The sequence below is a fragment of the Equus caballus genome, chromosome 9 (assembly GCF_041296265.1).
Source record: "Equus caballus isolate H_3958 breed thoroughbred chromosome 9, TB-T2T, whole genome shotgun sequence".
NCBI classification, from domain to species: domain Eukaryota; kingdom Metazoa; phylum Chordata; class Mammalia; order Perissodactyla; family Equidae; genus Equus; species Equus caballus.
In genome coordinates this window covers 10,055,686-10,127,774 of record NC_091692.1, presented here as the reverse complement: position 1 = coordinate 10,127,774, position 72,089 = coordinate 10,055,686, and the positions used below count along the sequence as shown (strand labels likewise).

General features: G+C 38.7%; 1 protein-coding gene and 1 long non-coding RNA gene across 6 annotated transcripts; both read right to left on the bottom strand.

The window, feature by feature from the left end:
- Nucleotides 1-23,547: 23,547 nt before the first annotated feature.
- Nucleotides 23,548-55,743, bottom strand: LOC106780961 (uncharacterized). Its single transcript, XR_001377422.3, has 5 exons — nucleotides 55,579-55,743; nucleotides 54,127-54,277; nucleotides 40,853-40,955; nucleotides 26,289-26,386; nucleotides 23,548-26,184 (listed from the first exon to the last, which is right to left on the bottom strand). It is a non-coding gene; the product is annotated as an uncharacterized lncRNA (long non-coding RNA).
- Nucleotides 55,744-55,974: 231 nt separating this feature from the next.
- PEX2 (peroxisomal biogenesis factor 2) lies at nucleotides 55,975-70,375 on the bottom strand. Of its 5 annotated transcripts, none has more exons than XM_005613046.4 (3): nucleotides 70,147-70,375; nucleotides 58,562-58,705; nucleotides 55,975-57,243 (listed from the first exon to the last, which is right to left on the bottom strand). In XM_005613046.4, the coding sequence occupies exon 3, from the start codon at nucleotides 57,224-57,226 to the stop codon at nucleotides 56,309-56,311; it is 918 nt and encodes a 305-aa protein (XP_005613103.2). In that variant the 5' UTR covers nucleotides 57,227-57,243; nucleotides 58,562-58,705; nucleotides 70,147-70,375; the 3' UTR covers nucleotides 55,975-56,308. The 5 variants fall into 5 exon arrangements, with proteins under 5 accessions (XP_005613103.2, XP_070077515.1, XP_070077514.1 ...); XM_070221414.1 differs by having other exon boundaries at nucleotides 58,596-58,705; nucleotides 70,147-70,285; XM_070221413.1 differs by lacking the exon at nucleotides 70,147-70,375 and adding an exon at nucleotides 69,832-70,014.
- Nucleotides 70,376-72,089: the final 1,714 nt, after the last annotated feature.

Sequence of the window (72,089 nt, the reverse complement as noted above, 5' to 3'; positions counted from 1 at the left end):
GAATAATATTTCTATTTCAAGAAATAGATGTTCTGAAACTAAATTGATGGATTAGAGTTTCCTTAAATTTTCTTTTGGGATACAATAAAACCATGTAGCTGATGAAATAACAAATGACAACATTCCTGCCTTACTAGTCACCCTTTTATTTTTTATTTTTTTAATATAGATCATCAACCTACCCAAGAAACATGATATTTCCATAATATGACTGTGTCTGTGCTTGGTTCCAATCTGTCTCCTTCATTTCTCCTTTCTAAAGAAGCCTAAACATCTCATGTAGACATATGACAAGTTGTTTTCCTTACAAATAAGGAGAGAACAGAGTACAGAAAACGATACCATTGTGGAATTCAGCCTATCATCCTTCTTTCAAAAAGAATCGGTCACAATTTGCTTTGTTGGAGCAATCTGTCCCTTGTTACCGATTTATATTGCTCTGTGGGACTGTGTTAGAAAAACATTATTATTATTAGCAGTAGTAATACTTGGCAGCCATTCAGCACATTTCATCAAAGACTCCAAGAGCTTAGCCATCAATCAAACTTGCCTTGGTGTGCTCCTGGGAGGAGGTGGTATTATTTCTGTTTGGAACAGAGGTTAAGTGACTTGCCCAAGGCCTTGAAGCTACTGAGATTCAGAGTTGGGAATTAAACCCTGGAGACTTGACACCCAGCATCCCACTCTCCTTCCTGGAGCACATTCCCTCTGCCTGTCTGAAAGATGTAGGGATAAATAAAGCATCTAATAGAAAAATGTCCTGCTCCCCAGCATGGGTTCTTATGTTCAAGCTCTTCTGGCATTAAATTGAAAAAGCACAAGTAGTTGTATTCAGAACTCGAGCTGGTACCTTTCAGTTTTGGCACTCATTCCATTCATTCTTTCACCAAATCTTTATTTAGTGCTACCATGTGTTAGACAATAATTCAGTTGTGACCAGACACAGCCGTGGCCTGCAGGGAGTTTTCAGTCTAGTAGAAAAGAGAGATAAACAAACAGACCATTTAATACTGTCTTGTTGCTTAGTGTTTATTACTGTGTCATGATCCACATTTGAAATCTAGATCCTTCCTCTTTAGCCATATATTATAGATCTTAATGACATAACATGTATATCACAACAATCTAAAGCCACATATAGTATATACACATACCTAAAAAACAGATTTGGTTCTTTAATTTTAAGTAAAGTATAAACAGGTGAGAATCCTTCCATATTGTTTTTTAGAAGGCAGTAGAGGATAGTTACTGAGAAACTTTAGAGTTAGAACATGACTCCTGAGGGACAAAATTATTTCTTGTTATTTACTTTTACTGTGTTGAAAGATAATTATAAGATTTAAAAACCTGTTGATGGGATTTGAGTTCAACGTGTCCTCACAGAAGGAGCAGTAGCATGTAGTATTCGTGATAGTTAATCTTCACATTTTTATTGTGGCCTCCCGTTTGCCAGGCACAGAGCTATATGCAGTGGCATGTACAAGAGGCTAAGAATCAGACCCTTTAGATGCTTATATTTACTAGGGGATGAGTTTATAACCTAGGTAGAAATTTATTCAAAGGAATTCTATGTTTCAGCACTTGTCACTTAAAAGATATGTAATCCCCCTAAATGCTAAGAATAAGGAGAGTGCATGTCATTATCTGCAGTAACCATCTTGTTTCTACTACTTACAACCACTGGAAAGTTGGAAAAGTATGGAGTTGTGCACTCAAGTAGAAACTCCCAAGTTGAAATTTCAAATCTTTGATGGTGTTTTATTTCATCTCAATAAGCCCTTATTTCTTTCATGGTAGAATGAATATGGTTAAAATACCTGCTTAACCTATCTCTGAGGTTTGAAGGATCAAATGAGATCTTATAGGTAAAAACTATCTGGTAAACTGTGAAATATTATACAAAGGTAAGTAGTTATAATCCCCTTTGGAGGAACAAAATTCTTGGAATACATACACTTCTTTTTGGGGGGACATTTCTTGCTTAATATGTATGAAGATGATTATGATGATGATAATGTACTTTTTACTGTTTTACCCATTTCTGAATAGATGGAGGCAGCATCATCTCATAAACTCAATACTTTTTCTTAGATCATCTTGCTTAAAAGCCAAACTATGAACAACTTGTGTTTAAATGTGAAAGCTACATATATACTGATTTAATTTCAGGTGCAAATTTCAGTCACAGTGAAATACATATTCATGATACAGATTCTCAGCAAACTAGAAATAGGATATAACTTCCTTAATCTGAAAAAGGACCTCTATGAAAAATGTATAGCCAACATATTTAATGCTTTCCCCCTAAAATTGGGGATGAGATAAGCATGCCCCTTCTCATCATTTAGATTAGACGTTGTAGTAGAGTCTTGGCCAATGCAATAAGGCAAGAAAAAATACATAAAGACTGAAAAGGATAAATATAATACCTCTGTTTGCAGATGACATAATTGCCTATTTAGAAAATCATAAGAAATCTATACACACACAAGCACAGACACACACACACACACAACCACCAATCTTAATCAGATTCCAACCCAATTTACAAAAATCAATATCATTTCTATACGTTAACAACAGACAGAAAATTTAAAAAATACTACTTAAAAGAGAATCAAAACCAATTAACACTTAGGAATAAATTAAAGATTTCTACACTAAAAACTAGAAACATTGCTGAGCAAAATGAAAGGGGATCTAAATAATTAGATATATCACATTCATAGAGTAGAAGACACAATATCATTCAGGTGTCCATTCTCCCCAAATAAGACCATTAAATCTAAAACAATCTCCATAAAAAATTGCAGCAGACCTTTTAGCAGTAATTAAGACACTATGTCTAAAAGTTACATGGAAATGCAAAGAAGCCAGAATAGTCAAAATAATTTTGACAAAAAAGAACAAAGATGACTCATATTTCTTCAATTCAAAGTTTAAAGCTACAATAATCAAGACTGTAATATTTGCATAAAGATAAAGATATTCATAAAACAATGAAAAAAAAGTCTTGAAATAGACTACACATATATGGCCAATTAATTTTGACAAAAAGGTCCACTTTAAAGGGGAAAGTAGAGATTTTTCAAAAAATGGTGTTGGAACAATTGGTTATTGATATAGAAAAAAAACTTTGATCTTTGTCTCATATCTAATGCCCAAGTTAATTAGAAATGAATCATACCTAAACAAAGGCTAAGAGTATAAAACTCAAAGAAAGAAACATAAGAGAAAATCTTTGCAACTTTGGGGTTGACAAAGATTTCTTACGTACTAACCACAAAAGAAAAAGAAAAAACATGATAAATCAGACTTTGTTAAACAAAAAGTTCTACTCTTCAAAAGACACCACTGAGACAATGAAAAGACAATATGCAGACTGGAAAAAAAATATCTTCAGTGCATAACTAATAAAGAACTTGTAACAGGAATATCTAAAGAACTCTTATGATTCAATCAAAGAAAACCATACAATACAAAATAGGCAAAATATTTGTGTAAAAGTGTCACAAAGGAAGATTTTCAAAGGGAGGATAAGCACATAAAAAGATTCTCAACATCATCAGACAATAGGAAAATGTGAATTTAAATCACAATGAGGTACTACTTTATACCCACTAGGATGGCTAAGATTAAAAGACTGACAATACCAAGTGTCGATGAGGATGTGGAGCAAGTGAAACACTCATTGTTTGCTATTAGAAGAGTAAATTCATACAAAGTCTTTAAAAAATGGCCTGGCGAATTCTTGTAATGTGAATCATATGCTTACCATAAGATATGGCAATTTTGGCCAATGCAATAAGGCAAGGTATTAACAAAGGAGAAAAGAAAACATATCTCCAAAATCTTAAACCTAAATGTTCATGGTAAGTTTATTCATAGTAACCCAAAAGTGGAAACAAACTAAGCCCATCAATAGATAAATATATAAACTGTTTCGATTCATACAGTGAATGGAATACTATTCAGCAATGAGAAGGAGCAAATTCATGCAATAACATGAATGAATTTTTAAAGCATTATACTGAGTGAAAGAAGACAGACAAAAAAGACTACACAATGTATGATTCTATTTGTGTGAAATTGTAGAAGAGGCAAAACAAATTTATGATAGAAATGCCCAGGGTGAGAGGCTGAGATTGACTTCAGATGGGTATGAAAGAACTTTATGAATCATTCTATATCTTCACTGGGTGTGAATAAAACAGTCTGTATCTTCATTAAGGAGATGATTTCAAGGGTATGTATATTGGTCAAAATTCATCAAGCTGTACACTTAAATTGTTCACATGGATTGTATTGTATATGAAATTTATTTTAATAAAGCTTAGTGAAAAAATCTGTCACAAATATAAGAATTCAGGGAATACAAATTTCTTTGAAGTGATAACTGAACTTAATTTCCAATATTAAAACAACACTATAATGCTTCCTGACATAGGATGACTTTAGATTTAATACATCTGATAATTGACTCCTGTCGTCTGCTGATCCTGATCGTAAAGAAGGAGAGGAGTGGGGTAAAGTTTTATATTTTTTATATCTTCTTTTGAGGATGGGCATGAAAGATAGGAAAAAACTGTCTCATGATGACTTATGGGACGTTTCAGTTCAGTATAGTGGTTTACATATAATTTTCACCACCTTTATTCTTTTTTTTAAAAAAAAATTCAATTTATTTAAACCAAAAAAACTCAAAAATAGTTCACCCATCTCTCCCACCCTCCCCCCGCCCCCCACCCCACCTCAGGCAATCACCAATCTGTTCTCTGTATCTATGAGCTTAGACTTAAAACATTTTTTTAAATTATTTTTTTAGATTCCACATATAAGAGAGATCTTAGGGTATTCGTCTTTCTCTGTCTGACTTGTTTCACTTAGCATAATGCCCTCGAGGTCCATCCATGTTGTTCAAATGGCAGGATTTCATTCTTTTTTATGGTTGAATGACACTCTATTGTATACAAAAATATACACCATAATCTCTTTATCCATTTATCCATTCATGGACATATCTTGGCTATTGTAAATAATGCTGTAATGAACATGGGGGTGCATATATGTTGTTGAATTAGTATTTTCGTTTTCTTCAGATAAACACTCAGAAGTGGAATTGTAGGATTATGTGTAGCTCTATTTTTATTTCTACTTTGTTTTTTTTGTTTTTTGAGGAAGATTAGCCCTTAGCTAACATCTGCCGCCAATCCTCCTCTTTTTGCTAAGGAAGACTGGCCCTGAGCTAACACCAATGCCCATCTTCCTCAACTTTATGTGTGGGCCGCCTACCACAGCATAGCTTGACAAGCAATGTGTAGATCTACACCTGGAATCTGAACCGGTGAACCCGGGGCTGCGGAAGCAGAACTGCTGTGCCACCCGGCTGGCCCCTATTTTCATTTTTTTAAGGAAACTTTGTACTGTTTTTCACAGTGGCTGCATCAATTTACATTCCCACCAACAGTGCAAAAGTGTTCCCTTTACTCCAAATCCCCGCCAACACTTTTTAATTCTAACAGGTATGAGGTGATATCTTATTGTGGTTTTGATTTGCATTTCCCTGATGATTAATGATGTAGAGCATCTTTTTAGGTACCTGTTGGCCATCTGTATGTCTTCTTTAGAAAACTGTCTATTCAGATCTTCCGCCCGTTTTTTTAATTTTTTTTAACTATTGAGTTTATGTGTTCTTTATATATTTTGGATATTCGCCCCTCAGCAGATATATACTTTGCAAATATTTTCTCCCATTCAGTAGGTTGCCTTTTCATTTTGTTTATGGCTTCCTTTGCTGTGCAGATGTTTTTCAGTTTGATGTAGTCTCATTTATTTTTGCTTTTGGTGTCAGATTCAAAAAACTATCGCCAAGATCTATGTCAAGGAACTTATCACCTGTTTTCTTCGAGGAATTTCATAGTTTCAGGTCTTAAGATCAAGTCTTTAATCCATTTTGGGTTAATTTTTGTGTATGGTGTAAGATAGTGGTCCAGTTTCATTCTTTTGCAGGTGGCTATCCAATTTTCCCAGGACCATTTATTGAAGAGACTGTCCTTTCCTCATTGTATATGCTTGGCCCCTTTGTAGTAAATTAATTGACCATATGTGTGTGGGTTTAATTCTGGGCTCTTGATTCTATTCCATTGATTTATGTGTCTGTTTTTATGACAATATCATACTGTTTTATTTACTATAGCTTTATAACATAGCATGAAATCAATAAGCATGAGGCCTCCAGCTTTGTGTTTTCTCAAGACTGCGTTGACTGTTTGGGGTCTTTTATGGTTCCCTACGAATTTTAGGGTTTTTTTTCCTATTTCTGTGAAAAATGCCTTTGGAATTTTGATAGGGATTTCACTGAATATGTATATTGTTTTGAGTAGTCTGGCCATTTTAACAATATTAATTCTTCCAATCTATGAGCATGAAATAGCTTTCTATCTATTTGTGGCTTCTTCACTTTCTTTCATTAATGTCTTGTAGTTTTCAATGTATAAGTTGTTTACCTCCTTGGCTAAATTTATTCCTAGGTATTTTATTCTTTTTGATGCAATTGTAAATGGGATTGTTTTCCTAATTTCTCTTTCTGATAATTCATTGTTAGTGTATAGGAGTGCAGCAGATTTTTGTGTATTGATTTATATCCTGCAAGTTTACTGAATTTGTTTATTAGTTCAACCGTATTTTGGCAGAGTCTTTAGTGTTTTCTATAGAGATATGATATTATGTGATCTGCAAATTGTGACAGTTTTATTCTTCCTTTCTAATTTGGATGCCTTTTATTTCTTTTTCTTGCTTGATTGCTCTAAGACTTCCACTACTATGTTGAATAAAAGTGGCAAGAGTGGGCTTCCTTGTCTTGTTCCTGAACTTAGAGGAAAAGCTTTTAGCTTTTCACTGTTGAGTGTGACATTAGCTATGAGCTTGTCATATATGGCCTTTATTATGTTGAGGTACATGCCCTCTATACCTGCTTTGTTGAGAGTTTTTGTCATAAATGGATATTGAATCTTGTTAAATGTTTTTTCTGCATCTATTGATATAATCGTATACTTTTTATCCTTCATTTTGTTAATGCAGTGTATCGCATTGACCGATTTGTGAATGTTGAACCATCCTTGCTGCCCTGAAATAAATCCCACTTGATCGTGCTGTATGATCCTTTTAAAGTATTGTTGAATTCGGTTAGCTAATATTTTGTTGAGGATTTTTGCATCTATGTTCATAAGGGATATTGGCTTATAATTTTCTTTCCTTGTGGCATCCTTGTCTGGTTGTGGTATCAGGGTCATGCTGGCCTCACAAAACAAATTTTGAAGCATTCCCTTCTCTTCTATTTTTAGGAAGAGTTTGAGAGAATTGGTATTAATTCTTCTTTGAAGGTTTGGTAGAATCCAATAGTGAAGCCATCTGGTTCTGGACTTTTGTTTGTTGCAAGGTTTTTGATTCAATTTCCTTACCAGTAATCAGTCTGTTCAGATTTTCTATTTCCTCTTGATTCAGTCTCGGTAGATTGTATGTTTCTAGGTATTTATCCGTTTCTTCTAGGTTGCCAATTTGTTAGTGCATCATCGTTTATAGCAGTTTCTTATGATCCTTTGCATTTCTATGGTATCAGTTGTAACATCTCCTCTTTCATTTCTAATTTTATTTATTTGAATCCTCTTTCTTTTTTTCTTGGTGAGTCTAGCTAAAGATTTGTCAATTTTGTTTACCTTTTCAAAAAACTGGCTCTTAATTTCATTGATCATAATAATCCACTTTTATTCTTGTGCTTTATTTTTTGACATAACAGATGAACTCAAAACTATTTTCATTAACCTTTGTTTAATAAGCCCCTTCTTTTACATGATTGCATTTTGTACCTCATTAACTGTTTAAGTATTTTACTATACTCTCCTTCATCACGCTGAAGTAAAATTAATCTTAATCAATTTGGGTTCTCTTTTTCCCTAGTGTTGTGAATCCTAAATTCTGAGAAGCTTGTTTATATATAGCCAAAGCATGGGGAAATGGCAAGGGCTGGCACCCAATGAGGTGTCCTCATTCTTGCTATCTTTAGTTGTTCTTGCTCTCACAGGTTACTGCTGCATTGTCCCTTATTTCTGACTACAAGACTCCTCCAGCTGTTACTCCCAGCTGGAGCCCCTCACTCTTCTCCTGGCATAGGAAACTCAAAGGGACTACCTATGGACTTTACCATCTCCAAGATATTCTTTGTTGACAATGGAATTATTCTTCTATCCTTAAATAATACTAAGGGTCTGGTAAATTAGGTAGGGTTATTTTGAGTCTATGTGCCTAGACCTATGCTGCCAATCAAATACCTGTAGTAGCTTGATGGGTAAATAGACAACTGTAGTAGGTGGGTAGTGGGAACTGTAACAACCTGAGGAACTTGTCCTGTTGGAAGAGGTGGACCAGCATTCAGCTCTAGTGGACTGCTTCTGTGTGCAAATGTGGACCAATGTTCATAGATCTTCTGGTTTTCAAGAAAGTGGAAATAAGATTTCATGCAAAATTTCCCAGCAATAGGCCATATCTAGCCTGTGGACAGTCATAATAGTTTTCCATTGCTGTTGTAACAAATTATCACAAACTCAGTGGCTTAAAACAATACAAACTTATTATCTTATAATCCAGTAGGTCAGGAGCCTGCCATGGATCTCACTGGGCTAAAATGCATGTATTGGCAGGCTGTGTTCCTTTCTGATGATTCTTGTGAGATTCCATTTCCTTGCTTTTTCCAGCGTCTAGAGGTCAACCATATACCTTGGCTCATGGGCCCCTTCCTACATCTTCAAAACCAGCAATGTCATCTCTCTCTGGCCCTATTTCCATTGTCACAGCTCTCTCTGACCACAGCTGGGGAAAGTTATCCACTTTTAAGGAATCATGCGATTAGATCGGACCCACGTGGATTATCCTGGATAATCTTCCTATCTGAACACTCTTAATTTTAATCATATCTGTAAATTCCCTTCTGCCACGTGAGTTAACATAATTACAGAGTCCAAGATTAGGATTTTGACATCTTTGGGGGATCATTATTCTGCTTACCACAGGTGCCACTTGTGACCTCTGACCTAGATATTCTATAAAGTCAACACCACTCTGGGATTCTTTCTAGTCCCTAGAAAAGGGTTATGGACTTCTACTTTCTGTTCTTCTGAGTTTACCAAGATGCTGTCACCCTTGCCCAAGTGAAGGTTGGTGTGGGGTGATCACAAAGGCCCAGCGTTCCCCCAGACCTTCTCAGGGACCCGCAGGTGCTCAGGGAGCCCCTTGCTTCCTTGCTGACGCTCTCCCATCCCAGGAGAAGATGTGGACTCAGGGAGCAGGGGGAAAGTCTTACTCTGGCCTCATCTGAGTGTTTTAAATCCTTAGTAACCTCAGGGCTAGGTTTTTGAAAGTTTATTTCAAAGTCACAGTTTGGTTGTGCCTTGAGGCTCTGGGCGCTACAGGGCAGGAGGTTTCACTGCCCGAGTGAAAGGAAGACCATCAGGTACCAGGAAATACTGAGCAGGGGGGATTAACTAAAATTCAATTCTTTTGTGAAAAATTTTATTTTGCTACTATTTTCTTTGACAGATTTGTGCATACGTGTTCTGTAATAAGTAGACAACACAACTACTGAACATGAGAAACAATCAGCAAATATGTGCTTTAAAGTTCCTTTTAATTTAAAGCTTTTAATTGTGAAAGTTGTACTTTATATTCAATTTTCAGTTCTGCCTTGAATAAAAGGCTTAATGGTCATGAGTCAATAATAATAAGTGAAGTTTATTTTCCCATAACTTATGCTATTATGTTAAGCTTCAAGTCTTATAAAGATTAATAAATTAATCACCTTAACTCCTTATTAGGACAGGATGATTTCAAATAAGTTAATAATATCTTTTTCTTATTTCTTTGTAAAATTAGATGGCTTATTTGCAATACTTTCCAATTTCCAAATTGCTAAAAGTCAATCTTACTATTACCACTGCTTTTAGGATGATTAGTGATTACAAAAGAAGATTCATTATTTCATTTCAAGTGCAGTTACTTATGAGTATATGAAAAAGCCTTCCACCTCATTAATAATTAGAAGATGCAAATTAGAACAAGGACATATATTTCACTTGTTTGATAAAGAATTTTCAAAAGATAATAAAATCCTGATTGCCAACTGTGTAAAATAAATTAGGAAATCATTTATTTTCAACATCATTATGACAATAAATACAATAAAAGTTTTAAAATGTTTGTATTGATTGGAATATCAAGTAGATCACAAAATACGTAACAGCTCCAACGCTGCGGAGGTTTATTTCTTGTACATGTCACAGTGTTGGGTCAGTGAACACGTGGGTAGAGCCCTTCTCTACACAGTTATTTGGGTACCCAGGCTAACAGAAGCTCTGTCAACTTTAAATATATGGCTTCCAACCTGGTACTAGGGATCGCTGTCATTCCAAACAACTGAAAAAAGAAAAGGGTATGAAGAAGTGTGCTCAGGAGGTTTGTAGGGGCCATTATTGCACGGGAAATCATTGGTTGGAACTCAGTCTCATGGTCACATTTATGTTCATTGAAGGTAGGGAAACATAGCCTGGCTGTGTCCAGAAGGAAGAGAACATGGATTTTGGTGAGCAGGTCAAATTGTCTGCTACAATATGCATAATATTTGATCTAGCATTTCTACATTTATCTTAAGAAAACATAAAGTTTATACTCAAAGATTGAACTACAAAGTTGTTTATTAAAGCAATGTTTATAATGGCGAACAATCAGATACTATCTGAAAGTTCAGCGATAAATAGTGTACTGATTAAAAATACATGATGATCATATATCATCAGAGAGAAAGAGTGGAATATTATACAAGAACAACTATAGCAACGAATGGTGCTATAGATGAATATTTAACTACTCACATAGAAAAATATGTGTGGTATATTATTAATTTTAAAAATCAAATTATGAACAGTATGCAGTGGTTGAACTAGCTTTTATAATAACATACATTGATGGGTGAAAAGTATCCCAAAATGATAATGACCAAGGCTATCCTAGCAGTTACTTCTAGATTCTGGGACAACAGATGCTTTGGTTTGCTTTGTGTATTTGTTGCTTTTTTTCTTTTTCTTTGTTTTTGATTTCTCTAAAATTACCATATATTTATTGAGTGTTCTTTTAAATTAAAAACTAAAGTCGGCTTTACTGCAAAAACATCTGGGCACATCTTGCACTACAAAAGTTCTCTCTTTCTCTAGATTGTTTTCATCATCACTTTGATTTCTTTGCATAGGTTACACAGTCAACTTAACCCAAGAATCATGTCTTTAGCTGAGACCTGTTCCAAGTTACTCTGCATGTCAGCACTCCCTTGAACTATGCAGGCGACACTTCCACATGACAAGGCCATCTCTCCACGATTTTCTTCTTGTACAGTGTGTTAAAGTACTTAAAATCTGGTCTCTTGGGCCGGCTCCATGGCTGAGTGGTTACGTTCGTGCGCTCCGCTGCAGCAGCCCAGGGTTTGGATCCTGGGCGAGGACATGGCACCGCTCATCAGGCCACGTTGAGGCAGCGTCCCACATACCACAACTAGAAGGACCTGCAACTAAGATATACAACTGCGTACAGGGGGCGTTGGGGAGATAAAGCAGAAAAAAAAGATTGGCAACAGTTGTTGGCCCAGGTGCCAATCTTTAAAAAAGACAAAAAGAAAAAAACAAAAAAAAAAACTGGTGTTTTGACTTGGGCTAACTTGCCCATGTGACCAAAAGCAGAGTGTGTCTGCTGTACTTGGCTGAAATGATTAGAAATCTCTCAGATTACAGGGAGAGCCCCCTCCTTTGTTTTTCAATGCAATATTCTGCAACATAGTACACCAAGAACCAAGGACGAACTGGGAGCGCTGGTGATCAGGAAAGAATGAGACACCTCACTGTGACCTTCTGCTTGCTCCTAGGTATTTGCAAGCTTTCTTAAATCTATAACATGGCTAATTTTATAGCAAATCTCAATGAATTGTCCCTTGGCTCATTATTAAGGTCTAGCATTTAATTTTGACTGTCTTTCAGCACGGTGGCTTGTCAAGAAGTCTCATTTGGCAAATCAGAGGAGAATCCTTATTTAATGTTTTCCATTACTTCCTTGGAAAAACTGCTCTAGAGCACAAATATTTATTTGTAACGGAAAACATTAGGAATTTAAAGATCATAAGCTTAGGATAGGAATAGGTACAATAGTTTAAACAGCCATTGAGGATCTATTAACATTAAATCATTATCCTATCTGCAAAGAACAATTGTCTGCTGAGTTATAAATACCAGCAAATGGGGCTTTGGGGAAGCGGTGTTCTATGGTAAATCCCCCTGAGGCATTGTGGGGCCTCCAGGTTGCATGCTACCCAAGGACTCGAAGCTAAGGCGCTGTGTCAGGGCTGGAATCTGATTATACTTGCTTTACCAAGCTACGCAGCCTGACATGAGGCTTCCTCTGTCTAGGTCCTTGAAGGAGGAGAACTATCTTCGCTTAGCACAAAGGTTCTGTTTGGTCTTTGCTGTCCTGGGTGTTGTTTAAGTCTGAAGCTATAATACACCTTATTAAGCTTCATTTGCAGTTAGAATCAAAAGATTTTTCAGGACAATATTGAAGGGTAGGATTAACATGAGCCACTTATTGACTAGCCATGGTGTTCATTCCTTCATCCATCCATTCAACACATATGTACTCATTCCTTATTATATGCCAGTCATTATACTAAGCTCCAGAGATGCAAAAAATGAACATAGAGGACCGTGCCTTCAAGGCATTTACAGTCCGGCGGTGGCATCATTTGAAAAATGACAAAGAACAGATAATGGAAGTGTGGACAAGGCATGCTTGTGAGAAACTATAATGGTCTCAACTCGCTTCACTACCTTGGGATGATAGGTAAAGTTCTCTGGGTCAAGCACAGGGCATGATCCTAACAGAGTTCTAAGGTTTGTGGAGCACAGTTGTGAGTAAGAAAACCCTCAGGTTTAAACATTCTCCAAATAATGTCCCTGGCCCCTTCTCAACCCTTCACCCCCAACATCCTCACCTCTGTTTTATTTAGCTTGAAACTCAGCCAGTCAGCTTTCATGTGAGTCCTTAGCTCAGCCAGGCACTGAGTAAGCTCTAAAGCTACACTGTCAGACTAGATGAAAAGAAGATGTAGTACAGAGCATCATTAGTGTTCTGATGATATTCCAATATTTGCATTAAGAGCCCATAAATATTTTTAATCAGAATTCAGAAATTCCTTGTGCCCAGCCTGATTTTCACAGGAAGAGCCAAAGAAATTCGGTAGAGGTTTTTTACAGAGTCAGTGGGAGAAGATGGATTGATCTTGCCTGGACAAAAAGAGTTGAAATAAAAACTATGAGCTTACATAGGTCATGTATTTCTGGAGCATTTTTTTTTTGTAGATGTATATGGTTCTATAAAATTGAATTTGACTAACTCTTTTTAAAGTGACTTCTAAAAAATGATATTCTTTCTTGTGCAAAATAGAAAGTATCCTCTTTTTTCTCCCTTAGACATGAATATAAAAAGTAAAACAGAATGTCAAAATATGCTAGTTAAAATGCACGATGTCAGAGATTCAGTTTCATTGCTATTATGTTCAAGCAGCGTGGTACCTAAGAACAATGGAGCTGGAATGAACTCTTCCAGACCCAGGCTCCTTTATTCGAGAACAGTACTTTTCTTAGCGCTAATTTCCCTGATTGACAGCAATATTGGCAGTAAGAAGGAATTTATGGGTATCATTAATGACAAGCAGTGGAAGATTTTTGGTACTTTTTCTATAAGAAATATTCTGCCTTTTAAACTAATACGGTATGAGGACCTTTACTGAGATGAGGTTCATAGAACTTAAATGAAAATCTAACATGTGCCATTATGCCTGTATGCAGAGACAGTCTTACAACTTTTATGAAGCTAGGTGGGGGCCAGTTTGTCAACTGGAAGTGTGACAAAGATGAGAGGCCATCATGAGGAATTTTTGCTCTCTTCTTCGTCTCTAATTGGTTACTCAGCCAAAGGGCTCCTTGATTGGTGGTCTGTATTAAACACTGCACTCAGTCTGATGCTTGGCAAATGAGATTGCTGCTAGAAACTAGACAGAAATGATGTGTTTAAATCCAGGAGATTACATTAACGTTACCATAAATGGAAAATCAAATTGTCATTGTCTTAGAGGAGTAGAGGAGGAAAAAAAATCTATTTATACCAGACACATCATAAAATTAAGTTACTCCACATAAAATATAAATTACTTAGTTCCCAAGAGAAAACCATTAAATATAGGCATATACAAAGCCAGTTTTGACTATAATAGAAATGAAATAAACTCAGGATCTGATTGTGCCACTACACAAGGGTGGAGTCACTAAATAGACCTCTTATAATGGAGGGACAGTCCATTTCTGAAATACCAAGGACTTTTTACAGCAGAAAATTTCATGACAAAGAGAATAAGGGGATGGGAGAGAGGGTTCCAGTAACACCTTTGCTAAGTGCTGTTTTCCATTGCCTAAGTCCAATTCTGATTACTTCTGCCATTTTAGAAGGCTCAAAGCCTGAGAATTTGACAAGGAAATAGACTAAAAAATTGAACCTGCATGTAAACTATTTACAGGTTTGCTAGCCCAGAAAAATAGGATGGGAAACAAACAGCAGCAGCAGCAAATTCAAAATTGGCTATAAATCTCAAATAGGCAGTTGAAGATTCACATTGGGCATGGTATACTGGATCAGCTTTAGAACTAAGAGGTATTTTATATATATATATGGAGAACGTCTTTCATTAGTTCTCTCAACTTACTGAAGAAAAATTGCAGCAGAAAATTGACATCCTTGGAAAAGTCCTATTCCTAGGGAAAAGCATTGTTTATATCTTCTGTTTTATTACTGTAAGTGCTTAAACTATTAGCAGCTTTGCTGAAGTACAGAGGGTTACGCTTCAAACACACAAGTGGGGCTCAAATGTAGGCTTGCTCATTAGCCTCGGGCAGGTCCTTTAGCCTCTGTCGCTCAATTTCATCTTTCTGCATAGCTCTGTGGAGAACTATACAGCCTCTCAGCAGAATTGCTAACAGCCTAGGGAAGCTCATGCCATCTCTGGGAGTCATCTGATACTGGGGGACAAAGCCAGGGCCTGTACACTGCCGAGAGTCATCAGGCAGCGCTTTAGGTGCTGGTCTGAACCCTAGGGGCATTGTCCTATCAGCTCTGGTGGTGTTGCACTTTGTATTCTCGTGTGCTTGCAGAGGCAAGTTCTGAAATGGTATAGCAGTTTCCGACTGAGTTATTATCAAATGCCGGAAGTTGTTTCTACATGTAAATATGTCTTGAGATTCAGCCGAGCCAGTTACATTTTATTCATATTTTCACTCAGTGAAATAACATTTGAGAACAAACACCATGGTGGGTAGTGTGCTTGATAATGGGATTAAAAAAGAAAATCTGTTGCCCAATCTTCAAAGAGGTGACAGTCTAATGGAGGAGGCAGATGTAGAAACAATCATTGCCATGTAGTGTGCTCAGAGCTACAAGCGGTCACGTGACGCACTTTCAGCGTACCAAGGACGGGAGCAACAGGCTTGATCTCAGGACGCTGGAGGAAGCTGCCCATAGGAAGCTGCGCTGAGATTTGAGCTGGGTTATGAAGAAGGAGGTAGAGTTCACTATGTGGGAGCTATACAAGGGGTGTTCTTATATGAGGTTAAAGGCAGAGCAAAGGCCCAGAGGAATGGACAATGTAGTGTGTTTAGAATAATTAGAGGTTTTTAATGAGTGAAATGGGGAGTGATAAAAGACGAGATTGGAAAAGTAGGTTGAGTCCTGAGCTTAAATGGGCTTTCGATGCAAATCCAGTGGAGGGTCTCAGCCTATCAGCTCAGCGTGGAACCAATTCAGTGGCTTGCCTTCCCATTTATATCATTTCCTCTGAAACACAATTGTTTCCCTTTCTTCTGGATCACCCATCAACATATATACATGTACTAACATTTACTGTCTTTAAATAAAAATTCTTTCTTAATGCTAGCTTCTTTAACCTACCTCATCCCTCTGAGCTACTGCCTTTATCTGTCTATAGCTACTATTACCAGTTATGATGGTTAATTTTATGTGCCAATTTGACTAGACCACGGAGTGTCCAGATATTTGGTCAAACATTATTCTGGGTGTGTCTATGGGTTCATCTCCGGGTGAGATTAACATTTGAATGGATAGACTGAGTGAAGCAAATTGCCCTCCTTCATGTGGGTGAGGCTCATCCAATCAGTTGAAGGCCTGAATAAAACACAAAGGCTGACTCTCTTGTGAGTAAGAGAAAATTCTTCCCGTCCGACTGCCTTTGAACTGGAAAATAGCTTTTCCTTGCCTTCAGATTCTAACTGAAACATCAGTTCTTCTGGGATCTCAAGCCTGCTGACCGTTAGAATGGAAATATACCATGAGCTCTCCTGGCTTCTCCAGCACGCCAGCTCACCCTGAAGATCTTGGGACTTGTCAGCCTCCAGAATCGTGTTGCATACCATAGATGCATCTTGAACGATGGACTGAGAATCCTGTAGGAAATCAGTTTTAAGTCCCCAGATCCCAATTGGAAGGTCGATCTTCTCAAAAATAAGGGTAGAATTTAAAATACTTTGCCTACTTCCACATCAGAGGAGGAACACAGAGATACTAGTGAATGACTCATGAGTGCTTGGGTTGGAAAATGGAGGTGAATCTCAAGCAAACAGAAGGAGGTAACAGCAATAAATAGTGGCATGAATTTTGCAAAGGGAATTACAAGAAAAGCAGGTCTTTACTAATCTCAGTAGCAAAAAGTAATCTGAAGATTCCAAATGAAGCCTTATGAAACCTGGAGATACAAGGACCTGTCAGACCTGTGTGGAAGAAGAACAGAGTGGGACACAGAGAAGAGTTTCTGTCACAATGGAAGACAAAAAGGGAAGAGAAAGGTAGGCTGTCCAAGAGGAGATCCTTCTCTTTTTTCAACTTACCTGAATAAAGAGTTTTATTTATTGAGGAAGAACATGAAATGATTATTAGAACTAAGTTTTATGTCATTATAGTTTCTTTGTATATAATTTTGCCCCCTTGTCTTATATTAAATTCAACTCCCTTTTTGCTCTTTCTTTAAAGTCCCAATGATAAGTACCCCAAGTGCAGGTATCAATATAACAAGATGTAGGGTCTTGAATCGTTTCACATGACATTGAACCAGGTAGGCATCATTAGAGTGAGAAAAACAGGCAAGTAGCACCTCTTTGGGGCTGTGACAGTCGTTAGATTTGTTTCAGACTGAGAAGAGGTGTGTCTCTGAAGACCAAGGGCTCCACCTGGCCTTCAGGGATCCGGGTTGGACTCCATGTTGACCACTTTCTTACCAATATTCTTAACTTCCTCGCTCAATATTTCTCTTGCAAATGTAATTCAGAACTGGATGAACTTAGCTTTCTGCTTTTATTCTAGAACTATCCCCCAAAAGATGTTATTTATCCTCTTGCTTTCTCTCAGCTCTCCAAAGATTCTTAGAAGCCCAGCTACATTAAAATGTCTTACTCTTCTTCAATTATATTCAGCCAGTCTCCCCCAGAGGCAGCTCCACACGCCTCCTCCTCCAAGTGTGCTTGTCTCCCAAGTGGAGACGAGTGCTCATCAGGTGTGGCCTCCCTCATATGGTGCTGATAACACTGTATAAGCACATGTTTATCTTCCCCTCAGACTAGACTGTAAGGTTATGTGGCCAAGATCCAAGTTTGTATTTTTCGTCTGTGTATCCCTGAACTGAATACCAAGTCTCGTTCATATTGAATATAAATGCATGCTAAAAAGAAATGAATACTCATGAACTTTACTTTTCCTCATATTAACGATTAAGTGAAAGGGCTAAGAAAATAGAATCTTAGTGGAGCTAACCAACTTGTATCCTGCTTAAGAGTTTTCTTAATCAGCACCCACTAGGGTCCGAACTTATTTCTGTTTTTGTGGCAGTTAAGTACAAAGTTAAGTAAGGAATAAGGCCAGACAGAGACTACAATATATTCTCGTGGATTTCTTTCAACCTCCCACTAGGAAACTAATAAGCTGAGGCAGGGGCAGTGGTAGTGAGGAAAGAATAAAATATCCTCTGAACAATGGCTCTACTTAAATATTTCCTTAATAAATGCCATAGCATTTGGGAATTCATTAAACGGAAGAACACTCTTTTCTATATGTTAACTGCAGCTTCAGCAATAGGAGAGATAATTAAGAGATTCTCTGAACGGAGCCCAACTTTCTCAGCAGCAGACTAATAGCTATGATTTTCCTAAAAGGGACCTTCCTAATAACCTATAAGCTTTCCTAATCCCTGGTTCAGGCCTGTTTTCTGTCTACGAATAAAAATGGAATAGTTTTAGAACCCAACCCTGAAATACTTAAAATTTAGAATCTCTTTTACAAAAGAAGACAGTTTGGCTAATAAATATCCTCACTTTCTAAATATTTTCCTTCCTGTCCCCTATTTCTCACCCATACTGGCCTCCATTTAAGATAAAAATTTCTAGCAATATGTATTCATAATGTTTACCTTTAAATTGGGAGGCATTTTAGAGAAGTTAGAAATTTAGTTAAAACAAATCATTCGTCACTAGTATTTGAAAAAAGAACAGATTTCAGATCACTAGAGTAGATTTAAAAAGTAAAAACATAATATCTGAAAAAATTTAGACCCTGGACTTATGAGGTCTTCTCAATATTGGGAAAATATTATGAATATATTTGGTCACAACACTAGCAGCATCATATGACTCTATAGAATGTCCCAGGTACAAAAAAGAAAATGCAGAGAGCTTAAATAATTGCCTGGATACAAGAGGTGAAGCATTCATGACTAATTCGCATCCCTCACAGATGGTTTATCTCAAGACAAAATTTTAAAATGCTTATATACTAATTTAATAAAAACTCAGTGAAGAAAACTGAAATAATTATGTAAATAATCCAAATTCTCATAAAATTCCCACATATCTAAATTATTGGGCAAAATGATTTGTTCTTGCATTGCCTAATAATTTGCTCAGGTCTTTATTTTTTGCAATTACATATATATATGTCCCCAAGTCTATCAACACTAACATACAATGAGTGTTAGAAATTCACATAACAGCATCAAGAAACCGTATGCTATAGCATAGTAAGCTAAGAAATAAATATATGCATACATATATATATATATTCCAAATGATAATGTTCAACTATCAGTGATTTTCCTCTATTAAAAGATACAAAAATATTTCTAATTTTGAGGAGATATTCGTGATAAAACAAGAGCCTCGTCAAAGAATGAGAATATCTTCTCTCAAATAAAAGTTTTACACGAACTGTACATTAAAAACAAATTTTAAATTTGGAACAAGTACCAAAAGATATTTGAACACTTTGATCAATTTTTGATTTTAGAAAGTAGGTATTTGTATGTGTATATGGACATGTGCAAGCAGGAAGCTTTATTCAACAAATGTTTGTACTATTTGCAGACCCATATAAAATATGAATATCTACTTTCAAAAATTAAAAATTGGGGGGCTGGTCCCATGGCCGAGTGGTTAAGTTTGTGCACTCTGCTTCAATGGCCTGGGGTTTGCAGGTTCAGATCCTGGGCATGGACCTATGCACCGCTCATCAAGCCATGCTGAGGTGGAGTCCTGCATAGCAGAACTAGAATGACCTACAACTAGGATATACAACTATGTACTGGTGCTTTGGGGAGGAAAAAACAAGAAGAAGAAAGGAAAAAGGAAGATTGGCAACAGATGTTAGCTCAGGGCCAATCTTCCTCACCAAAAAATAAAAAATCAAAAAAATTAAAAATTCATCAGTGTTCAATCAAATAAAATAAAATAATAAATAATAAAGAGGTTCAATCAAATAGAAAGGACATTTATGGGGCAGAATGCTTTCCTTCTTTCACCTAGGACACCAGTTTTCAACCCTGGCTGCTCATGAGAATTATCTGGGAGTTTCTAAAAGTATGATGCCTTGACCACACTAATTACACCGAATCTCTAAAGGGAGAATCTAACTGGTTTTCAAGTTCTCCAGGTGATTCCACGGTGTGCACGATTCCAGTGTGAGCCCCACTGACTGAGGACAAGTAGGGGATAATGAGATGAAATTTCACTAATTCAATGGGTGGAATCAATGTAAATGGAAGGAGCAGTTAAGTGATCTTTTCCTCTTGACCTAGACACTCAACATACCTTCTATAAAAGTAGTCAGTCCTTGAAAAGCCCTTGCATGACCTTGAGCAAGTCATTTAAACTCCATGTTTCTGTTTCCTCATCTGTGAAATGGGTTTTATCATATAAGGATTAAATGAACTATTACGTGCAAAGAATTTAGGCAAGAGTCCAGCACAATACCACATTAGTACTATATGGGTGTTTATTCACTTTTTTAAATACAAGGAGTATATGCCCTGTGGGGGAGAAAAATAAAGCACAGATATGTAGAGAAAAAAATGTATACAATCCTACCACAAGAGATAATTGCTATTTATATTTAGGGCATATTATTCAGCATAATTTTCATATTTATACATAAAATCATAGTGTCTGTAATCAGACAGACCATTTGGAATCCTGGCTCTGTCCCTTTCTGGTTTTGTGAGCTTAGGCAAGTCACCCAAACTATCAGTGATTTTCTTTGGTATTATATCATTTGACTTTGTTTCTCTATGTGTTGGCACATTTATTCTTGGTTTCCCCAGTCTGGAATGTTAAAGCTCCACATGGGCAGGAAGGACATTGTCTGGTCACCCATGCCTAGCCCCCAGTGCCTGGAAAGGTGTGCCTGGGTATGCATGGGAGTCGTTTGACAAATATTTATTGAGTTGAATGAATGCTTAGGTTAGACAGGCCTTCCTTACTCTCAGAATTATATAATTCTACACCTATAATCTTTTTTCTTTTAAAATCTGTCATCAATTTTTTTTTCCCTCAGTAGTAAGCTGGTTGTTCCAGTATCACTTATTGAATCTAACTGTGGCTATTCCATCTGATTTACCACCTTCATCATATTCTGTATTGTTACATATATTTGGGTCTGTTTCAGGGCCTTCTATTCTATTTGCTGACCCGTTTGACCATAATGTAATTCACTGTATGGTATAATCCCACCTTTTCATTTCAGACAGAGCATGTCCCCCTTATTGCTCTCGTTCTTCAGAACACTACTGCCTATTCTTGCATGTTTCTTGTTTCAGATAACATTTAGAATAATTTCATCAAGTTTAAATATAAATTGTTTCAGTATTTTTGGGAAAAATTAAAACTTGATCCTTACTTTACACCCTACACAAATATTAATTCAAAAATGCATCATAGAGCTACATGTAAGAGCTAAAAACCATGTGCTAGAAGAGAATATAAGAGAAAGCCTTTAGATAGGATACCCAAATCATGAATCATAGAAGAAAAAAATGATAAATCAGGCTTATCAAAATTTGATTTTTGCTCATCAAAAGATAATATTCAGGAAACGAATGAGAAGACAAGCCACAGATTGTGGGAAAATATTTGCAAAACACATATCTGGCCAAGGACTTGTATAAAGAATTCCTAAAGAACTTTACAATTTGATATTAAGAAGATGAACAAAAGGTCAAAAATATATAAGTACTTAAAAAAGAAGATATACAAATAATCAGTAAGCACATGAAAAGACGTTCAACATCTTTGACCATTAGGGAAATGCAAATTAAGTCTATGACAAAATAATATATCACCTCCACTAGAAAGCCTAAAATTAAAAAGACTGTTGGTAAGGATGGAGCAATGGAAATCTCATATATTGCTGGTAGAAATTCAACATCATAGGGTCACTTTGGAAAACAGTTTGGTAGTTTCTTATAAAAGTTAAACGTATATATAGAAGGTCTTGTCTATTAATGTTCATAACAGCATTATTCAGGATAGCCAAAAAATTAAAGCCATCCAAATGTTTGTCAGCTGGTCAACGAATAAGCAGACTATGGTCTATTCAGTCAATGGCATACTACTAAGCAATAAAAGCAATGAATACTGATAAATGCAATGACATGGATGAATCTCAGAATCATTATACTAAGCAAAAGGAGCTAGATGCCGAAGACCACATTCTGCATCATTCTATTCACATGAAATTCTAGAAAAGGTGAAACTATAGCAAGAGAAAGAAGCTATGGAGAGAGGTTTGGGTTGACTGAAAGACGGCATGAGGAAACTTTGGATGGTAATGGATCTGTTCCAAAATTTGATTATGGTGGTGGTTGCACTACTCTGCTTATTTACCAAAAGTCATCAAAATGATTACTGAAACTAGGCAATTTTCTTTTATTAGATTATATTTTAGTTATATCTCAATAAATTGTGGGGGCCGGCCCCATGGCTGAGTGGTTAAGTTCATGCGCTCCACTGTGGTAGCCCAGGGTTTCTCTGGTTCAGATCCTGGGCGTGGACATGGAACCACTTATCAGGCCATGCTGAGGTGGCATTCCATGTGCCACAACTAGAAGGATTCACAACTGAAATGTACAGCTATGTGATGGGGGGATTTGGGGAGAAATAGCAGAAAGAAAGAAAAAACAAGATTGGCAACAGTTGTTAGCTCATGTGCCAATCTTAAAAAAAATAAAAATAAAATAAAAATAAAATAAAAATAAACAAATTGTGAAAGAATTATTTTGATATTTTCCTATAATTTATATACATTGATGAGCTGAAATCTAGGATTATATTACCCAGAAGTAATAGATAGATAGGGAAACATTTTATTGTTTTCTCCATAGAGAGAAGTTTATTCCTTGATATCTTATATTTTGCTTATTATTTGATATGGATTTTATTTTCCATTATATTCTGACTTATCAGAAACTAACTTTTAGTGGTGAAGAAAGATATTTTCCTTTTTTTTTTTTTTTGCTTAGGAAGATTCACCCTGAGCTAACATCCATTGCCAATCTTCCTCTTTTTTTTTTAATGTGAGCCACTGCCACAGCATGACCCTGATGGGTGGTGTAGATCCACAGCTGGGAAACAGGCCTTGGCCGCCAAAGCAGGGTGTGCTGAACTTAACCACTAGGTCACTGAGGTTGTCTCAACACTTTTTCTTTTTATGAAGGAACTTAGATTCTAGCATCACTATAGGTACTGTATATAAGAAAGCTATTGAGTTTATTTGCATCATCAATATAATGAAATCTCTTGTTAATTCTAATGGTTTTTCAGGCGATTCTGTTGAGTTTTTTTCCATTTGGACAAATCACATCATTTGAAGATTTCAGAAATTGCCATTCTCTTTCCAGTATTGTTAGCCCTCATTTCGTTTTCTGATTGCATTACTTAGCATTTCCAGAAAGACAACTAACAGCGATTTGAGCTTCCCTGTCTTATTCTGAACTCTAAATGGAATTACTTTCTATTCCAGCATTAGGCATGATGACAGCTATCAAGACGCCATAAATGTTTACATCAAGTTAAGAAACTATTCTTTTATTTCTTTTTTGCCGAGAGTTTTATTTCTAATATGAATGGATATTCACTTTATCAATTGCGTTTGAATGATCCATCAAAACGATCTTTGATTTTCCTCCTTTGACCTATTAGGAAAATTAATTATACTGATTCCTAATATTAAATCATAGTTGGACTCTCTTTTTCATGTGTTGCTTATTTGCTATTATTTCCTTTAGGATTTGCATCTGTCTTCAGAAGACAAATGGTTCTATTTTTTCGTCACTATCTTTTCTTAGGTTTTGCTAATAATTTCACTGTTATATTTAATATTTATATTAATTGAGAATTGTTCCCTTTTTTCTCTGTTCTATGGAATAGTTAAGAACAGGGTTTACTTTTTTCTTGAAAGTTTTGAATAATTTGACTATAAAACAGTGGCTCATGTGCCTTTTGAAGATAATTCTTTTATAGGATGTTAAATTTCACGTTTATTGATCTATTCAGATTTTTTTTCTTGACTCAGTTTTGAAAATTTATTCTTCCATGAATATCTTATATTTCATCAAGATATTCAAAATTATTATCACTTAATGTTATGTGTGACATTTCCATATACTTAAAAAATCTGCCCTATAACTTTGGTTATATCATAGCTCTTTTTCCCGGTTTTGTATGTTTCCTTTCAATCTCATTCACTTTCTCTCTCTCTCCCATTGATGAGCTTCGTTAGATGTTTCTGTCTTTGCCTTCAAAAAAAAACAAGCAAGCTTTTGGATTTATTAATTTTACTTTTTTGTTTTCATGTCATTTCTACTTATATCTGTAAAGGTATAGGTTACTCCAAATATGCTTCTATGTGGACTAGGATTTGTAGCAGAGGCTACTAATTTCCTACTCAGTATTCAGGCTCACCTTTTTAACTAAATAACAGAATCCTGATATTAAGTTGGACAGCAATATGTTTTGTCTGAAAACTATGTTTTTCTGTCTCGTTTGAAATGCAGTGTGATGATGCCCCTAAACCCTGGCCAATGAAAGGTAAATGGAAGGTGGCAGGTGGGACTTGCAGTTAGGATTTTTAAGGGAGTTGACTTTGTCTTCTCTACTTCCTCCTCCTGGAATGTAGATGTGATGGCCAGAAATCCAGTAGCCACCTTGTGACTTTGAGAATGGAATCAATTTTCAAGATTGTAAAGGAGAGGGATAGGAGAAGGAACTTGGATCTCTAATGTCTTATGAGACCTGCAAACCAGCTTTGGGATGCTTACCTCTGGAATTTTTTTCAAATAAGGGAGAAATAAACTTGCCACTATCATCTTGTTCTCACCGTAACATATTTTCAACATAATAGTCACACTTACTCTTTCAAAGGGAAAATCAGATTATTGTCCTCCTTTGTCCTAGTCATCATTATTTGTCTTATATTCTGTATTGTTGATTACTGGTGATTTTGGTTTGTATGTTAGCTTTGTTAGTAATATCTTTGGGTAGGCCTTAATTTTTAGCCCTTTTCTGTCATTTAGTTTTAGGTACAATGTGCAAATTGCTTGTTATAAAATTTAACTGTTTCAATTTACTGTTTAGTAACAGTCACTTTTATTGAATACTTATTATGTGCACTGTGCCAACCATTTATGCATTTTTTTCTGGCTTTAATCCTTGAAACAGTCATAGATCCTATCATAAGTTATCAGGAATACTCTTTTCTTCTTTTCTTTTTTGAGGAAGATTAGCCCTGAGTTAACCACTGCCAGTCCTCCTCTTTTTGCTGAGGAAGACTGGCCCTGAGCTAACATCCATGCCCATCTTCCTCTACTTTATATGTGGGACGCCTACCACAGCATGGCTTGTCAAGCAGTGCCATGTCCGCACCCAGGATCCAAACCGGCGAACCCTGGGCTGGCCTAGAAGTAGAACGTGTGAACTCAACCGCTGCACCACTGGGCCGGCCCCTAGGAATACACTTATAATCAACTTACAGATGGGGAGACTGAGGCTAAAAGAGATAAAGTGATTTGCCCAAGATAAAGCATCTGGTAACACATGGAGAAAAGATTTGAATCTAGACCTTTTTGGTTGCAAGACTTGCTCTGTTGCCTCAGAGGACCCATGACTTGCACACGTGTATTGTGGAAAATACTGTTTTATTAATATTTATGATTATCTTATGTTATGTGATATTTTCTTCAATAATTTTCTTATCTTCTGCTTTGCTCAGGTTTTCCTTTAACCTCTGCAATAAGATTCACTCCTGAGAGCCTGGATGAGTAGAGACAATCAGAGATTCTTTGGAAGAGCAGAATTAGTCCTTTCTAGGCCAGAACAGCTTGGAATAATAACATTGCTGTCAAGATGTTTATTATTTCACGTAGGAAAAACCAATGAGCCATTCAAGTCTTAGAAAGTGAATTATAAGCAAAATATGAATGGAAGTCTCTAATTATTGTCTAATTTGTGAGCCAGTGATTTAAGGTCAATATTCACTTACCATTAAAATCTGTCTTTTTTCTTCAGGATATGTGCCACACATAATGAAACTAGTGTAGCTTCTTGATTTTGCCCTTCTTAAAAACTTCTTGTAATTAAACGATATTCTCACACTCACACAGTGAGTGCCTAGCCAAAACATTCAATGTATGAGCCGTGAGTTTCCTGGCCTGCATTTCACGACCTGAAAATATGAGAGTAGTACATAAACGGGATAAGGAACACGTAGAACAGATGCTGGGAGATTGAATTTTTAAAATCCTATTGTTTTTGCAAATAGGCACTTACTCACTAGACACAGGTGATTATCAATTTCTGCCAGGGATGTAGAAATAAACGCTGACCTCATTTGTCAATGATCCACTCTGGGGACAGAGAACTGTAACCTTGAAAGCGAACACACATAATTTACATTCTTACATAAATCTGATCAAGAATTACCAAGGAGATGAAAAGTTTCAGCCAAACTCAAGAAACATATATAATGTTACTCTCAATCTTTGGCATCAACAGAATATTTTGCAAAGTATTACTCATGTCCTTCTGCTTTAGAGATTTTAAATAGGCATCTTCTTCTGCATATAATTTTGCTATTGGAGGAAGGAGTCAGAAAAAAATAGAATTAGAAATAGAGAAGAAAACTTATATCAAGATCAGTGTTAGAAAATTGTGAAAGGAAGTTAAGGTGACAAGAGAGTATTTTAAGTAGACATTATTAATTTCAAAGTATATTTCCCTAGATTTAGGATTTAGCTTGACATGTAGGTAGTAACACCTCAATTAGAAAATTTCTATTTATCTAAAAAAAGAATGACATAACAGAAGATGTACAAACCAACCTATTTAAGCTTAACACCATTTTGTTATGGAAAATGTTTTAAAAACCATCTTTCAGAGTTATTTTGGAATGGAATTGACCTAGAATGAAGTTTATGACTTCTGGAAAATTAATCTTATTAGATTTTCTTTATGTTTTTAGTTTATGATAGTTTCAAATTTTTGTGACAGCCACATTAAAAATCAGTACAGAAGACTCTATTTGCTCATGAACAAAACAGAGAGAAAGATATTACTATGACCTTGTCTTCATTCTCTTACGAATGGATGAAAACTATAACTTTTCTTTAGGAAGCAATTATCCTAAACCAGAGCTTAAGAAGTTTTGAATTAAGTTTAAAAACATTAACTGAGAATAAATGATTCCACATTGAAAACACAGTGTTATTCCACAGGAAGAATATAATGGCTGTCAAAAAGTCACCAACATTCAATTCAAGTATTATATCATAAACACAGTGTCCTTAGACACTGAAGGACTATAGCTATAAGGAAGAAATGCTCACTATCTTTAAGGAACTTTCAGTGGGGGAGGCACACAGAGTACAAATAAATATAAATTAAAGCAGAAAAAATTCCCAGACTCCTTTGCAGGTGCATCTCCTCTCCATGCCAGCCCACTTCCCTGCATACACCAACTCACACCTTAAAGATGTTTATACATTGATATTCTTCAGGGATGGGTCCTTGGCTCTTATCTCCTCTAATTTTATATATTTTCTAAGAAATCTTTAGACCTCTAATCTCAAACTGACATCAAACACAGACTTCTCTTTTTATCTTAAGTGTACTTTACACAGAAGTTTCCCTAAACTGAAAGGATCTTCTTCCACAGACTTGATCTTCTTCCAGTGTTCTCTGTCTCGGTGGATGGCACCACCACTCAATATGCACAATCCTGAAACATTGACATCACATCTCTCTCACCCTCCATGTCAAACCATCACTAAGTCTAGATGATTTCATGATCTAAGTATTTCTCAAATGCGTACACTTCTCCTTATCACCAATGATAATGATACGGAACCTGACGCGATTTTGTTCAACCTGTTGTGCAGCAAGACAATCTTTGACACTGGGTATAATGGAAGAAAGCAGGAATTTTATTATTGCACAGCACTAATCAAGGAGAGAGGGCAGCTGATGCTGAAATCCCAAACTCCCCGAAAAGCAAAAAGGAAGGGTTTTATTTGGGGTTTTAGGTAGGTGAGGGGGAGCATATGGCCTTGCTGGTCAGAGCTTTCCCACCAGCCTGTCTTTGGCCTTGAGACTACTTGCAGAGAGGAGAGAGCCCATGACCTTGCTGATCAGCAGCTTTTTCACCAGCCTGTATCTCTGTGTGGGGAGGAGATAATGAAACCAGGTGCCTGTCCTTGGCGGTGTCTGTCTCCATGGAAGACAGTGGATTCTGGAGCCAGGAAGCCAGAGAGTAAGCAGGGAACGAGCGTTTTGGTTTTAATCCCACGTATGCTGGGTTTAATGTAGGGAAACTGATATCAGGGTCGGTACCAATACCACCATAACCCAAGCCACTAATTCACACCTGAATTGCTGCAATAGTCTTATAACTGGTTAATCTGTATCCACTTTTGTTATCCTCAATAATTTCCCATGTTACAACCAGAAAGTTCTTTACAAAACTGTGTCAACTCCCCTGCATAAAACTCATCAGAAGTTTTCCATTTCTCTCAGAATAAAGACAAAATCTGGACACTCCCTATCACGAGAGATCCTCTCACATGTCATTCAACCCTACCTTTCTGCTCTCTGACTTTCTTTTAGTTCCTTAAATGAGCCAAGGTCCCTCCCACCAGGAAGCTTTTGCATTCTCAGTCTCCTCTACCTAGGAGGCTTCTTCTCTCCTCTTCATCTACAGATGTCAGTTTACCTGTCAATTCCTCAGGAAAGTTCATCTCAATAACTCATGAAAAAGTAGTTGAACATTTTCACAAAACAATTTCCTTTCTCACAGAGCTCATTTCTTAGTTCTTGTCAGCTTATCCTTATATTTTAAGGTGATTTTTGATTAATATCTGTCTCCCCCACTAATCTAAGCTCCATGAGAGCAGAAACTCACACAGGACTGAGCAGAGTGCCTGGTTCATAATAGGTTTTCAATAAACGTTTGTTGAATGAATGGATGGATGGAGGAATGGAGGAAAGGATGAATGAATGATAGAGGAGTTATCAAGATGAGTTAAAAGTAGAGGAAGAGCTGATTTAACTTCGTAATATTCTCAAGATAGTTTTCTTGTGGTGATGGCTTTTGAGCTGAATAGAATAGACTGAAAATCAGCGGAAAGAAGGGGAGATAAGTTTTGAAAAGCAAGAGAGCATAAAAGTTTTTCGATGTTGTTGGCATGATAAGTTGGTTAGTGTGGCCAGAGTAGGACTGTGTGAGGTATTACATAAAGGACATCTAATGACATACTAAGAATTTTATTGAGTAGGCTGTGAGAAAGCAATGAAGATTTGGAGAAGGGGTGTGTCATTCTCTGACCTGTTGAAAGATGAGCTGAATTTGAAGGACGGACTAGAGAGTCAGGAGATTGGGAAGAGAATAACTGGTTGAGAGGCTACTCAGGAAAGAGAACGGATGTCTCAGCTAGGGCAGTGGAAGTGGAATTGGAAAAAAGAAAAGGGCTAAATACATTTCAGAGAATGAAGCAGTAGTGCTGGGTGACCATCGAAGGAAGGTCTCCTTTTGAATGAGAGGAGAAGAAATGTGATGAAATTGAAGATGACTTTAATTTTTCTGGCCCGTGTGACTAGGTAGATGTGAGATATATATATATATATATATATGTATATATATATGACCATGGGGGGGACCAGGAACAGGAAGAATAATCGTGGTGAGATAAGTTCAGACTAATAAAAATGAAAATTGGATAAACCTGTATAATATTATTATGGAGACGATTGGCAAGTAATAATTGCAGTCCTGCCCTTAGGCCCTGGCACAGGAATCCTTGCTCTGGAACCCATGATTTAGAGAACTTTACTCTGTCCCTGGGCTGGATATGCTTCCTCCTAGATGACGAATCCACAGGTCGAAAATGGATGCGCCCTTGAGTCCACTGTGCATTAATACATCAACTCTGGGTTCTTGAGACCCTAGACACCATGAGCAAATGGGCGTATGTCCACTGCTGGGATTGGACTTGGTGCAGACCTCTTCATTGGGTTCATCCTCTGATGTGCCTCCCTTAGGCCCAAGAGATGATCAAAGGACAGCTGTTTACAAGGGTATGGTCACAACCTGCGCCTGAGGTATGGGGGTCCCCACGCCTACACATGGGGCCCCACGTGATGTTAGCTAGAGCCAGGAGGTGAAACAGAAAAGAAGAGGTGACAGGTCAGGAATGGTTCTTCCTTTCTGTCATGTTCTTGGGAGGAATTCCCAGAAATCTAAGAAGTTAAAATTTGGGGCTGGCCTTCCAGGTTCTTATAGAGGAGTATCTTTCAGAATAGAAGAGCCAGTTATATTTTATCTAGCAGCTTGTTAGCTTGACTCATAATTTTAAAATATTTAGAAAGATGATGTGCCAGCTTTCATTTGAACTCTAACTCAGCTCTGCAAAAAGGATGAGAGAAGGCTTGCTTCAAGATCCAATATGGGGCATCTGTTATCAGGACTGGAGATACAGAGTCGCAAATAACCAGCAATGACACCATAGATACGGAGGAAGTCTCCTCTGGACCAAGCACAGACTGAGAAGACATTATGGAGGATTGGATGTGAGATAGGCAGAAAGAAAGGAGTCAGTGAATGAGACTTAGCTGGAGCAGTCATAAATGGAGAAGGCTGCTCAGATAAGCAGTCAGAAAGGTAGAACATTGTCATGAGGCCAAGGAAGGGTTTCAAAAATAGCAGGATTATTAATAGTGTCTTTTTATAGAGAGGTCAAGCTGGATGAGAACTGAGAAGTGACCAATAGATTCTAAACGACCTTTTAAATAATTGTTGCAATGATATTTTATGGGCAGTCATAAGATCGCAAGGGATTAAGAAGGAAAGGAGATATGAGAAAGTAAAGTTCATAAGTAATGAACATTTTCCTGAAAAATTTAGTAGTGAAGAAAAGAAATGAATGGGAAAGTTTTCATTAGGATAGGAGACAATTAGACTTCTGGCCCATGGCGTAGAAGGCATGGAAGATGAAGGAGAGGGTAGATAATTGATGGAGCAAGTTTCAAGACACTTGGGAAGTAGTAGTGGCCATAAAGTGGGTTAAAGTGGGTGGCAGAGTCAGCCTAGAAAGTGGGGGCTGTCATTATGAGTAAATTTCGAAGGAAATAAATGGGAAAAATTAAGAGTTTGCAATTGGTGATCTTATTTTTTGTGTGCGATGTATAGCACAGGTTGTCAGTAGGGATATGTGGGTGACTTAAGAAAAGAAGAAAAATTTTGCAATAATCACTGTAAAAAAAAAAAAGAGAGAAGTAAGTTAACTAATTTAAATGAATTAGTGAGCGGAATTGGCCTAGCAAAGGCTGATATATGTACCCATCATCAAACAAATCAGGTTTAGTCTCCTCTCTCCTTCTTGAGAGCATCCTTCAGAAAGTCAGGGAATTCAAAAAGAGAAAGTGGATTTTAGGGTTTGCTCATGTTTATTTATTCAACCATCTAATATTTATTGTTTTGCCTAATTAAACGATTTAGACAAGCAGAGAACCTATATTTGGGGAACTGATTTTACAGTGAAATTAGGACACAGTTAAGTAGCTAAGAAAGTTTTGAACACTTGTGAATGAACAGGTGAAACTTGTCACAGGATTCGGACTGGGTAGCAAGAGAGTGAACCCAGATTGCAAACTCAGTGAGATCAGGAACAACTGGAAAGTCTCTCTGTAAAATCTACATTGACTAACACAGTGTCAAGCAGAAAACAGGTTTTAAATAAATACTCGATCGATAAATTAATGAACGCAGTTGGTCTGATAAAAATTAATGAGTCTGATATAAATGAATGATTAGAGTAGAGAGGAATTGGACGGGGAAGGTGGGATGGAATTAAAGAGTGGATTTGGTGGTTGTGCAGTACCGACAGTGGAAACTCAACAGTAAGGGTCAGAGAAAAGGAATTTAGAATTCAATATTTAAAGATTAAAGAATTCTAAATACTGCAGGTGCTAAAGTGCGACTCAGTTAAAATTGAATGGGGGTAAAATGTGTTGGTTTTAGTCTAGGAACGATGATAACTGAGCATTGGGTGGGTGGTCTACAGGAATGATGAAGGGTGGGTCTAGAGAAAATCCGGTGCAGGTTTCCAGAACTGCAAACATGAAGGGCAACATCCTGAAGTTAAGCAAACTCATGACGGTAAGAATAGGAACAGAATCATATAGGCAAAAAAAGCGAGAAGAAACATTAAACGATAGTGGGCGAGCAGAGATGACGAAGTGGCAGTGAGAAAGGGAAGGAGGTGCATCTGTACCGTATCTTCTGGGTTTGAAATATTACAAATTTCAGGCAATGGATCATCCTAACTTTTAAGTTACTGGGAAAGCTGGCTGATCTGAAGGAATCTAGTTTTCATTTACAGTGGAGGAGCTGTGGTAGGCAGAATAATGGCGCCCCAAAGATGTCCACATCCTAACCCCCAGAAACTGTGAATATATTACCTTACAAACCAGAAAGCACTTTGTGGATGTGAGTAAGCTTAACAATCTTAAAATAGGGAAATTATTTAGGATTACCTCAGTGGACCCAATCTAATCACATGGGGCCTTAAAAGCTGAGAACATTTTGTGGCTGTGGCCAGAGAGAGATGGCAGTGTGAGAAGGATCCGACACCTCACTGCTGGTTCTTGGACCTAAGGGGCCATGTGCAAGCACTGGAGAGAGGTCTTCTCTAGGAGCTAAGGCCCCCCACCCGCCAGCTGACAGTCAGCAATGAAGCAGAGATCACAGTCCTGCAAGCTGTGTAATACTGCATTCTGTCTATACCTGAATGAGCAAGACACGGATTCTCCCTAGAGTCTCGAGCTGGGAATAGAGTCTGCCAGCAGGTTGATTTTGCCCTGGTGAGACTCCTACTGCACTCATGACCTAGAGGACAGTGAGACAATAAATTTGTGTTGCTTAAGACCACTAAGTTTGTGGTGATTTGTTACAGCAGCAATAAAAAATGAATACAGGGGCCATAACAAAAATAAATTGAGACTTTAAAGTAATTTTCTGACAAAAGAATGGAGATTTTCGGGAAAATATTGAAAATATTTAGATGGATAGTTACGTAGAGGTAAAAGATATCAAATTGTATGCATTATATATAAAAAAACCCCACAAACCATTACTTTTTGTAATTAAAGAAAAACATTTTTTGAAAATAAAATGCAACTAATTTCCATTGTCATAGGAGATTGACAAAATCAAAAACAATTGACGTCTTGGCTTCCAGTCTACTATTTAATTTAGAAATGGTGTAGAAAAGAGTGAGTCTTATCCCAGAGTATACTCCAACTCTTTCGGCAGTCTTGAAAATTGCTCAAGAAAAAGAAAGAAAAAAAAATCCCTGCCTCTTTGCCCCTTTAGTAATTTCATAGCAAAGATGAGTTCCAACCCATTCTGGTCCTCCATGCCCCACTGGTCTGGGAAAATTGCTCCTGACAGAGGGATGAAAACAAATGGGAACTTGCCTGCAATTTGCTGATGTGCAGGAGAGAGCTTTCCCAGAATTTCCTCTTGGCAAAAGCAGACCCTCCAATTTACATAATAGTGACTGTGTTTTTCCTTTTCCTTGTACCCTTTTGATTTACATTCTTCCTTATTGACTCACTTCTTCCTGGCGTGTTAAAAATCACTCCTCAAATTCTAGAATGACTAAGAGTCTTTTTTGGCTCTTCTTCAGGCCACGCTTCTTCATGACCACGCTCTCTTTCTAATCCCAGCTGTTTCATCCCCATGACTGGTCTGAAGAATGGGGCTCATTCTGGAGTGGTCTCTGTGGACCTATTCTCTCTGCATGTGGGGGAAGTAAAAACATATTTATGGCACAAGACTCTGTATGGTATGTTAGTGCCTAAAATATTTTTAAATAGTATTATTCCTGCTAAAGAATCAAATGTATTAAAGATTCAGCATACTAGATAGTAAAATGCCAATTTTTAAGAATAATGAATAAGGATGGTTTCAGGAAGACTTACAAACAAAATAAATTCAGCAAATTTTTGTACATTTAAACTGATAAAGGAAAGCAGAACATAAGAAAAGGACCATAGGTTTGGGGACCGGATAGATCTATCTTTGGTGTGAATGAAGTTCTACAACATATTAACTCTGAGACCTTGCACCTGATACCTAACCTTCTGAGGCTCAGCTTTATTTTTGCTGTTGTCCCCATCTGTAAATGCGGATGGTGACACCTACCCTACCAGGCAGTTGTTGTAAGGATTAAAACACAATAATTCCTGACACATTGAATAACTGTTCGCCATCCTGTGTGCCTATTGAGGGTGGGAACTATGTTTTCTCACCTGTTTCTCCCATGCCGGACATAGCAGCCATCTGGTAGACACGCAAAAGATGTGTTTGAATGACTGGATGAGGGTAGCAGTGTGAATAACCTAGACTAACAGATAATTGGAGTGAATGCATTCCTAGCGGAGGAAGCTTACATGTGGCCTTCCATGGAGTGAGGTTTACATAATTCATGGGTAGCCAATATTTGCAATTAGATTGCATTCCATGGGAACACACAGGTTGAGCAGAAAGCCACCTAAGACCTTGCTGAGCAATTTTGGGGCAACTGGCCTAGGACTAACAACCCTTATAAAAATAAATAGAAGTCAATAACAATGCCAGTCCCTTTATATTCATTCTTTTAACTTTTTTTTAAAACACCAGAATCAATGGATCTAGGCTGTCATCCATTTAATATTATACTGCATTAGGAGCTGATCTGAAACCATGGGACTCTTTTGGCATATCCAAATACAGTGAGTACGTTTAGCAGGGCAGTTGGGCAATTTTGGGATTTTGACTTTTTTCTCCATGAAACCCCTAATCCCAGCATCTGGAAAAAAACTAAAAGCTAGATTTGAGCAAAGATTAATTGGAATGGTGGCTTCAATTTATACTGTCTAGTTCCCATGGTTCTTACAACAGGCTATTAACTTATTTGGAACACTGTGGTGAGAAGATCTTTGAGCTAAAATTTAGAGATCTTTTAATAAATAAAGATACTAACTCAAAGAGTAAGACAAACAACATTATCAGTGATCAGGAAAAGACTTCTCTTGAAAATAATACTATGGGTTATTACTAGAATTATTTTTAATGTACTTTTTACAGCTAATATGGCTTGCTGTGGGTTGCATTAGACCAAAAGTGACTCATGAATATTTTAAGGCCATATGTTTTGAGGACAGTCAATCAAATTTAGATAAAGCACTTGTTTGAAGTGGCATATTTAAGCCTTCAGTTACAAAGGCTTCTTTCAGCCTTATAATGACATCATGCTTTCCTTAGTGAAGCCAATTACGTCAGGGAATGAATATGAATCACTCTTAAGTTTATTAATCTATTACATTGCTGTTCATTGTCTGAATCATCAAAATATGATGATCAGGCTTTTAAGGAGCCTGATGTTTCGCTCTTCTTTGTTTTGCAATACTTTAAGAAATTCATATCATATATTACTTGTGAGTGACTACTATGAGTGGGAAAAGTAATTAAAGTCTTGTGACAGCAAACATATCTGTACCTGATAACAGAAACCCAATGGATTTAAGCAATTTAACAAAAGACTTAGCTTATTACTTTGTAGCAATAAATATGATGAAGAAAAGAATCAGATTATAGTTTCTAAAAGAAAACAGAAAAAATTTGTTTATATGTAATTAAATTGATTCATTAGCTATGTTATAATAACTAGCACACTAAGGAAATTATTGTTAAATACTTAAAAACAGAGGCATTCAATGTTACAGTATTGCATTGTTTAACCAAGGTGTCAGCTCCAATAATGTAGTTGACAATGAGTTAAAGACCTGGGACAAAGAAAGCTGACGGGATTGAAGGGGCAGAGATGGTAAAAAAGCAGAGAAGTAAGTACTTCAGTGGTGAAGCTGAGCTAGTGTTCTGGAACCAAGTCCAAAAGATTGGCAAGATGGGGGAAAGGGAAGAGAGAAAGTTTACAACCTAATATTAAAAGAAAATGCGCCTTGGAGATCGACATACATTGGTTCAAATCTTAATTCCACTGATTACTCACAGCATGACCTCAGAGTCATATCAGAGCCTGCTTTCTCATTTGCAAAATGGAGATAATAATGCTTGCCTCTTATTTCAGGTGTACCCACCATTAGGCCTTATCTTTGCACTGATCTCTCCCTTGCAGGAACTTACATTTTTGTAGATGAGAGAATGTGTACACAAGTAAGGAAGATAGAGTGTGATGCACGCAGTGTGTATGCAAGGTCCTCTAATGACAGAAAGACGGAAGCAATGAACTCAGCTTGGAAAGTGAGGGGAACCTGCCCTTGACACTTTACATACCATAATTGGTGATCCAAGGTAGGCACCTGTCTTAGTCAACTAGGGCTGCCATAACAAAATACCATAGACTGGGTGGCTTAAATGACAGAAATCTATTTTCTTATAGTTCTGGAGGCTGAGAGTCAGAGATCAGGGTGCCAGCATGGTCAGGTTCTGGTGAGAGCCCTCTTCCTGGCTTGCAGACTGCTGCCTTCTCCCTGGGTGCTCGCATGGTCTTTCCTCCGTGTGTGTGTGTGTGTGTGTGTGTGCTGAGAGAGAGAACTCTTTGGTGTCTCTTCTCTTCTTATAAGGCCACCAGTCCTATGAATCAGGACCCTAACCTTATGACCTCATTTAACCTTCATTACTCCTAAAATCCCTGTCTCCAAATATAGTCACAATGGGGGTTAGGGCTTTAACATATGAAATGGGGGGAGAGGACACAATCCAGTCCATAGCAGCTTCTAGTCAGTGGCAGGCACCAATACTATAAAGACTAAGGGACATGGACACAGAAGCCATAGAGAGTGGCTAGGCAAAAGGAATCAGAAGCTCAAGCAAGGAGTCTAGCCCACCAGTAATTCTTCACCAGAATTGAAATTCTTTATAATAAGGTAACTTTTTCCTCAGACTAGGAAATTTTGCATATTTCCAATTATTTTTAGGGCAAAAGACAATCTCTAAGTGTGGCTATCTGAGGCCTTGTGATGGAGCTCAAGAGGAGCACATGGCTGAAGAAATGATGCTGATATGGAAACAGACCATACAGAAATGGGAAGAACTACTGTCACATTCATCTTTGGGGCCTGATACACTACTGGATGCTCAATACACGTCCATGTAATTAACTTGATAGGAAAATCAAAATACATAAAGATGAACCTCTGTTTTTGGTCCAATAATGACAGAAAGTACCTTCTTTTCAGAAAAAGAAAATAAAATTTGATGTTTACTATTCCAGGAAAGGTGAGGTGTTTGTTAAAATATCTAAATGACATCCTACAGAAGCTCATAAATGTTGAACTCAATAAAGAGTGGCTGTAAATGGCGTGCTGTATTAGAAATTTCATTTCCACTTTCTCTCCTTTGTGCACAAGAGGATGGTGTTGTATAACCTTTCTTAAAGTTAGACTGGGGCCACATGACCAAAGGCTGGCCCATGGGATGTGGGCAGATGTGACACAAGCCACTTCCAAGCCTGACCCTTAAATATATCTTGTGTGGCCCTGACACTCTCTCCTCACTGCCGCGGGAGGGACCCTGACTTGGAGACCACCCGTTACACATTCTGAATCGTAAGACAGAGGCGGCTTACCTAACCTGAACTGGCTTTGCATGAATGCAAAGGAAATGTTTTATTGTGTTAAAGGCACTTAGATAACAAGTATAGGTTAGCTTATCCAGACTAATACATTACCCTTTCCATGTGTGAGGAAATTTGTTTTCTGTTCTGCTTAATTCTATTTTATTTTAGTTTTCAAAAATTCTAATCTCAACCTATTAAACTGTTTTAATGACCCCTAATGGGTCCTGATCTGTAGTTTGAAGAATGCTAGAGTTCAGATAAGGTAATGGAATGCCAGCCATTAAAACAGATGGATTGGATCCCATTCTTAGAGACTTTGAGGCTACGGTTCAGACTAATCACAATTAGGTGGTTCCATTGTCTTCTTTGGGAACTAAAATGCTACCCCAGTCTTCTCATCGATTGGTAACAACGGAAACCAACTCTAGAGACTTGTCTTTTTCAAAATGAGGCAAATATTATTAAAACATCATAAATATTAATGACACACTCCATAGAAAGGACAAAGGAAATGAGATACCAATTTTGAAATGATTGTGGTTTTTTTTCCTTCTTGATCTGTGATGGCTCAGACTGCCTTACTGGGTTTCATTTTCACACACTGTCTTCTTCAGTCTAGAGTTCCCAACCTCTCACTTCCTATCCACGACTTCCTGGAGCAGTCTGGCTGGGGCACATCCCCAGGACCTATCACCTGCCCAGCTGCTCTTCCTTCTTGAGGCTTGAATCCTCCAGGAAAACTGCAAAGCCATTTAGGTGTGGACTTTGTAACGAACTCAAATAGTTAAGCTCTAAGAAAGTCTGTTCACTGTCTAGACATGTGTCACTGTGTAGCAAAACCTTTCCTCCTGTGCTCATAGCACCCCCAACCATGAAACTATTTCACGAAACTTTGAAACTGCTCTCAAAGAGAAGAATGATGTCAGCGTAGCATCCTCCCTCCCTTTTGGTTGGTTTTGATTCTTTATTTATTTTTAAGTAATATATTGGTCAAGCAAGAGGGCATTGGGCTTAGAGACATCAGATCTATATCACTCCTGAAAAACTAGGAAATCTGGATACCCTCCTGTATCCCAGGTTTATATCTGACTCAGTCCCCCTTCTATCTGTGGGTTTAAATTATTTTAAATTCTAAGGAGTTTTTTTTTTTTTGTCTGCTTTGTCTCTACTTGAACTATCAAGAAGGTTGGGATGACAAGGAGCCAGTTAAGCTTTCTGTTGATAAGAACTTTTATTTTTAAAATTTTTTCATTACAGTATCTTAATATTTTAACATAACATATTAGGAGTAAAGTTAAAACAGATTCCAATCTAACTTCTTTACAGGTTAAAATCTTCTGATGTTACTTAGTTGGGAGGAAAAATGATTGGTAAATGTTTCGCCAACATAGTTAAAAGCAAGTGGTCATGCTTTTATGTGGATTCTATATTCTGTGGATTTGCAGAACAGGAGGAGAAATGTTTTTGCAGTAAGAAAGTATATAGAAATCACAAAGTGCTAGGTAACAAGCAAAGGTACAAATAATTAATACTCAACCATGATGTTGTCATTTACAACAAGGCAGGGTCTACTAAGAACAGAATTGGTACACTTATGTCAGCCATTTAAAGACAGAAAAACAGACAGAAATCATGGTAAAATTTAAAGTGCCATTCCTAGGGGACTTTTTCTAGTTTAATAAATTAATCCCTACTAGTAGTTCCTATCTTGATTATGAAGCATGATTATTGTTTAAGGCCACTGATAACTGGCATGAACTAGAAACAAAGATAATTAGGTTATCATAGCCATGATGGGGGCTCACATTCGGGAAGAAGTAGGAAGCACCGGAGTTCTAAATGAGCGGGAATCCTCTGAAGTATACATCTATGGGAGTCGATGGTGTTCCCATTGTGGAGAGCAAACAGGACAGAATCAAAAGACTCTTGAATGCCATGCCATATGAATTAGATATTTTCCCTTTTACATACAAGGAAAACCATCAAAGAGGCTTTAAAGCATTGCAGAGGCCCAGTTATCTTGAAATTTAGATAGCAAACCTCATTGTAAAAGATGGATTGGATGGCTGGACTGGAGACAAAGAAGTCAGAGATGACAATCGAAACTCAGACAGGAAAGTGGAAATGGAGAGTAGTGAGTAGAAAGGACATGCAAGACAGTGCAGATGTAGAACTACCAGGCCCAGGGGACGACCTCAGTGGGAGAGCGAAGGAGAAGCAGAAATGAAGATGTGATCCCAAGTTTCCTTCATGGCGACTGGATAGATGGTAACGCGATTTACAAAATGTGGTAAAGAAGTGGGTTTGGAGATAACGATAATCAGTTCAGTTTTGAACCTAATGCATTAAATTTTCAAGTCAGACCCAATTTATGATAGTCTTTGAAAACCAGGTCAAAGAGTTCAATTTTGCAGTAATTAGACAAGAGGTATTGAAGAACTAAATTGTGGAATAATAAAGATGGTGTTAAAATATAATTCATTGCATATCCATATGTAACTTTTAAGAAGAAAAAGTAGATTCAGAAAAATCCATCTTTGAGAAGCTAGTGATGTAGGCACAGTGATAGCTACAGAAAAATTTAGGAAGGGGCCACAGAGGGGAGATTTGACGTCATGTCATGTAAGGAGCACAGATCCCTCTAACCTACATAACGTCTGTGTCTGAATAAGAAGAAGGCGACTTCTCCAGATAAACTACGTCCTACGGGTGGAAAGGTTGGTAAGTGGACCTGATGAGATGACTTCGTAAAAATTATATAAGACATCTCCCTCCTATGGGTGGCTACTGTAGCCTGTGGAGAGTGGCCTGCATTCCGGCTCCCATCCACTCCTTTGACCCAGCTTCCATTTGCAGTGTGGCTGTTGGTCCTGGAGGGAGAGTATACACAGCCCCATAGGCATTTGACCAGACGAGAAAAACCTAAGACAGCCATGTTTCGTTTGTACTTTAAGTGGATAAAGGATTCTCTGGGGGAAGGAAGATTAGACTTTTCCTGTGGCTTTACAGGGCAGAATTATGACCAACAGACAACTATTTTGAAACGGCAGGTAAACGTTTTAAGTAAATAAAACTGCTCAAAAGTATGACTGACTTTCTCAGGAGACAATAAATTCAGTCATTGGAAGTGGTAAAATGGAGTCTGCATACCTAATTGATAAAGATTTTGTAAAGGAATTCTTCAAAAAATTCTTTCAAGCCTGTAATTTGATGGTCACTTACCAAATGAGTGCTGTGGCTAGTAAATCTCTGACCACAGCAGAGCTGATCATGGCTGGAGTTGAAGAGGCTGAACTTGGTTTGGTTCCTGTAAGAGGAATGTTTCCTGAAATACAAAGATTTGGGGAAAAAAATAGAAGACCCCCCCAAATCCTTAAGATTTAATATTTGCATAGCTGTATAATGTTTGCTATAGTTGACTATCATTTTACTGTAGGTACTAGATCAACTTTGGGCTAAAAGTCCTACTTGAATTAATTATTCTAGTAGTAGTGGTTGTAGATGAAATCCTGACTTGTCTTTGGCTAGATTCTATGTCTGCATTCCCCAGATTTTCTAATGTACATAATTGGCTGGCTAGTGTTTGTTTTGTGCTTCTGAATTCAATTGCTTTGATTTGATACACTTTATATCTAGGACATCAATTTTATTTCAAAAGGAGGGTCTTCAGTATGACCTGACTTTGTAAACAAAGGTCCAGGTATGAAGTATCTATATTTCACTGAAATAAGAAAGTAAGAACAATAAATATCAAAGATCTTGTTTTCATTTAATATTAAATTAATTGGCCAACTATTTTAAAGAAAATAACCTTTTTTGGGAAAAAAATGTAAGTTGATAAAAATCAAAGTTTTTTCAAATACTTCAGCATGTAGAAATAAATACTTCAGAATGTAGAAATAAAATGCAAAAAAGAAAACAGCTCACTAAGAAGGACAAAGAGGAACCTGAGCCAGCAGGTTAGTTACACAGCTAATGTTGCTTCTCTCCCTTGAAAGGATAAATAGGAGGGCAGGAAGATAGAAATCTGGTTTCCTGGTTCAGAAGGTTGCTGCACATCTCGGAACACGCTCTACCTTCCAACTCATGGTCCTCATTGGAGACCGGAAACAGGCTCAACAGATCTGTGTCTAGGAGTCAATGTTTTTAACAAAGTAGAACAATGGGTGTAGCAATTATGTATATCAAAACCTATTCCTAATGACAGCAGTGTAATCCAAATGATAAGAAATAGAGGAAAATAGACATTCAAAAGATCAGTGGCATAGTAAACCCATGAACTCAGTGAAACACAAACACCTCATCATTTGAAAAAATAGATTTGCATTTCATTTATGGGAAATCCATTCATCAATATTCATTCATAGAATGCCTTCCGTGCGACAGGCATTTAAGATGTAAACAGCAGCGGTGGCAGCAACAACCACCCAATCCCTTTTTTCCCATCAATCATTGTCGTCGGCTTGATCCAACAAGCTAATTAACTAACAAACTAAAACAATATCTCAATTCAAGTAGCTTTATTGAGTGATTAGAAATGTGCATTTTTATGGTACACCAACTATTACTGAAATTTAGGATGCTATCATTGTTACTTAATTAAAAGTACTTTATGTCAACATGAAGAGGAAAAATCAAAATAATATTTACTCTGCCTAACGTGGCAATCTTTCATAGTTTATTGACATTTGGCATGAGTATAGGCTAAAAGCAGATTCAGTATTGTAAGGTATTACTGTATTCGTTATCTATTACTGTGTAACAAATTTCCACTTGAAGATGGGGCCTTGTTTGCCAGTTCCTAGAGGAGCAAACGCTTGAGGTATCCAAACGGTGCTGACTCATTAGTTATTCATCACATCAGATCATTGCTATGTTTTCCAGAAAGCCTCTTTCTCCACTCTGGTCAAATTTTGTCCCTCGGGCCCCAGAGTAACATTGCTTCCGCCTGTGTCTAAAGCAATCTTCATTAGAACATTTCCTTTGTCTTCCACGGGCAGTCCCTCCATCAGAGACAGAATGAGTTGGTTAATTTTATGTGTCCACTTGGCTGGTACCACAGGGTACCCAGATATTTGGTCAAACGTTATCCTGTGTTTCTGTGAGGGTGTTTTGGCTGAGATTAACATTTAACTTGGTGGACTTCGAGGAAAGCAGACTGCTCTCCCTAATGTGGGTGGGTCTCATCTGATCAGTTGAAGGCCTGAATAGAGCAAAAAGAGCAGCCTCCCAGGAGCAACAGAGAATTCTCCAGCTTTCTGGCCTTCAGACTGGAACTGCAGCATTGGCTCTCCTGGGTCTCTAGCCTCCTGGCTTACTCTGCAGGTTTTGGATTTTCCAGCCTCTACAATCATGCAAGCCAATTCCATTTTATAATAAATCTCTTTCTGTCTGTATACACATACAAATCCTATTGGTTCTATTTCTCTGGAGAATCTTGACTAACGCACAGGGTCATACTTATTCCACGAGGTGAGCAGGACATATAGCAAGACACTATGCCATTTTCTCCATCATCTCTGTCTTGGCCCCAGGGCATAAATTCTCCCCGTCTCTTTAGGCCCCAGTCAAAACATCTCAAGCGAGTCAACATACACTTCCCTAAGGTTTATTCCAGTGATTCCTCGAATATATATATTCATGAATCCTAGGAGTACACACAACCTTGTGATGTACATACTTGCACATCAATCATTGTCCCCCATTTCGGACTGCTTCCTGTGATAGATTCCAAGAAGCGGAATTCTTGGGTCAAAAGCTATGAGTTATTCAAGGTTCTTCACTCATACTGGCAAGCTGCTTTCCTCAAATATATTGTTACTGGACCCTCACCAATAATGAATATTCACATTCATATAGTGCCGTGTTATTCTAATTAGCAGTTCTTTGATTGATGGCCAAGTCGAACATAGTTTTATAAGTTTATTAGCCATTATTATTTGCTTCTCTGAGAACCGTCTTCTCATGTCTTTTTACTCATTCTTTTTTGGGAGAAGGGTGGGGATTAAGGACAATAACCCTTTATCTTTCATATAATTTGAAAATAATTTTCTGATTTTGTTGCTTGAGGTTTTTTTTATGAAAGAAATATATATTTAGTGTAGAAAATTTGCAAAAATGCAGAAAATCACATAGAAGAAATAAAAACTACTCAAATTTCCCAGAGATGGCTGTTATGAACATTTTGCTACAAATTCCTCTGGTCCTTTGTTGTGGACACATGTAAATATAGACACACAAATTCTCTGTTTTTAGGAAAATATAATAATATTGCACATTCTGTTTATAATATTTTCAATTTTTATTTTAGAATATTTAATGAAAATCTTATCATGTTATTAAATATTCTTTTACAGTATGATTTATTTAACCTATTTCCTGTTGGAGATTTTTGGTTGTTGCTAATTTTTACCACAGTAAATAGGGATGAACATCTCTGCATATATCAGTAGTATTAAATTATAGAATTATAATTTCTTGTGAAAACGGAGGCATATTTTAAAGTTTTAGATAAATATAACCAATCTATTATCCAAACAATTTATACATCTACAGTAATATAAGAAGATGCTGATATCTCTATACTCCCAACAATATTTGGTATGATTATTAAAAACAGCACCACCAGAGAATAACCTTGATAATACGTAGGTTCAAATGAGCATCTTTGATGTTTTACCTTTCCCTTGACATCCATTCAATTAATAATTGTTGAGTACCACCATGGGCCAGACACGATGCTGAGTTCTGAGAAAACAGTAATATCCTCCCTCTCTTCCTGAATCATCATCTCCATTTCTTGGGTCAAAAGAAATCCTTGACATAGACTTTTCATCTCAAGTAACCAAGTGTCTCAAGAATACATTGCATCTTCCCTATTTCTCAATTATAGTTTTAGCTACCCAAGTGGGATATTCTAACCCACATCTGCTGTATTATGGCCAATACTCTAAAGGGTAGTTCCATCTGAGTAACCCTTTTTTTCTGATATAGTTCTGATTTTTGGTGAGATTAATGTAATGCAGAGGGTGTGGACAACCTAGCTGAACAATGAGCTCTGAAAGAAATTGTGAATTAAAATTGAAAGGTAGTTTGGTATTGTACAAAGAGGGTGGATTTTGAGTCGGAAAGATCTTAGGTCACGTCTCACTTGTACTGTGACCTTGGGTAAATTACTTAGTTGCCTCTTTTGTGAGGTGTGGCCTATGTAACATTTTTCTCAATGAATAAAAAAATTCTAGAAGAGTACTGACCACTGAGTAGAGCTAAGAACTTCTGGGTTGTTTCACCCAAACTTTGTTCGTTACTCGATCTGTCTCCTTCCACCAAGCTCCTCTCGTTTTGCTGCCCTGTGTCTTCCGAGGCATCCTTAACCCTCCCTGCTGGCCCTGGAAAACGTGAGTCCCACTTGAGATTACCCACCTGCGCATTCTTCTCTAAATGATGCCTTGTGTTATGAACTTGTCCTCACCCTGCTCATGTACAAACTCTTGCACTGACTGGACGCTATTTTCTACAGTGACAACTAGCTTTCAGGAAAACTGTGAGCTCCTTCTGGGCAGAAAACATGTCCTGTTTTCATCTGTCTTTTCATCCTCGGTCCTCACCTAGCACAGTGTCTGGCACCTTCTAGGTCCTTGATGACGATCTATTGAATGACTACTCATCTGAACTTGGGTGTTAAGGGCTCATGTGTTAAATCTCAAGAGTATTTTTTTTTTCTCTCGTTTCAATGTCCTTCTCTTGTTTCACCTGAAGATGTCTTATACACCTATCAAAACTGAACCCAAATGTCACCTTTCCTGGGAAGACTTCTATAGGTCCCTGATGGAATAAATCACTTGTTTCTCTATACTCTCCAAGCCCTTTGTCTATTTACTTTCATCATCTTCTACTTTGGTAGACTCTGGCGTCTAATGTATCTTTGGATTCTTAGTGTTCAATATCCTGAAGAAAGTGTTCAATAATCATCTGTCTGAATTGAACAGAGAGGGAGGCTATGTTTAATCATTCCTGTGACTTCAAATTTCACTTTGTATAAAGAAGCCGGTTTAAACGTACTTGAAGGACAGTAAGTAAAAAGAGACAACATACAATAACGGGGGTGCAGGGAATGAGGAGATAGAGTAGGTTTGGATTGGTGGCTCCACAGTTAATGGATGTATATCTAGGGGCCAACTTTCCCCTCTCTCTGGCCACCGCTAGTCTCTGCATGGGGCCAGCAAGAAAGCCACTAGAGGTGCAGCACATTCCATGTGATTTAGCATATTAGAGATAATGCCCTGCCCCTAGAGACATATCCTTGGACATGCCCTTAGACATCATCCATCAATGATGGAATTCCAGGCACCACAGCAGACGCATGGGCAGATATTCATACTTCGCAAAACACTTGGAGGCCTCTGCATAGGAATGGTCCTGCTGAGACAAGTCCATGGGCCTTCCTTATGTAACTCATTAAAGGAAATATGTGGGTAACCAGAGCTGCAGTGGAGGGCAGAGGGGTAAATAAGGACCAGCTTCAGAATCTAATTGGTTATCTTGAAAATCTGTCACTTCACCCTTGCAATACCTCATAACTTTGTATTATTAGTAAATTTAATTATCATGCTTTTGATTCAACATCTCAATCCACAGATTGAGGTGTTTTTTAAAAGACTGGGCTTTAATTTCCTAAGGCTTTTAGGAGACATTTAACCTTTTCCTTGTAAGCATTTCTGAGAAATTTTCATTTATCCTATCTGGCCTTCAACCATCACTGAATCTGCAGGCATTTCTTCCCTCTTAACTCCACATTTTATACTTGAATGCCCGTTTTCCATTTGTCAACTTTGAAACACTAGACAAAACTAAACTCAAACATTGGTGGAGGTAATTTTCCCAAAGATCACTCTCAGGAGTTCTATTGCTGGTAGAAAGGTGAACATTTGCTCAGTTTTCCACAGGCCCCTACACTCCTCCATCAGTGTGGGGTCGAAAAGCATGAAAGCAAACATTATTGAGGAAAAAAGATTTAGATGTCGAAAAATTTTGCTTCTCTTAATATTTCTAATTTGATTTCAAGAAAAGGAGCCAATGTTATTGTTTTCAGACATCAAGTAACCAGTGGGTTTTGAATTTTCTACCAGTTATCCATCCATGTGTGGAATCAACATATGCAGGGAAGAATAGGAGACCGATTACTTAATTTTTTAAAACAAAACTGTTGAGACAGCAAAGGATATTCAATTCTATTAAAGAGACTAAGCAAAGACCTTAAAAAAAATCCTTACCTTCCTGGCATTGGGATTGTGTGATATGGTTCCACAATTCAGGGAGATTGGAAATTACAGAACATCTGCAATGAAATTGGTTTTCTGTGGAAAACTGATGAATCACTTACTGCCAATGACTAGAAGGAAAAGCACTTGTTTATGCCCTTATGTAATGAATTTTTATGAGGTGAAGTTTGCTGTTTATAAAAAATACACTTTAAGCTGCTGTAGATGTAAAATAATAGAATTCAGAATTCAGAGCAATGCATTACTGCAAAGACAGTCACTAGCAGAATATTATCTGCTTACAAAACACCAAAACAGGGCTATTACTTCTATAATGGAATTAAAAAAAAAAATCTCATCTACCCAGTTGGATTCTGGAAGAAAACGTATTTAAAGAGACATAGCTGAAATTGACAGCTCCAAAATTGCATGTATTTTCAAGGAAAAGTTATTAATTCTCTTATTGTGCTCCTGAATTCCAACTGTGTTCTCCCTCAAAGCAAGAAAGCCACAGAACATTTTAAATTAAAAATGGCACTCCTAAGATATACTACAAAGACGAACTCGGGCCGCTGCCTCTCTACGATGTTACAGAAATGCATGTAGAAATCTTCCCACACTAACACCATCGGTTGGTCTGCTCAACATTTGTGAGGGGCTTCACGATCAAACCCAAACTCTCTTGCCTTCTTCAAACATATACTGAGCATCTGTATCATACCAGTCACTATTTTTGGCCCTAGTGTCACAAAAAAATGAGAAAGCTACAGCCTCTGTCCTTGCCGAGCTCAGTCTGCTTTGCTGTTGGAGAAAGAGGGTCATCCAAATGAAACTGAAGAATATTCTAGCAGGTTTGAAACAGGGCACTAGGAAATACTGCACGCACTATTGGATGGGGACCCTTGCCATCAAAGAACTTATCTGCCCTTTGTGTTTGGTCTGGAGCTAAGCATTTCTAAAGGAATTAACCATAATTTCCATTCATGGAAAACAACAGCAGTATTTTGCAATTTTGTTGATTAAAAAGGTACGCTTACAAATTGATGTGGATTTACAAGAACAGATGCTGTCAGGAGAGGATGCTATTTCCTGAGTCCTTCGTGAGGTGTGTTTGCCAGGGGACCCTCCTGGACACCTCGCAGAGCTACGGTAAGGCCTCTGGCTCTGCTAATTCATAACTGTGACTATTTAGATAAACTCTCAGCTGAAGTTCAAGTTTGCATCACGTCTTATTGGCAACCACACCATAAAAATGCCTCACAAATGTCAGCATTTTTGTGTCCATGTCTAGAAGGAATACAAAATCCTGGGTCAGACCCTGTGTCTCGATTCTCAGTTGAGGAAATACGGTCATTTTACAGGCTTAGGAGAATTCATGATATATTCGTGTCAATTATTTTGATCTGGTGTACTAGTTCTAGACATCTTAAAGCAATGAAACTACATTCATTTACAAATACTGTCCATTTATTTACAAACACCACACAAATACTTTGGAAAAGGGAATGGGAACTTTTTACCTTTTTGGTGCCTTCATACTTCTAAGTGGTTAAAAATATGTATATACTATATGGAGTCAGAGATTTAATATGTAATTTAAAATGTATGAAATAATTCAGACTTTTTCAACAGTCGCTTTGCTATAATTAAAGGCAGGATTAATTTATTGTAATGCAAAAATGGGTACTCTGAGGCTTTTAGGATCTTATGTCTCCTAGATTCACATATTTAAAAGACTTGTTTACTAGCTCTACAGATGTTTTACCTTTGAATTGAAGCAAAATTGGCCATGAGATTTTAAAGAAAAAATAAAAATAACTTGTGTTGGTCTAATTAAAAAGTATTACATATTCATTGTAGAAAATTTGGGACATAAAGAATAATACAAAGAAGAAAATAAAATTGAATTACCTGGACATGTACGTAAGATATATATGTACCTGTTTATCTCATAGTTGAGATCATATTCTACTTAATTTAATATTCTACTTTCATTATAGTTTTATATTTTGTTGCAATTGTATTTTTAATTTCTCTTTCTGCTACTTCATTGTTAGTGTATAAAAACACAACTGACTTTTGTATGTTGATTTTGTATCCTGCAACTTGACTGTATTCATTTATTATTTCTAAAAGCTTTTTGGTGGATTCTTTAGGGTTTTCTATATATAAAATCATGTCATCTGCAAATAGAGACAGTTTCACTTCTTTCTTTCCAATTTGGATCTCTTTATTTCTTTTTCTTGCCTGATTGCTCTGGCTAAGACTTCTAATACTGTAAGACTGGTGAAAGTGGGCATCCTTGTCTGGTTCCCGTCCTTAGAAGGATAGCTTTCAGTTTTTCTCCATTCAGAATGATATGAGCTGTGGGTTTGTCATATATGGCCTTTATTATGGTGAAGTACTTTCCTTCTATGCCCATTTTATTCAGAGATTTTATCATAAATGGATGCTGTATCTTGTCAAATGCTTTCTCTGCATGTAGTGAGAGGATCACGTGATTTTTATTCATTTTGTTAATTTGGTGTATCATGTTGATTGATTTATGGATGTTGAGCCATCCCTGCACCCTTGGAATAAATCCCACTTGATCATGATGTATGATCATTATAATATATTGTTGTATTCAATTTTCTAGTATTTTGTTGAGGACTTTTCCATCGATGTTCATCAGTGATATTGGCCTGTAATTTTCTTTTTTGTGTTGTCCTTGTCTGGTTTTGGTATCAGGGTAGTGTTGTCCTTGTAGAAGGAGTTAGGAAGCCTCCCCTCCTCTTCAATTTTTTGGAAGAGTTTGAGAAGGATAGGTATTAAGTCTTCTCTGAATGTTTGGTAGAATTCACCAGAGAAGCTGTCTGGGCCTGGACTTTTATTTTTTGGTAGGTTTTTGATTACTGTTTTGATCTCCTTACTGGTAATTGGTCTATTCAAATTCTCTATTTCTTCTTGATTGAGTTTTGAAAGGTTGTATGATTCTAAGAATTTATCCATTTCCTCTAGATTATCCAATTTGTTGGTGTATAGCTTTTCATAGTATTCTCTTATAATCTTTTGTATTTGTGAGGTGTCCATTATAATTTCTCCTCTTTTATTTCTGATTTTATTTATTTGAGCTTTCTCTTTTTTTTTCCTGGTGAGTCTAGCTAAAGTTTTGTCAATTTTGTTTAATTTTCAAAGAATCAACTCTTGGTTCCATTGTTTTTTCTATTTCTTTTAGTCTTTACTTCATTTACTTCTGCTCTGATTTTCTTTCTTTTGAGGAAGATTAGCCCTGAGCTAACATCTGCCGCCAATCCTCCTCTTTTTTGCTGAGGAATACTGGCCCTGAGCTAACATCCGTGCCCACCTTCCTCTACTTTATATGTGGAATGCCTCCCACAGCATGGCTTCACACACAGTGTGTAGGTCCACATCTGGGATCTGAACTGGAGCACCTTGGGCCGCTGAAGCAGAACGTGCGAACTTAAGTGCTGTGCCACGGGGCCAGCCCTCTGCTCTGATTTTTATTATTTCCTTCCTACCGTTGATTTTGGGCTTTGTTCTTATTTTTCCAGTTCCTTTAGGTGAACAGTTAGATTGTTTATTTGAGATTTTTCTTGTTTGTTGAGGTAGGCCTATATTGCTATGAACTTCCCTTTTGGAACTGCTTTTGCTGTATCCCATAAATTTTGGCATGTCATATTTTCATTTTCATTTGTCTCTAGGTAACTTTTTATTTCTCCTTTAATTTCTTCATTGACCCAATTGTTGTTCAGTAGCATTTTGTTTAATTTCCACTTATTTGTGGCTTTTCTGATTTTCTTCCTGTAGTTGATTTCTAGTTGCACACCCTTGTGGCCAGAAAAGATCCTTGGTGTTATTTCAATCTTCTTAAATTTATTGAGACTTGTTTTGTGGCCTAATATGTAACCAGTCTTAGAAAATGTTCCATGAGCATTTGAAAAGAATGTGTACTCTGCAGTTTTGGATGGCATGTTCTGTATATATCTACTGTGTTCATCTGGTCTAATGGGTCATTTAAGGCCAATGCTTTCTTATTGATGTTCTGTTTGGATGGTCTATCCAATGGTGTAAGTGGAGTGTTAAAGTCCTCTACTATTATTATGTTACTGTCTATTTCTCCCTTTATGTCTGTTAATAATTGCTTTACATATTTAGGTGTTCCTATGTTGGGTGCATAGATATTTACAAGTGTTATATCCTTTTGTTGTTTTGTTCCCTTTATCGTTATGTAGTCCCCTTCTTTGTCTCTTGTTACAGTATTTGTTTTAAAGTCTATTTTGTCTGATATAAATATTGCTACCCTAGCTCTCTTTTCTTTGCCATTTGCATGGAATATCTTTTTCCATCCCTTCACTTTCAGTTTATGAGTTATCTTTAGGTCTGAAGTGTGTCTCTTGTTCTCAGCATATATATGGTTCTTCTTTTTTTATCCACTCAGCCACCCTATGCCTTTTGATTGGAATATTTAGTCAACATTTTTAACATAGCTATTGATATAAGTATGTACTTATTGCCATTTTGTCACCATTTTCCTTGGTGTTTTAGTACTTTTTCTCTGTTACTTTCTTCTTCTCTAGTTCTCTTCCCTTGCGGTTTGATGGCTTTCTTTAGTATTATGTTTGGGTTCCTTTCTCTTGAGTTTTTTGTGTGTTTATTATAGGTTTCCGGCTTGTGATTACCATGAGGTTCATATAGAACGACCTTTGTGTATAGCAATCTATATTAAGTTGACGGCCTCTTTAGTTTGTTTCTAAAAGCACTACTCTTTTACTGCCATCCTTCCACTTTTTATGTTTTTATATCATATCTATCCTGTTTTGTGTGTGTTTTTATGTATCTGTTATCCTCTAATCAGTGAAATAGGTAATTTTAGCACTTTTTCTTTTGACCTTCATATTATCTTCATAGGTGGTTGATCTGCTATCTTTACAGTATTTTTGCCTTTACCAGTGACTTTATTGCCTTTTTTATTTTGATAATTTTCTTATTCCTATTTGTGGTCTTCTCTTTCCAACTTAAATAAGTCCCTTTAGCATTTCTTGTAAAACTGGTTTCCTGGTGATAAACTCCTTTAATTTTTGCTTCTCTGGGAAACTCTTGATCTCTCCTTCCATTCTGGATGATAACCTGCTGGGTAGAGTATTCTTGGCTGTACGTTTTTTCCTTTCAGCACTCTAAATAAGTCATGCCACTCTCTTCTAGCCTGTAAGGTTTCTGCTGAGAAGTCAGCTGACAGTCTTATGTGGTTTATTTTTTATGTCACTTGCCTTTCTCTTGCAGCTTTTAGGATTCTGTCTTTATATTTAATTTTGGACATTTTCATTAAAATGTGTCTTGCGTGGGCCTTTTTGGGTTTATTTTGTTTGGTGCTCTCTGTGCTTCCAATACCTGGATGTCTGTTTCCTTCCTTAGGTTAGGAAAGCTTTCAGCTATTACTTCTTCAAATAGATTCTCTGGCCCTTTGTCTCTCTCTTCTCCTTCTGGATCACCTATAATATGAATGTTAGTGCACTTGATGTTGTCCCTGAGGTCCCTCAAACTGTCCTCATTCTTTCCAGTTCTTTTTTCTTTTATTTGTTCAGCTTGGGTGATTTCTTCTAGTCTTTCGTCTAGCTTGCTGATCCATTCTTATATATCATCTACTTTGCTGTTGAATGCCTCTAGCGAATTTTTTATTTCCAGTATTGTATTCTTCACTTCTGATTGGTTCTTTTTTATATTTTCCAACTATTTGTTGATGTTCTCACTGAGTTCATCCATTCTTCTCCCAACATCAGTGAGCATCCCTATGACTTCTTGTTTTAACACTTTGTCAGAGTTTATTGTTGCTTATTTCTGTTTCATTTAGTTCTTTTTCTGGAGTTTTGTCCTGTTCCCTTACTTGGAATGTATTCCTTTGCCTCCTCATTTTGCTTCTTCCTCTGCACTTATATCTATGTATTAGGTGGGTCAGCTACATATTCTGATCTTGGAAAGGTGGCCTTATGTAAGAGATGCCTTATGAAGGCCAGCAGTGTGCTTCCCTCTTGTCACAAGTTCCAAATATTCTAAGGAGTGACCCCTGTATGGGCTACATGTGTCCTTATGTTGGGTCAGGGTTGCTCTTACTGCAGATGCCCAGGGAGGCCAGGCTGTCCCCCTGGCTGGGTGTTTGCAATTCTCAGCTGTGAGTGGCTGCTATGGACCCTTCAGTCACTTTATCAGCATAGGAAGCCCCAGTATAGTTGGCTGCAAGGCCTATTATCACACTCCTGTTGCAGTTTTTCTGTTAAGTGAGTTGGCCCCCAGTGTTGCTGGTTGCTAGGCTCAGGGGCTCACACTTGCTGTAGGCCTCCAGCCTGCAAAGCTGTTATCAGCTCTCTCAGGATTGCAGCTGATTAGGGCTGGTCACAAGCACAGAAGCACCCTGTTGTTTTAGGCTTTGGAATGTGGGGCTGATGCCCTATGTGGCTGTTTGAGAATCACGTGTCTTCTGCAGCTGACAAGTCCCACTGCCCACAGGGCCACACACATCATCAACACAGTGCCGCCTTGTGAGCGGGTCTGACCCCATGAAGTGGACCTAGTCACTTCACTGCAGAGGCCGCACATACTCTACCAATGCCCCACATACTCCATCCGTTCCTCATGCACGGCCTGCCATTCAGAGGCAGACCCACTCATTGGGCTGCAGATGATTAAGGCATTCAGTCTATGCATGCCCACAAGTTGCCCAAGGGCTTGCTGATGGGTAGGGTCAGTCCATAGGGCAGGCTGCCTGCCCTGGCTGAGCTGGATTAAATCAGTACTCTAGTGAGGGTGGGGGCAGACCCTGGGCTAACAAACCAGGGGAAGAATTCCAATGGCGTCTGCCGGGTTCTGTGTCAGCACACCTGTACCAGGTCACATTAACAGCTGCTGCCATTGTCTCAGTCCCTGGAGAGGTTTCATCTCTCACTGAGATGCAGCTAGCGCCTATCAGGTGAGTCTCTTTTCACCAAAGGTCTGTGCACCTTTCTTTTTGGTGATTTTAGCTTGCTTTCCAAAATGAGTGAATTTGGGCATGGGCTCTTTAAGAGCTGTTTTTTCCCCCTTATTTCTGATAGCTTTTCTGGGGGTATTCCCTGTTGTTGTTAATAGCCAGCAAAGCTAGACATTATAACACTCATTTTGGTTGTGCTGAGTCCAAAGGATGCTCATAGCAGTAATGCTCCCCTGCTTAGGTCTCCCACTCCTCCAGGGAAGGCTGTTTACCTCAGGATTGCTCCTGGCTGGCCACGAAGTGCCATGGCTGGTGAAGTGGCTTTTTTCTCTCCAGAAAGGAATTTCTGCCTCCTCCTCAGTCAGGACTGAGTTCTTATTTTCCCAGAAGGGTCACTCACAGCTGATGGATAGGTTCTTGAGGCTAAAATGGAAACATATCCTAGAGCTAAATGACCCAATTATCCTCAACCTTGAGCCCTGAGGCTGCTGGGAGTGGGAACAGGAGCACAAGTGTTAAAGCAAGTCTCCCGGCAGCGCACAGGGAGGCAGGACGGAAGTCTGGGGCTGTCACAGTAACATGGCCAGCAGGCCTGGGTCTCTGCAGCAAGGGGGGCTCTTTGAGGCAGCACTTGAGTGTACAAGTCAGTCATAAACCCACTGACTAGAAGTTGAACACTACCTGTCATCTTTACAAGCAAGAAAAACAAAAAAAGGGGAACTATAAAGAAAACCAATGGAAAGACAGTATTAGATGTGGGACACACTACGAGGACCACCTCGCTCCTCCTTCAAGAATGGACTTGTTGCCCAGCTGTGGAGAACAGGGTCAGCAGGCTGCCTCCAGCTTTCAGCTCCTTCAGGGTTGGCCTCAGGAGCAGAGAGCTGCCGTGCCTGAGGTCATGCCCTTTCCAGATCAGCTCACATCCCGTGACTGACAGGTGTAGGTAGAAAGGCTTGACTACTTTGGCCCAATCCAGGACACTGACAGACAAGACTAGCTCCAGAGCTCTCTCCAAGTGGGCCGAGGCCATCAGGCCTGCATTACAGTTTTATTTCTTTTGCCCACTCCTACTTTGCCATTTCCTTTCACAGGTGTGGATCCCTAATGGGTATCTTGCACTCAAACCCCTTTCAACATCTGCTTCTGCAGAACCCAATCTGTGAGTCAGGTTTAGTCCTTTGGCTAACACAATGTCTCTACTGGTACATTGGAACTAAGAGGTGGGCTCTGGTTATCCAGTGATGAGCAAAACTGTCATAGTCTCTGACCTCATGGGGGTTATCGTTTAGTGGGAGTGGCAGACATTAAATAAAAATGAAAAATTTTAAAAAACATATATTGTACTAAGTGCCAGTAGGATCTGTGGGAAAAAAATAAAACTACTATAATATTGACAACTCTGTTAGTTAGCATATATGTAAAGTACTGCGTTTTTGTGTTAAAATTAGACAATATGGGCACTTCTCAGAATTCACTATCTACACAATATAACAAAATTGCTGGTACAACAAAATCTCATTGACCTTATTTATTTAATCTTTTAAATTTCAATTAGCAATCTAAGACAACCATTCAGTTACCTATTAACGCGCTTACCAAATGAGCTTACTGGTAAAATGAAGGACTGCATGGAGACTTTGGGTATGAAGAAGGTAAATGCAGACTCGAGTAGGGATCTACTGTTTTTACCCGTTCAGCATCCCACATTCCCATAGCAGTACCTCAGTTTCCTGTGGTGAATGGCCTTCTCTCCTCCCTGAGGTTCATGTGGTATACATAAGGGAGTCACCCACATTTAGGCAACTGGAAGCAGTATTTTTCCATGCTGGTTCAGGAATGTGCACATAATCCCAGGCAGACCAATGACAGCCAGCTCCTGGACTTTGCTGCAAAAATCAGGCAAGAAGCTCTCATTCTAGTGAGATCAGAAAGCTGGTAGAACATGTCTTGAGCTTCGGGCGGCCATCATTTTGCCTGAGAATGAGGCTGACCAAACCCCTTAAAAATTGGCTTCAGAGAAAAGCCACAACTGGGCCAGCAAATCTTAATGCTGTTATCTGATGTTACCTGCCTATAAAGTTAGAATGCCTTCTCTGAAAATAAATGCACACTCTCCCTAGAGTCTCCAAATTCTTTTATTTTTAGAGTCCAACCTCTTTCCAGGAAGTAGCAAAATGAAGGAGCACTCATGGTAGCCATCTGACAAGAACTGTCCATTATTCTTGACAATCCAAAGTGAAGGCAATGATATTTTTAAAAAATAAAACATTATTGTTTACATAATATTTTTAGAAGCATGTGGTTTCCAGTGATTAGAATTTAGTCATGCCTGGAAAGGAACAGAAGCCCGTGGCTGAGAAGCACACACCCTCCTGAGAAGACACTTAAACGTATACTTGGGATGACTAATAAACATAACACAGTTTTCCTCAGAGGAAACAAGTTTAGTTTCTAAAGAGCATTCACTTCTGACATCTCGATTCCTGACTTCAGTGGCTGCAGACTGTGTACCTCTGTGCCACACTTAGGACACGTGAAGTACATGTCATATAAGAAACTACTCTTCACGCAGTAGTAACAGAAGATGTGCTCACACCCTATGGTGTGAGGCATGGTGGGCCACTCTCCACACAGAGAACACTGTCTGCCGCTGGTGGCTAACGTACTGTCACCATTAGGAGCACCAGTGAGAGGGATACACCACGAAGATAACTTGGCCTTCAACTTTTGGATATTGATGAGCGGTAAGAGAAAAATCAGGAACTCGGCAAAACCATGCCACAGAAGTTCCCTATTCATATACTCAAAGCCGACTTCACGTATGTTTTGGGGCTTGCAAAATACAGAACGAATGCCTAGCAGACGTTCCGTCAAAGTTGCAAACTTGCCCCTCTGAAGGAAAATCAAGAAATTAATCAACCCACCTAATTTCAAAATTCCAACCACAAAATTCACACACTGCTTGGCTTTCCTGAATGAGGCTAAATGAGGGTTTCGAAACAAGTCATAGCATCGTTCTTCTAGCCACTTCCCACCAATCGTACAGACAGCATACCAGAGCTTTTGATTCCGACTAGGTGGCTGATATCTCGGGTTCGGGGAAAAATCGTTTTTGTACTGAATATTCAAAACTGACTGTCCCACAGTGGCATTTTTGGAGTAGATGGTGAATCTCCACAAGAAAAGCCACAGGAATGCTTTCACCTCCGGTTCGAAGCGGGCTAACAGGCCGGGCTTGAATCCGTGAAAGCACTGAGTGAACTGGGACCACACGAGCTGCTCCAGAGCCTTGTTGAGTTCAAGCGCATCCAACTGACTGATTCTTAGCACCCTGCTGGTCCTCTTCGTCCCCTCCTCTCTGGAAGCCATGCCTTCCCGGAAGGTCTCTAGGAAAAAGTAGAATTAAGAGGCATCATCTAACAGTTGTACTGTCTGCTCGGCTTACACTTGGAAAACTCTGATACACAAATGACACAGGACACAGAGAAGATGGCCTTTCAGCAGTGTCAAATGGCACAGTGAATAGTCACTTGTTACTTGAAATTCTTTCTCTATCTTCTGTCTCTCTCCTCCCTTACATCTTTCTTTTCTTTCCTATCCTTTGTTGGCCCTCCTCAACAAAAGAAGAACAGATTTTAGTAAGTTGCACCCTATTTTCACAAATGTACCTCTAAGTAATCCTTCCTGGTGAGATATTTTAGCGGGAGATGTAAAATCTTGAAGCTAAGAGTGATAAGGCTGAATAATCACATGACTAATGGAGAAATATTCGAACTTGATAAATACGATGAACTATGTGGAACATCGCAATGGATGGTAAGTCGGGCCCTCAGTTTAATTTCCAGCACTTCTACTGACTGCAAAGGTATATTTTCAACAAGTCATTTAATCTTTCTCAAATACATTTTATATCTGGAAATGAAGTTAGGAGAACAAAATACTAGCACAAAGCAACATGAATGTAGAAATGTCATTATTAAGGTACTAGAAAGGTACACATCATAGTTTTCTAAGACAAGAAAACTCGGATGTAAAAATATATAATTAGATAATTTCATAAATGCACTAAGGAAACAAATAGGTGCTAAAGGGACAAAAACCTTTTAAAATGAAATAGAAAAAGCTGATTAATGGTTAGGTAGGTATGACTGACTCGTGCAAAATGCATTTATTAAATGCCTATTATATGCAGGCCAATGTGATGAAAACACCCAGTGGCTGCTGTTGTCGGGTATATAGACCAGCTTAGATGGTTTACATCTTACTAATGGACTGGCAAATCTAGGATGCAGGAACAGAAAGGACACGGAGTGACAGAGGGAGGGGGAGGGACCTGCTGAAGCTCAGTGCCACCTCAGTGTGGCAGCTGTGATCCCAACAAGTCATTTCACCTAATCTCGGCCTTGGTTTCTTCACTCACAAAACTAAGGGCTGGAGACAAAATGGACTCTAAAATCTTTTCAAATTCTGCTATTTTATGATTTTTACTAAGAAGATGTTAAATATAATTTGTTAGAAGTTAAAAGGACTGAAAAATGCATTCTAAAATAAAATTGTACTTGAAATTGGGATGACCTAGATAACGTGGCAGAAGACGACACGCTCAACAAGCTCAAGTGGAAGAAATAAAAACGACTATTAAATAACAGGTTGTTTAGTGCTCTTTTCCTCTCACAGCAGACACATGACAGAAATGCTTCTCACCCACACACGCCCACTGCCTTCTGGGGAATGTCACCTTTTCCCCTTTCCCGTGGCTCCCTCAAGCCTTGCCAGCCTTTAGCGATGGCAGTGGGGATTTCTGCTGCAAGTTCTTCTGTGAAATCCTTGCCTCAGACCAGCCAGGAGCTACAGGAAAGAAAGGAGGGGGTGAGGACAGAGTTCCCTTTTCCCTCTCTCCAAATCTAATCAGTCCCCAAGGTCTGTTCTTTGTCCAAAATATTTTTCTAACCCATTCATTACTCTATCATCCCCCTTTCAAGCCTTTTCCTCACTTCAGGCTGCTCTCATCTCTCCCCTGGATTACATCTAACGGGTCTATCTTACCTCTTGCCTCCTTCAGTGCATTTCCCACACTGCAATCCTTTCAAAACACAAGCTTCTTCACACCTACCCACAGCTTGCTTTTATTCCTAATGCTTTGGCCTCTAGTCATAAAGCGCCCCCTTCTCCAGTTCACTGGTGGACATCTGCTGTGTGTTCTCTCCACCTGGAACAGTCTGCTCTCATTCTTTAACTGAAAAACCTCATACTAAACTTTTTTTTTTTTAAAGATTGGCACCTGAGCTAACAACTGTTGCCAATCTTTTTTTTTTTTTTGGCTTTTTCTCCCCAAATCCCCCCAGTACACAGTTGTATATTTTAGTTGTGGGCCCTTCTAGTTGTGGCATGTGGGACACCGCCTGAGCATGGCCTGATGAGTGATGCCATATCCATGCCCAGGATCTGAACCTGCGAAACCCTGAGCTGCCAAAGCAGAGCGTGTGAACTTATCCACTCAGCCACGGGGCCAGCCCTCATACTAAATCTTTAAGTACTGGCTTAGGCATCGCTTCCTCCTGACTCTCCATAATTGAGTTAGCTGCCTCTTCTAGCTATTCCTTAGCACTCTGTTCTTCCCCTTTCCTGGCCTCTATGTACTTGGTCTACTTAAACGCTAAGATCAGGAAGGCAGTGATCTAAACAAGACAGGTAGATCTTGTCCAAAACTTTCAACCTTCTTTGTAACAAAATAATCTTATTCTTACAGTTTTCCTACTCCAGCTACGACGGCATTTCATTGGTTATGTTCACTGATATCACATAAACCTTCGGGCTTTTGATATTTCCACGCTGTGCTCTTCAACACCACAGTTCTGCAGTCTCACTGCTCTAGTCTAGTGGTTTTCAAACTTGAGTGTCCTCCACCATCTCCTGGAGGACCTGTTAGACTGCAGTGTCTCAGTTCTAGAGATTCTGATTCAATAGGCTTGGAATGGGAGCCGAGAATCTGCATTCGTAACAAGTTCCCTGGTAATGTTGAGAACTACTGGGCTAGAACATTTCAAAGCAAAACTCATGGTCTTTTTGGTCTATCTATTACCCAAACAGCTCAACACTGTGTGCCAGCCCTGCCACTCATTTCTGGTTAGTTCTCATCCCTGTATCTAGAGGCTGTTACAAATCTTGCACTGACTCAGGCCTTCCCTCTTCCATTAAGGAGTCCTTGTGAGTTTAGAGACCGTTCATGGAGTCCACAAACTTTATGAGCATCCGTACATCCCAGCCCTGCTAGGTGCGTGGGATGCAGAGACAAAGACTAGTCCTGACTCTCACTTAAGGATCCCAACCAAAGTCTGCAAGGGAGGTAGGCAGGGACAGGGATGACTAGGCCAATAAGAGGTAGATGGTATCACAGGATCTCGAAGACAATATATAAAATTTCCAAACTACTTCAATAGGAAAAGAATTCCAAAATTCACACAAAAAAATCATCAATGAATAAGATTATTTTTCTCATTTTTTCTGCAGTTTACAAATTTTCTCTAATTAACAAAACCTCCCCCAAAACATTATTTTTAAAACCTCATAAACAAGCCAAAATCTACAAAATTATTTGCCCACACTCACCAAATCACCTTTTTTTTTACCACACTATTATCCCTGGGGTAGAGTACAAACTTCTCAGACCTAACCTAGCCTGACTCTGTCTCCCTCTCTGTAACTGGATAACCCATTATTCGCCAGTAGGCCTCTAATCCCAGACAATCCTTCACTTCTGCCTCTATGCCTTTTCTCAGGTACCTAAAACACTTACTTTCCCTACCAACTAGGCCCACTGCCCTCAACTATCTGCCCTTCATATTCCACTCTATTTCAACATTCTCCATGAAATCTTCATAACTATCCCCAACTGCCATTACAAGCATCTTTAACTCTGACAGCAACTGTCTGTGCCACCCACTTGCGCCCTCCAACATTTGTACTGTGATTTCAGTCATGTGAATACATCTCTTTCCCTAACTTTTCTGTAAACTAGTTACAGAAAAGTGCCTTATACTTATTTCTCAAAGCACCTGCCACCTACAAAGTGACCTGCCTCAGTTTCCCTCATACAAAATTCTACAATCATTCATAAGAATATGGTATATGGAACACTTCTACTGTAACAGTGTCTACAACTCTGCATCTTCCCCAGATTTCATATTCTGTGGCCGGCAAGATAAAGGAAGCTCTCTTACTGCCAAAGTACTGTTGCAAAGCTCTGACTGTACGCGACATCAATATTAAGTCCAACACTACGAGTTTCTTCTCTTTGCCCCTCCCCACTCCCAATATTGGACTGGATGGATGTTTCTTTTATTCAGTTGAGTATCAGATGAAATATATGGCTTGTGTTGGAGGGCCAGTTGTGCCAATTTATGTATCTTTAAATACTCGGGTCACATTCAGCTCCAGATTGTGGCTGATGAATATCTTATTACTCTTACAGAATCTACCACAAAGATGCGTTTGTAGAAGCTGCCCAATGAAACGTTTGTTGACTCTATAAGCAATGGAATGAGTAGTTTGGCGGCTAATCAATGTACTGACTGAATATTTTGAGAGCATCTACATGAACGGGATGGTGAGGGAAGCTCTCTCTTCCTCAGGTTCCTTACTTACATTGAGTGAGAAACCAGTCAGAGGGAGTGATTTTCCAGAGGAATCATCTATTTCAAACGCCTCGTTTCTGGAGGAATCATACTTAAGAACATTCAGTCAAGAGAGGAATTTTTAATAGCTGCCAGAAAAGGAGACTTAGCACGTTCTCTAACCAATCCAGTATTTAACAATCCTTATTATCAAAAAATTCTTTCTTATCCCTTCTGTTATAGTTTAACATTTTTGTCTTTCCTCTTGTTCTCCCCAGGCCTGGCCTCAGTGTAGATTAGGAACAGCTGGGCCCGATTGCCTCCCTATGTAACACTCTTTACTACACTAAAAGACTGTTATTAAACTCTTCAGCCTTTACTCTTCCAGATGAATAATTTGTCCCTCTATTTTTTGTTTTAGGTTTTATTTTCCAACATTTTACTAATTTTGTGACTTCTTTTAGTCATAAGCAGAGCAGACACTGTCCATTACACACCCTAGTTCGTTAAAGTGGAATACCCCTCCTATGGTCTACCTTCCTACTTAGGCACTGCCATAGAGTGGAAAAAGCAGATTTAAAATCAATCAGCCCTGGGCTCAAGTTCCAGCTTTGTCACTTACTTGCTATGTGATCTTAAAAATGTCATTAGCCTCAGATTCTACAAAAAGTTGAAAATAACAGCTACTTCACAAAGTTGTTGAGATTAAACCAGATTATGTTATGAAAGTGGTTTGGAAACTGGAAAGCAGTATTATTATTATATTGTTGCTGCTTTGGCTAGGGATGGGCACGAGAAGAAAAAGACTGCTGGCTGATTTTGGCAAATCTCATTTCAAAAGACTGAAATCTCCATTATTACTTATACTAATGCCTCAATGAACCTGTGGCAAAAGAATTTTTTTCCAGGAAATACTGACTACACCATTAAAATATAATTGTGGCAGTTAAACAGTAAACATGATATCACCATTATGTGTGCATGCATGGGGGCCAGGCGGGAAGGGCAGAGACATGGTTCAGTGGAAGTCATCATACTCTTAACCTGCATCTCATCTGAAAGGAGACGATGGAGTGGGGATGGGTTGAGCACGACCTGCTCCCTTGGTTACTTAACCCCCATCGACATGGTTGGGCCTTTTATCTGGAAGCAAAGAAACCTCAGGAACGCACAGTGATAATATCTGACTCTAGGCTGCTTCACTGAACAGGGCACGGTACAGACAGGCCAAGACGAGCATCTCACCTTGGTTCTTTACCAACACACTACATTCAGTTCCTTCTCCTTTCCCCTTCTCCCATTCTGGCAGGTAGTTATTCTAGAATGCTGGCTTTAGAGAAGGGCAGTGCCCAAGAGTGGAAGAAACTGATGAAATCGAAATAACCTGAAGTTCAATTAACCGGATAATGGAACTTCTTCCCCTCCACTGCTGTACAATAACATCTGCCCCAAATAAGCAGAGTATAGAGAAAACACCATAAATGCCTTTAAAGGACATATTCTCTAATATAACATAAGAAGCTTGTGTTTTAATGAATTCTAATTCTCTGACAAATGGCAACTCAATTTAACCAATATTTATTGAGTGCCTACCAAATGCCAGGCATTCTCTGGGTACCAGGGATTCAATCCAAATACTTAAGCCTCAGTTAACTTTCTTTTATTCAAGCATTTTTAAAGAAAAAGGATGCTACTATAATCAGGACCAGTCATTGATCTCTGAAGCAAAGAATGGATCTCAAAATGTGAAAAGACTATAAAGGATCACAAAACTCCTCAGGGAGAAAAAGAGAAAAATGGCATTGAAGGCAAAGGAACAGACTGTGCGAATCCCAGAAATGCGCAAGCCATAGTCTTTCCGGGAGATATGGGGACGGATGCCAACACGAGCTGCGTCCTTGATTATCTAATTCCCATCAAAGTGGTTGTGCTTTTTATCTGGAGCAAAGAAACAAGTCATCTGCTAGACTAGAGTAGAACGTGTTGGCAGGAGAGACTGGTTGAAGAGTCAACCTACTGTAAAAAGACCCGGCTTTAAGGAAACTGCACTGATTTTTTAGGAATGAATAATCACTAAATAGAAAAGACATAAAAGGACATACATTTTAAAAGATTAATCTGATGGCAGAGTTCAATAAGACTGAAGAAAAGAAAAACTCCAGTTCAAGGAGACCCAGTTACAGGACTCCTGAGACAATTTAAGGGCCTTAACTAAGGTGCTAATAACTTCCTGAAAAAGTCAAAGTAATTTAACTTGCTTCATTGAGAACTATGAAAATTAAAAAGAAGATTATGGTGTCCTCACATTTTCAAATCAAAAATCCCCAACTCTTTTGGTAAACCAGTACTTTCCCGACTCTTACATTGATTGCCATCCACGCTCAACTATTGGCCACTCTATTTCTACTTTACTTTCAAGAATTTAAGTAAGTTTTAACAATCCTCATATCATTGCTTCTTGTAGGTTAGTATCCAGTTTCACAAAAGTAGGCTCAAACTTGAATAGTTAAAAGAAAATACAAGCTAATGTTTTTTTAAAAGTTGGGATTGTTTTGAATTGAAACAAACACCATCAGATTCAATTCAAATTGATTTTTCTAGAATGCCAAAAATAGGCAACCCTTTTTTCTATTCTGCCGTGAAATCTCATTCTTTTAATACACAATCCTATTACCCTCTTCCTCTCCACTCCCCAAACTATAGAGTACTACTTTAAGATTCTAAAAGACTGAGCCAGGAGGAAACCATTTATGGCCATGCAAAGAGACTTATAAAAATAATTAAGTAGAAGTACAATTGGCAGTAAATAATATTAGCGTTTACCAAAAGATACTACTAAGTTAAGACTATAAGAAAAAGATATTTAAGGCAAAATCAAGACCGGATAAAAAGTAGAGCATCTACTAGGGTTAGTGTGATTAACTTGTCACATAAATATGTTTAAGACAAAATGATCTAGCACTAAAAACAACTAAAAAGGTCTCCTGCTGACATTTTATCACTAGACATGTCACACTGCTTTTCTTTCACAGAAAAAAAAAAAAACCTGAAAATTCGTTGAGTAAGAGCAGCCATACATAACCTTATCCCTTAAATAACTCACGGCTTTCCTCTTATGCTTTTCATCCTCCCAAATAAAACTTTGTCATCTATATCACATTCCAAAACTAAAACAAATGACTGGATCTCACTAAAGAGGGAAGGATCTTTCAGGACGTACTCAGAGCTTTTATTGAGTATAGTACAAATTATGAATGAATATATTTTATTTAAAAACATGTTATTGACAGAAATCTATCAATAATAATGTGGGTATTGTCAAGGGCCTGTCAATATTAATGTAATTATGATTAAAGGAATAACATGGATTTTTAGCTATAATACCAAGTAACATCTCCTACATTGCTGCTATCAATATACACATTATTATTGACCTGCTCCGAGACTCTCCATACGAGATGTATTACCATTAGGCATATTTGTCAATGCATGCTGCCCACAAAATTTTTACATTTAAATTTACAGTCCTGTAAACTTTGTCAGCAGAAACATGTGATTCCCCAGTAATCTCTAAGGTAGCAAACCCCTCCATGCAGCCCCTGCCAGGCTGTCCTTTTCTAGATCGATAATAATCAACCAATTTTTAGTACGACCATGTTGCTGCCACACTATCCTAAAGCTTCTAGCAATCAAAATGGACGAGCCCATATATTCATTTTTTTCCTTTTAGGTTTTTAAAAAATTTAAACCAACATTTCATATCATGAGGTGATGTGGATAAAGTTCTATAACTGGAGATCTTAAGCTTTGAACCTACACCCTACTATTTTATTTCCTTTGTGTAGTCAGATAGATTTACTGTCCATTGTATTGAAATCAATACTAATAAATGGGACATGCATCAAAGAGGGATTTAACAGGACACTGATTCCCAGAACACATTTCTAACACGAGCAAAAGTGAAAAAGCTATGGCTGAGACCCATTAGAACACTGTGACCTCTGGCACTGTGAACAGACCTAGAAATCAGACTGTAAGTTCAAATCCCACTTCTGCCACAGACTTGTTAAGTGATTTGTCATTAGTCTATTGTTCCTCTGTTTCATCAAATATAAACTAAGTTTCAATAGCTTATAGATGTCTGATGTTATAACTCCCAATAGTGCTCATTTGAATATAGACAAAACATACGGAATTTTAAAATTCTGTTCTGGACACTAGACCTGTAAATTACTCTTTTTAAAAAAAAAATTACTCTTAATTTAAATGCCATCCTCATCAAATCCAAACAGAATTTTTCTTTCTGGGGGTGGTAGTGGGTACACAAAAATGTTTCCAAAGTATATCCTAAGGATAAACTTCAAAATAGCATAAATTTCTCAAAAAGATGAACAATGGTAAGTAACTTGCCTTAGCAGAGGGGAAATACTTTTACTTCGGAGAGAAGAGGGAACTCAACTCAAATACTACAATCTTTAAGACTATATCTAGTGTTACACAGTTGAGCACTTTACCCATTGCTTTTACAGAATATTTATTCAAGCATCTAAAACTAATGTAAAAATACCTTTTTTTAAACCTTAAAACAGAATTTCCAATACCTTGGCCTAGCTTCACAAATACATTTTTAAGAGAACAGCATGGCACTCATAATCTTCTCTTTCAGAAAGCTGATACTTCTGAGTCTTTAAGAAGGAAAGCACATTGTGAAAATAAGGAGCAGATGTTTGAGCAAATATAGAGGGAAGGAGAGTTAAACTGGTTCTGATTACTTCTGTATTCTAGACAAGACTGTGTGACTCTGGACAAGTCATTCTGCCACACTATATTCTTCAGTAGTTAAAAAATTAAAGGAAAAAAAGAGCAACTGTAAAAAGTCTAGAATCCTTACAGGAACTGTTTTAGGAAACCTTGGAAGAGGAAGAAAAAAATAAAAGAACAGCCATTTCCAACTGCAGAAATGGTAATGTTCAACATGAGTTTGGAAAAGGCTAAAGAAAGTGGAAATATCAGAACAGAAAACGTGAGACAGACAAGCAATACTCGTGGAAAAACGCAGAAAAGCATTCCAGTAGACAATCTCAACCAACTTGTGAGTTACATCTGTAGTAAACTCATACCATTTACCGGCTACTGAGTGCTAACAAGCAACTACCATAGTTAAGTGCCCTCTGCAAAATTAAATATTCAATCATTTAATCCTTACAATATTAAGAAAGAGGTTCTTTTATTATTTCTGTTTTACAACAAGGAAACCGAGGCTCAGAGAGATTAGCTGCCTTGTGCAAACTCGCACAGCCAGAAGTGGCAGAGCCATGCTCTGAACCAGTGTCCTATAGTGACAGGGTGGGGACGGGCCTAAAAGATGGACATAAACTTCAGGATGGCACAACAGGACATGCAGATGGGGCTATTCTAAGGGGCTGAGTATAAGAGATTAAGAGCACAGCTATGAACCACAGCAAAAACTCCATCCCAATGATGAACCCAAAAAAGAGCCACATGAAACATACGAAGCAACTAGGTCTTTAAGTACTCTATAAATTTAGAAAATGGCTTTAGGATTTAATTGCCTAAGAAGAGAATTCTGAGGACTTGAAAATGACTGGAACACACTTTTAATTGCACATTTTATGGCACTCGAGAGAATGTGGAAATATCCACAGAGGAACAGAGGTATTAGTGTGGAAAAGCAGGCAGTACGACGTGAGACATATTCTCCGTGAGGCACTATATGTTTTCTTTACATTCTTCATCTCAGTTAACCTTCATAACACAGTAAATATGATCAAGTCCATTTTAAGAAGACAAAAATTAAGGCTTGTGATTAACAACCTGTTTAAGGTCAAGCTGGCAAAGAGTGGATTTCTGGTAAACACTAGAGAAATTGTGGAACACTCGAAAGGAAGTTAGTAGTATGGTTATTTGGTAAGCTCGGATCAAATTCAATCCTGCAGAGCTCAAAGTAAATTTTTTTCCCTCAAGATCATTCATACGACCAGACTGGCAGTCAAGCTCTCAGGACTGTGGATGGGGAAAGAAGTTAAAGGAACGTGGTCAAGTTTCCACGTTGCCTGGGATGCATCTCATCCACATTCTGTACACGTGGGCAGAGAACCATTCAAATAGACAGAATGTCAAATCTGAACAAAGGGAAGAAGTGGGTGAAAAAGTGAGGTGTGAACTTAACTATTAGGAACACACACTAGTATATGCAAAGTAGAGCAATGCCAACTCACCTGACACCAGAAGGGAACGGTTATGCATAATCAAAACAGAATTACTCTAGAGAGCTTGGGTTTTGTGTTTTAATAGTAGGAAGAAAGAAAAGGCAACTTGGATAAAATTTTATCTCACTGTATGACATGCAGGTAAGGGACAGCTCTGATAAAAAGAAAACATATTAAATAGAATAAAAAGCAATACAGAAAAGGGCATTTTGATTGCATAGATGGGAAAAGGCTGGGAACAAGCTGATCAACAGCCCACAATGGGAAGGACAGAAGGTTCGAGACATCCTCTTCCCCGCCTCCACTTGCACATACAGAAATCACAGCGCTGGCATCGGCAGTGCCAGAATCACAGACACGGGGCCAATGGAGCAGTTCCGGCTTTTTCTCTTGAGATTTCTTCCACATTCCAAAGGAACTGAAGAGGAACATGGAATGTTTAGAAACTGCTGTCATTTCACAGTAAAGATATAAAGGGAACATTCAATTTGCTCCTAGGTTGTCCAACCTAGATAATCAAGGGAGAAAAAAAAGGAACGAGTGATTCCAAGCAGAACTTTTGTGTGGAAATAAAGATTGTGCATGTGGCCTGTTTTCCTTGTGCTATAAGAATCTGAGCACAGTGGAGTGCAAGAGGAAAGAAAATCTTAAAATTCTGTCACACTGTCAGTAAAACATGGGGCTAGGACTCAGAACTTTACTAGAAATTTGATGTTGGGCAAGACTGCTGACATCTTTAAGGTTCAGCTACCAAATAAGTAAAATGGAAAATACTTGCCCTCCCTATTGCAAAGATTATTACGAACTTCAAATATAAGCAAAAATTCTACGGCTAAAAGGGTAGGGAGAAAAGAGAATACGAAGAATTATGATTCTGATCATAAAGAAGTAAACTTGAAATTTGTATTTATTAAACAAATGAGATTGAAGATAGACATGTTTGTGGCTTTTAGTAATGAATTTGCTGTGAACATATACCGTTTATTTTTTAAAAAATAAATGCATGTTGAATACAAATGAATAATTATCCTAAGAAACAGAACTTTAATGCTATAATGAAACAGATCATCTAGTCTAAGTTACAGATTTAATTTTAACAAGAACCCTGTTTTTCAAGCAGAACACACAAAATAGCTGCTCTTGTGAAATACTACTCCGGGTCTGTGTGCTTCGTCTCTCCCCTGCGTGGCTCCAGGAAATTTCTACATGAGCTCTTCTGTGGAACAGTTTTAAAACCCTAATTTCTAAAAATGAAGAAAATAAGGCCGAGAGGTAGAAGTGGTCAGAGGAAAACCCGTCAGGACTAGAACTCAATTCTCTTGACTTAGTCTAGCCTTCTCTTTTACTATGTCCTGTTGCTTCTATGTCCTTTCCTTTTTTTTTTAAGAAAAAAAAAATGAGGGGCTCTCTTTTTGACTTTGTCAATAATTCCACACTCTCTCACTCCTTTCAAGTCTCTTCTGGCTCAAGATCATTCAACTCTAATCTTTTTGGACACAAGTAACTGATAATATGGGCAAGATCAGAGAGAAGATAAGTGGGAAAGAAACACAAAAAGTCAGCCGTCCCAAGATTATTCTGTTCAAATTTAACTAAAGGTAACACATTAGGGAAAGGTGTTTCGACTACAAATTGGGATGCGATGGAGCCCCACTCTCCCTGTAATTGCATGAAATTGTCAAGGGAAGAAATTTTCAAGGGGCATCCCAGAATCCCACAACATGACAGGCATGAAGGTTTAACAACTTCCGTCTCATTTTGTGAAAACCTCTTTCACTAAATGTTCTATTTCTGGAAAACAGACTCCAAAGAAATAAGTAAACAACGACTTTTAATTTAAGGCCCCAGAATAAAAATGCTAATGGTTCTCACATCCTCATGCTCCTTATCAGAAATCAGTGTCAAATATAACAAACTGATCGCAAGGAATTTTATAAGAAAATTCTCAACAGCTCTTGCTCCCCAAGAAAATTAAAACTGCTTTTTAAGTTCACAGGCTTTCAAAAATGTTGGAAACTTAAGCACACGCAGTTTTTCTGGTGCCAAATATAACACAACACGAACGCTCAGATAGCAAGTAAGGTCTGGATCCTGCAGAATTCTTAAGCCGTTCGCAAGAGGTAAATCTCACCGGCGCCCAGTTCGAGGAGGAGATTTCGGAGTTTGTGTCTAGAACGTCACCTCGTGAAATGCAAAGGAGCTCGAGCCTAGCTCGTGTTTCTTTTTCTCTTTCTAACGGTGCGATCCTAAGACTACTTTTAGGAGTTTCGCTTGGCTTCATCGCCTTTCCCCAAATCAGACTTGCATTTGCCTCCTGCAGGAAGACAGAAGCCAATAAACAGGGAAACTCAAGCAAAGGGCGACGATTACAAGGTCGTGAAACTGCACGCGCGCCCAGGGGTACCCGGGGCCTCCGCTCTACGCTCGGCTCTCGGCCGACACTGACCTTCGGAGTCTGCGGAACGCCCCCGCTCCACGCAACTTTTTCTGAAACATTATCTGGGAAGCTCGGCTTTTCTTGGCCGAACCTGGACTCCCCAGACTTCCGGAACTCGCAGCTTCCGGAGCGACGCAGGACCCGGAAGTGTCAAAAAGAAGAGGAGGAATTAAACCCACGAGAACTACGCTTCAGCGCGCGGCGGAAGGCCCGGGAGGGCGCAGCCACCGCGAACGCCGACGAGCCGAAGGGCCGAAAGGCCGAGGAGCCGAGGAGCCGAAGAGCCGAGGAGCCGAGGAGCCGAGGAGGACTCCGCACGCGGTGATTGGTCGGCTGGCCGTTGGGGGACAGCCGTATCTGATTGGCAGGAGAGTCGGGAACCCGTCCGCCGGGTCGCGCGCGGCGCGTGAAGAGGCCGCGGGGTCAGGAGCCGCGGGGAAGCCGGGCTCCCCAGGGGCAGGGCTTTCCCCGCCTTGGCCGCCGGACCAGCGCCGCCGGGTGGCGGCCGGGCGCCGCCGCGCTTCGGGCCTCCGCGCTCGCCCTGGGCGAGGGCCGGCTGCTGGACGGCCCGTGGAGCGGGGTGGGGAGCCCTGGGGTGGGCGGCCGCGGGCCCGGGGCCGTTGAGCCGGGGGCCGCGACCTCCTCAGGCTCGGGAGCGCCGGAAGCCCCGTCTAGTCGGCCGCCCGCCCTGCAGAGCGGCCCTGCCCGGCGAGCTGGATGCATTCGGCGCGCCGGGGCGGGCGGAGTCCCCGGAGCTCGTGGGCGCGCGGACTGCAGGCGCCCGCCCCGGGACGAGCCGGGCTTCCGAGGGCTGGGGCCTGCGGCGGGTCGTCGGGGGCGGCCCCCAGGGCGTTCTGTGGCGGCGGTGAGAACGGCCCACGCCTTCTCACTGTGCAGGATGGCCGGCCGCGTCTGCGGGCGGCGCGTTCCGAGCCTGCACACAGTAGGTCCCTGGAGCGGCCCCTTTCTGGCCTCGCTCCCCCCTAGTGCGGGCAGGGAAGGGAGCTCCCTGCACACATTAGGTCCTAGGAGGGGCTCCTTTCTGGCCTTGTGCCCTCCTACTGCAGGCAGGAAGGGAGCTGCCTGCGCACAGTAGGTCCCGAGAGCATCTGAGTTCTGGCCTGCGCCCTCGTCCCGGGAGCATTGGGTCCTCGGCAGCTGTGCTGTCAGACCCACGGTCAAAGCGGAGCCTGGAGAAGCAGGGTTCCGGGAAAGCTTTGTTTTTTCCAATTGTCCTGGGGAACAGAGTTGTTACTCAGAATATGAAACATTACGGACAAGATAAAAGAACACTTATTCATGAACTCTAATACTGTTCAAATTCGTTTACATTAAAGGTGTACAAGTTGACATCACTTATACCTAGAATTTTGTTGTCTTGCGTGCATTAAAGAGATCTTGGCCTGAGGAAGAGGAGGAGGATGATTTCTCCAATTCGTGAAAGGAAAAAAACACCTTGCCACCGCGGGAACCGACAGTACCAGTGAGAGAGGGTAGGAGCTCCAAGTTGACAGGACATACAGCTCGCCCTGGTGCAGGGGGACAGGGTTTGCTAGAGCCACCAGTCGCCTGAGATGCGAGCAGACCGAATTGAAGTCTGCTCTACGTGTAAAATGTGCACTGGATTTCTAAGATATAGTACGAAAAGAACGGAATGTAAACTATTCCGTTTTATATTGATTACATGAGAATGAAATAATGTTTTGGAAAATTTAGAATTGCATATGTGGCTTATGTTATCATATTTATCTTGGATAGTGCTGTTCTAGAGGGTAAGAGAGTCTCTTTGAAGAAGACCCAGTCTTTCAATCGTGAAGGAAGGTGACCACGTTGCACGTCTCACCTGGGCCTACAGATTTACTGGGCTTCACTTAATTTTTATGAAAGGAGGAAAAAGGACCAAAAAAAACAGAGGAGATTTTCAGAAAGCAAGTTCGAATTCATAGAGCGTT

Bases quoted from the DNA above. Each gene is read 5' to 3' on its own strand.
- PEX2 (XM_005613046.4), bottom strand. From the start codon at position 57,226: ATGGCTTCCAGAGAGGAGGGGACGAAGAGGACCAGCAGGGTGCTAAGA.